Source organism: Zingiber officinale, chromosome 2B (assembly GCF_018446385.1).
Source record: "Zingiber officinale cultivar Zhangliang chromosome 2B, Zo_v1.1, whole genome shotgun sequence".
Taxonomy (NCBI): domain Eukaryota; kingdom Viridiplantae; phylum Streptophyta; class Magnoliopsida; order Zingiberales; family Zingiberaceae; genus Zingiber; species Zingiber officinale.
Window position 1 is genome coordinate 28,402,082 of NC_055989.1, and position 72,089 is coordinate 28,474,170.

The window sequence follows — 72,089 nt, forward strand, 5'->3', positions numbered from 1 at the left end:
GTTAAAAATAGTAGCTAAGAGTGTAGTCGGTGAGTCAAAGAGATATGCATCACTAAATAAGGAATCTTGATGGTGAAATGAGAAAGTACAAGAGAAAGTGAAGGAAAAATAAATAGCTTATAAGGAATTATATATTTGTAAGAACGAGCAAAACTTAAAAAAATATACAATAGCCAAGAAAGAAGCTAAGAGAGTAGTGAATGAATCAAAGAATGAAACTTTTGAACTATTATATCAAAAATTGGATACAAAAGAAGAGGAAAGAGACATTTATAGAATAACTAAAGTGAGAGAAAGGAAAACAAAAGATCTTATCTAAATAAAATGTATTAAAGATGAATGTAATATGATATTAGTAAATGATAGAGAAATAAAAGAGTAGTGGAAGAGGTATTTTCATTAACTTTGTAATGAAGATTTATGTGACCAACTTAACTTAGGTAATTAAAGTAGGTCAAGTGAGCATAGAAATTTAAATTTTTATCGTATAATTCAAACTTAAGAAATAGAATAAGTTTTAAATGTAATGCATAATGGAAAAGTTATTAGACCAAATGATATTCCGATAGAGGTATAGAAGTCACTAGGGAAATAAGGTATTGAATAACTTATAAAAGTATTTAACATAATATTGAAAATGAAAAAAAAAAATATTTGATCAATGGAGGATAAGTACTCTAGTTCTCTTATAGAAGAACAACAGAGACATAAAAATTTTACAAACTATAAAGGTATTAAACTAATGAGCATACCATGAAATTTAAAAAAAAAAGATAATAGAAAAAAGATTGAGGAAGAAGACCACTGTGATCGAAAAATAATTTGGGTTTATACTTGGAAGGTTGATAATAGAAGCTATATATCTTCTTAGACAATTAATTGAAAAATATCGGGAGCAATAACAAGATCTACACATAGTATTCATTAACTTAGAAAAAATTTATGATAGAGTCCTAAGAGAAATTATATGGAGAATTCTAGAAAAGAGAGGTGTTAACTAGGGGTGAGCAGTCAACCCGCCAAACTGACCAACCCGCTTATACCGACCCGAACCGAACCGAAAAAAAATAATCCGCCGGATATAGGGCCGGATGTAGGGTCCTAATATTGCATTATCTGATCTAGTAGGGCCGGATAGTTTTTTATCCCAATAACCGAACCAACCCGATCCGTGATCACCCCTACTTGTAGCAACTAATGTTGATAAGCTATTACACGTTGTAGCAACTACTGCCGATAAGTTGCTACACGTTGTAATAGCTATTTCCGATTAGCTGCTATAACGTGTAATGAGTAATGTCTATTATCATTTTAAATTTTATTTTTTTTGTTATATTTATATTTATATTTTATATTTCATTGGATATAGGGTCGAATATCCAAATAACTGACAACCCGTTGGATATCTGATACATAAGAACCGCCGGATGTAGGTCCCGATTTTGCATTATCTGATCTAGTAGGGCCGGATAGTTTTTTAGTCCAATAACCGAACCAACACGATCTGTGATCACCCCTAGTGTTAACATAACATATATTTAACTAATTAAGAATATGCACGAAGATATAACGACTAAAGTAAAGATTTCATGCGGAATAACTGAAGCATACATCAAAGATCAACTCTAAGTCCCTATCTTTTTACACTAATTATGGACGAACTCACTATACATATTTAAGACAAAGTACCGTGGTATATGTTATTTGCAGATGATATTATTTTGATAGATGAAACACATGAAGAAATAAATGCTAAACTAGAATCTTGGTGGGAAATACTAGAAGGGAAAGGTTTTAGGCTTAGTAGAATAAAGATAAAATATATGAAATTTAAGTTTAGCAATATTATATATAATGAGAAAACTGTTAAAATAGGAAATGACGAGTTGTCTGGAACCAAGAGCTTTAGATATTTATGATCATTTTTATAAAATGGTAGAGGAATTGAGAGAAATATCTTACATAGAATATAAGCGGGATGGTTGAAAATGAGGAAAGCATCAGGTGTTTTATGTGACTATAAAGTACCTCTAAAACTTAAAGGAACATTCTACAAAGCCACAGTTAAACTTGTTATATTATATGGAGTTGAATGTTGGGCTATGACTCGAGCACATGAGCAAAAGATGAGAGTTGTAGAGATGAAAATGTTAAGGTGGAAGTGTAGACATACAAGAATGGATAGAATAATAAATGAGAGCATTAGAGAGAAAGTTGAAGTTGCATCTATTGAGATAAACTCCAAGAGACACATTTAAAATGGTATGAGTATGTATTTAGATGACCAATAAATACTCTAATTAGGTGATATGAAACTATGATAAACACACATATTAAACGAACAAGAGGAATGCCAAAAAAGACTTAGTTAGCAATAATAAAATAAGATAAAATTTATTTAAGTATAAATGATGATATACTAGGAAATAGAGTCAATGGTATAAAAGAATGCATATAGTTGACCCCACTTAGTGGGATAAGGCTTGGTTGTTGTTGTTGTTGTTTATTTTTTTTTGATAATCCAAATATCCACTTATTTGAACCGACTAATCCTGGAGATGACTGACCCGACTTCATAGAAATTTTCCATCAGCTATCAAGTTAAATTGGAAAGTACTAATAGAGGCTCATCCAAAATAGTTAATATTCTTAGGCTTACTTCTTATCAGAGAAAAATTCCTATAATGTGGTGTAGCTAGACTCAATTCTCCCATTATCCATGGGAGAATTTAACTATTGTATCATTGCTCTAAGGTATTAGTTGACTATTGAATAATAGCTATTGTGTATTTAATATTACAATAGGTTAATGTGAAATCAATAACTCCCTTCTATATTTTCCATTTTTTTTATTAGTTACTGGACCTCTTGTCGATTGATTAGGCATTAGACAATTAACTAGTCAGTTGACACCGAACCCAAGTCAACTACCTAGTCCATCCAAGTACCAACCAATTGAAATATAATTTCAATCGATTATACATTTAACTTTGATCACTTCTAATATTAGTCCCTTTATAGGAGTTTACCTTCGTGCCAAAAGGTTCCACCTTCTAGGATTTCAATGTGCTAAGAAGGGGGTCTTCCATGCCTACAAGGCTTGCTTCCAAAACTTCGTTGTCTTACTTAGCATCCAATCTGATACTTCTTGACCTTTGTATTATGTCATCGACGTATTTGCCTTTCCCCTTGTAAGTATCTTATTCTCGTTCTACTTGAATTTCTATGTGCTAAACATTCGATTATCAATGCATTTGGACTTTCTTTTATCAAATATCCAATCTTTGACCTAATTGAACTTCCATTAGTTTTCAATTGTATTTTCATTTTGGGACTAAAACAATAAGATCTTATATTAGTATAAGTGACCTTCACATAAAATAATACAAATTAAAAAAATAAAACAATACAAATTTTAAAAATATTAAACAAAGGTAACATTGAATTAAGGATGGCTAATTCAATCCCACACAAATTTTCTATCGGCCCTCAGATAAATCAAAAAGCACTAATAACGAACGGCCTAAAAGCCCAACATCCCAGGCGCTTGTTAGAGTGTATACTAAAAGCCTAGCTTTTTGTAAACATCTATTTTGAAATAAAAGAATCACATTGGTCATATGTCTACATTTATTTGCTAAGTATAGTTGTTTAATTAATTTATATTGTAGATAACATGGTGAGTGGTGTCACTCACAGAAGATCATGTTATCAGTTCTTTATAAATTATAAACAGTTGCTCACGACTAAGATGGAAAGTAACAAACCGTTGGAATAGTCGTAGTGTAATTAGGTATTAGTTTTCTTGACTAATAAATTACACTAGTACATTCTAAGTGTATTGAGTAGGACCATTTAAGGTAAGTTCTTTTTATACTGACTTAATAAAAGAACAAGACCTTAGTTATTATGGAAGTGTGCTCTTAATCCTAATATAATAACATGCACATATATTTAGTATTTATTTCTTTGACTTGTCAAAGGGTGAGATTTAGCTCGATAAACCAAAAGACCCGATAAGTTGAGAAATGATATTACTTATAGTGTGTGTTGTTGATTATAGAAGGAAACTGTGTCCTAGTAATCTAGGTTGATAATGTCTCCAAGAGGAGCTCATAAGGATTGTCATGTTAAACCCTGCAGGTGGACTTAGTCCGACATGACGATAAGGTTGAGTGGTACTACTCTTGGACTGAGATATTAATTAAAATGAGTTGTCAGTAACTCAATTAATTAGTGGACATCCGACATCTTAAACATAGGGGGGCTAACACACTCATAATAAGAAGGAGCCCAAAATGTAATTTGGGATTGGTGCGGTAGTTCAATAATAATTCTTTAGTGGTATGAATTATTATTGATGAAATTAAGTTGAGTGTTCGGGGCGAACACGGCAAGCTTAATTTCATTGGAAGACCTAAACCAATTCCTCCTCTCGGTCCCTATCGTAACCTCTTATTTATAAATTATTATACCCACCCTTACCCACCTTCTTACCCATCCTAATGGGGTCGACCAAGCAAGCTTGGAACCCAAGCTTGGGCCGACCAAAGAAAAAAGGATGAGCCAAATAGAGGGGTCGGCTAATGCTTGGAGCCCAAGCATGGTGTGGCGGCCCTAAACAAAATAAAAGGATTTTTATTTTAAAATTTTTCTTATGTGGATTCCATCGTTTTAAAAGAATGTTTAAAATTTAAATTTTTCCTTTTATAATTTTCTACAAAAGATTAAGAAGAGATTCGATATCTTTCCTTATTTGTAGATTGATAGGAAGATTTTAATTTTGATAAAACTTTCCTTTTTTGTAACCATGTTCATGATTTAAAAAAAGAGTTTTAAAATTAAATATTTCCTTTTATAAGTTTCTACAAAAGATTAAGAAAAGATTAGATATCTTTCCTTATTTGTAGATTGAAAGGAGATTTTAATTTTAGAGATAACTTTTCTTTTTGGAAATCATCCATATGTTTTAAAAGATACATTTTAATTTAAAGAAATTTCCTTTTATAATCAACCATGAAGGGATAAATTATTAGAAAAATTTTTATTAAAAATTTCCGGAAACAAATTAGGAAGTTGTAATTCTTGTATTAAAACTTTCCTTGTTTGGAGCTTGTAGGTGGTCGGCTATGTAGATAAAGAAAAGGAAATTGATTTTTAATCAATTAAAATTTTCTTTTCATGGCAAAAGGAATTAAGGAAATCTTTATTTAAATTTCCTTATTTGCCAAAACCAAGGATTATAAAAGAGATGGTAGGGGTGCCTTCATGGCAAATAACTCTATTCTATTTCCTCCCTCTTTTCCTTGGTGGTGGTCGGCCCTTGCTTCTTGCTCTTCTCCTTTTCTCTTCCTCATTTGTTGTTAAGTATTAAAAAAAAAAAAAAAAATTCAACAAGCCATACCTGTCCACGTGCCCCCTTCCCCCTTCTTTTCCTCTTTTCTTCCCTTCCCCCACCGAACCTTGCAACCCCTCCTTCTTCTCTTTTCCTTGCTTCTCATCAACAGCAGAAAAGGAGAAATCGCAGCATCTCCTTTCTCTTCTCCGGTGGTGACGAAGGGTAGATCCCTTCCCTTTCTTCTTCTCCAGATTTGCGACCCCCTTCTCTCTTTTTCTCTTCTCCGACGGCAACAAGCTTCCTCTTCCTTGCTGCTGTCCTGCTTCTCGACAACATCGTCGGAGCTCCTCGGAGTGTGCCGGAGCTCGCCGGACCACTAGGAAAGGGGGGAAAAACAAAGCCCTAGTTGCTCTCTCCTTTTCCCCTCCAACAGCAGCCCTAGCTGCTGCCTTTTCTTGGCAGCACCGCCGGAGCTCGCCGGAGCTAGCTGAGGCGGCCAACGACGAAGGGAAAATAACCCTAGTTGCTGTCCTCATTTCCAGCAGCCACACAAAACCCTTAGAAGGTATATTTTAGGTTGCTTTGGGTTAAATTAATGTGTAGATTTTAGGTCATTATTATTATTAGATAGTATTTTGATTATTTAAGTTATGTTTGATATTGTGTTTGTAGATCCGAGCTCGAGTGGAGCACGGTGACCTGCCAATACTCGAAGATTTTGCTGTATATAAGGTGGATACATCTACTCTTGTCTATTTCCTTGTGCATGAATAAATATATAAATTGGAATATGTATATGTTGTATTATTGTTTTCAAAATGGGGATTAAGCTGATATTATAAATAGCGAAATAGGTTAAAATATTAAAATTATTGGAGGGTAAATAATTAATATCATTTCTTGTTCACATGTGGGTTCATATTGGGATTGATATGGGAAGGGTTGTTTTTTTTTAAATTAAAGAAATATTCTGAATTACTCTTCTGTTGATACCTTGTCTCTTTTGACTTGCTTGACCTTTCATACTTCATGCTTTTGATACTCTATCTGTTGATACTTGTAGCTTTTTATCTGTGGACCCTATAATGATAAATTAATAGATTTGATACGAAAATATTACCTTGATTGACCAATCAATATGAAAAGAGAATAATCATGATAAATGGATGAATATAATCATAACGGTGAATTAATAAAGATAGTAAATGAAGAATTAAAAAGTGAAGACCATGAGCCTAGCTTTATACCAGAGCTCTATATTAGAGTACTGGACCGCCCACATGTTATTGTGGTAGCGCGGCGGCCGCGGTCCAGAGTATCTGACCGTACACCCGAGGCGTGTTGGCGTGATGTAGCCCTCGGTCAGTGTTTATTATGTCTTCCACCGGTGAGGGCTGATAGCCCGTACGTCAGATGACGTATGCGACAGTTTATACTCTTAGGAGGCTTTTAGCCTATCCATATGATATTTCACTCTGATGATATTGGCTCCAGTGATTCACTTTTTAGTTGATTTATCAGATTCAGACTATTGATATACATGTTGATCTTACCATGATAACTTATAATTGAGTGATTAAAATTGATTTTATTAATGATGACAAGTGATGATAAGGTGAAGATCCCAAACTCTATCTAAAATTTTTACCTGATTATAGATAATGAGAAGATGATTATACATATATATGTATAAATGTAGAACTTTAAGAATAATCCTAAAGTTGTAACAAAAGATGATGATTTATTCTACTTCCTTGACTTCTTCAATAAGATTAAATTCATGCACATCTTTCTTGAGTATCCACTTAGCCATTTGGCTAATTTGCTACATTCCTTGGTCTCCAGTTTTGCAGACACAGGGATCCTTTTGATATTACTGTTGATTTTGGACTTTCATAGAGTTGCTCAGAGATCTCGACGTGCTGATTTTCTGGTTTGTTTTACTTTTGTTTCGCTGTATTTACATTTTGCACTTTTGTTACAGATGTCGTTTATCTGTATAGTAATTGTAGTCTATGGATAGATATATATAATTGATACATTTTGTGGTTATGTTGTTTCTATTTTATGTATGTTCCAGCCGTGTGGGCTGATGAATATGTTGTTTATGTTTATATATTGTGATGTATGTATGTATGCTTCATATTGTCACCGGTACAGGGGAGATGCTGTCGGATTTTTGTCTGGCAGGGACTCCTCTGGGGGCGTGACAATTTTATTGGTATCAGAGCCCGGTTTTTCGTTTTCTGTTTGTGGGTTTTGGTTTTATTTTGAGATTTTTGTTTTCAGTTTATGTACTTCTCGAGCAAAGGAATTTTTATACAAGTCGAGTTGTATCTCTGAGCTATAGGATTTACGGGTCATTCTTTGTTTTAATTATCTTGATTATAATTGATTATTAAAAATTTTCATTTGATTTTATAGGCAATGCCATGAGCCCGTGGTCGCGGTTGGGGCAGTAGCCGTGCCCGTAGTCGCAGTCGTGGTTACGACAGTGGTAGTGGTCGCGGTCGTGGTCGTGCATGTCAGCGTGCCACTACTACTGATCTTGGTTTGGATGAGGCTCCTATCTCCCCATCTGAGTTGATACCGGGAGCTCAGGTTGGTCCCAGTATTGGAGTCGGTGGTCAGACTGAGGGACAACCTCATCTTGTTGCAGCTCAGGTAGCCGTACCAGCCATTCCTACAGCATCGCTTATTATGGAAAAGGCCCGTATTCCTTTGCTTGCTAGTTCAGCAAAGGATCGTTTTACGCTGTTCCATGGAGGCACCGATCCTTGGGTGGCGCGTACATGGTTGGAGGATATTGAGGGCACTTTTGGGTATATGTCCTGTTCAGACACAGAGAAGGTAGAGCTAGCCGCTTATCATTTTCGAGGGCAAGCATCCACATGGTGGAAGATGCAAAAGACTGGGATCAGATTATCTCTTGGCAGTCTTTTCGAGAGGCGTTCGAGAGACAGTATTTTCCTGCAGCATTTTGTGTTGCTCGACGCCAGGAATTCATGAGTCTCAAGCAAGGTGACCGAAGCGTGCTAGACTATAGTGCGGAATTTAGCAGACTTGCTGAGTTTTGCCCACATATGGTTGCTCAGGACTCAGACCGGCAGCATATGGTTTCACTTTACACAGGGACTGGCAGCATATATTCAGATCAGGATGTCTGGATTTCCTGTTACTACTTATCGAGAGGCACTTGATCAAGCCATATTTATTGAGATGACTCAGCAGCAAATCTCTCAAGAAAGAGAAGCCAGCCGACAGACCTCGCAGAGCTCACACTCTAGACAGCAGAGTCGAGGTCGTCGATCTCGTGGTCAGGATACGACTAGAGATTCTTCACGGTCACGAAAGGTGGCCAAAGTATCACAGGGATCTAGTCGCCCACTCTCATCACAGTGGGGCCAGATATCGATGAAGTGTTTTCAATGTGGTGCACCAAATCACCTGGCATCAGAATGTCCACTGGATAAGAGTATATGCTTTTATTGTAAACCGCCAGGACATATGCAGAAAGATTGCACTCAAGGCACAACATCAAGCAGGAGGATCACAGTCTCAGCAGGCTCGACCTACCTCACGACCTCCACAGTCTCGGCAGCAGAAAGGCCCGCAGAGATCCCAGCAGTCTCAGCTACGAAATCCCCCACCTACACAGTCTGCTCACCAGCCACAACTCTATCATTTGCAGTCCCAGGTGGAGAGTGAGTATCACTCAGTACCTCCACTTCAGCAGTATCTGCCAGCTCCATCTCAGCAGTATTTGGTAGCTCCACCCGAGCAGTACTTGCTACCTTCACCCCAGCAGTACTTGCTACCTCCACCCCAGCAGTATCAGCCACCATTATCTTATCAGCCTTCGACCCAGTCATACCAGCCTGCACAGGAGCAGAGTCAACCCTCTTCTTCTATCCAGAGGGGTCAGCCATCAGGTCTTGAGCCAGGACATGTTTATGCTTTGACTCGTGAGGAGGCACAGCGAGCTGGAGGATCTGTTATCCGAGGTATTATTTCTGTTTATAGTATTCCTGCGGATATATTGATAGATACGGGTAGCTCGCATTCCTTTATTTCTCCTGAGTTTGTATGCAAGATTAGGAGGGTCCCAACTCTTCGACCTTATGGATTATCAGTATTGACACCATCAGGTGGAGTATTGATGTCAGATCAGGAGATCAAGATTTGTCCTTTAAATTTCGATAGCCATATCCTTACAGTGGATCTCCAGGTGCTAGAGATGACTGAATTCGATATTATTTTGGGTATGGATTGGCTGTCAGAGCATCATGCCACTGTCGATTGTCGAGCCAAAGTGGTGACTTTTCAACCCGTAGATCAATCATCATGGGAATTTATTGGGATCAATGATCGAGGGGTATCTATTATCTCAGCTCTCCAGGCTCAACAGTTGTTGGCTCGGGGATGCAAGGGGTATCTCTTGTCTTTAGTGAGTTCCAATGTGGATAGTTCTGTCCAGCTTTCTGATGTCCACATAATACGTGAATATCCCGACGTATTTCCTGAAGAACTTCCTGGCTTGCCACCTCGGCGACAGGTAGAGTTTGCCATTGAGTTGCTTCCTGGCACAGCTTCAATATCGAAAGCTCCATATCGGATGGCACCAAGAGAACTGGAGGAACTAAAGATTCAACTTCAGGAGTTGCTAGACAAGGGTTTTATCCGTCCTAGTGTTTCTCCTTGGGGTGCTCCAGTGCTCTTTGTTAAGAAAAAAGATGGATCCTTGAGACTTTGTATTGATTATAGGCAGTTAAACTCTGTAACTATCAAGAACAAGTATCCTCTACCTAGAATAGATGATTTGTTTGATCAGCTTAAAGGTACCTGTGTGTACTCAAAAATTGATTTAAGATCAGGCTATCACCAGTTACGAGTTAGAGATACAGATATTCAGAAGACTGCCTTCCGTACTCGGTATGGACATTATGAGTTTTTGGTAATGCCGTTTGGGCTTACCAATGCTCCTGCAGCATTTATGGATCTAATGAACCGGATATTCTTAGAATATTTAGACCGGTTTATTATTGTATTTATTGATGACATTCTGGTATATTCGCGATCAGAAGAGGAGCACGAACAACATCTCAGAATAGTTTTAGAAACTTTTCGGAAGGAACGCTTATATGCTAAGTTCAGTAAATGTGCTTTTTGGCTGAGTTCTGTGGGATTTCTAGGGCATGTAATCTCTAGCAAAGGGATTTCAGTAGACCCCCAGAAGATTGAAGCAGTTGACCGATGGGAACAACCAAAGTCAGTGCAGGAAATTCGTAGCTTTCTCGGATTAGCTGGGTACTATCGGAGATTTGTGGAAGGATTTTCTAGTATTGCTGCACCTTTGACTCGATTGACTAGAAAAGGAGTCAAGTTTACTTGGTCTGAGGCTTGTGAAGCAAGCTTCCAAGAGCTCAAGCAGAGATTGGTGAGTGCTCCAGTATTAGTTATTCCCTCTGGAGATGATGGATTCATTCTTTACACGGATGCATCTATTCAAGGATTAGGGGCAGTTTTGATGCAGTATGACAGAGTAGTAGCTTATGCTTCTCGTCAGCTAAAAGATCATGAGAAGAATTATCCCGTGCATGATTTAGAATTGGCAGCCATCATTTTTGCCCTTAAAATTTGGAGACATTATCTCTATGGTATTACCTTTGAGATATTCACCGATCACAAGAGTCTGAAATATCTTTTCACTCAGAAAGAGTTAAACCTTCGACAGAGAAGGTGGATGGAGTTTCTGAAAGACTATGACTGCACTATCAACTACCATCCTGGAAAAGCTAATGTAGTCGCAGATGCATTGAGCAGGAAGTCTAGAGGAGTATTGGCAACTCACAGGGTGGCAGTTACAGATATAGTCAGACAGTTTTCAAAATTAGATTTACAGCGTGGTATACTGGTCTCCTTGATCGCACAGTCCCCATTGGTGGAGCGGATTAAGGAAAGTCAAATGGAAGACCAGTATCTTAGATCTATAGCTAGTGAGTTGGAGTTAGGCCCCAAGCCAGAATTCACACGTGATATGGATGGATCTCTTCGGTTCCGAAGCAGATTATGTGTCCCAGAAGTACATCCTATTAAGGAGGATCTCCTTCAAGAAGCCCACCGATCGAGATTTGCAGTTCATCCTGGTGGTACACGGATGTATCAAGACTTGAAGCGATCATATTGGTGGAAAGGTATGAAAAGAGATATTGCAGACTTTGTAGCTCGGTGTCTAGTTTGCCAGCAAATTAAGGCAGAACACCAGAGACCGGCCGGGTTACTTCAGAAGATTGCAGTGCCAGAATGGAAGTGGGAGCATGTCACTATGGATTTTGTCACGGGGTTACCAAGGACCCAGAGGAGACATGATTCAATCTGGGTGATTGTCGATCGGTTAACTAAATCTGCACATTTCTTACCGATTCGTAAGACAGAATCTCTAGATCGTCTAGCAGAGTTATATTGCAGAGAAATTATTAAACTCCATGGTATTCCCCTCAGTATTATTTCTGATAGAGATCCACGTTTTACTTCGAGATTCTGGCAAAGTTTCCAAAAGGCGTTGGGAACCGAGCTGCGCTTTAGCACCGCTTTTCATCCTCAGACTGATGGACAGTCAGAGCGCACTATCCAGACTCTAGAGGATCTGTTGCGTGCTTGTGTGCTAGATTTTGGGGGTAGTTGGGAGGACCACCTACATTTGGTAGAGTTTGCTTATAATAACAGTTACCACTCTGCTATTCAAATGGCACCGTTTGAAGCACTTTATGGCAGAGCATGTAGATCTCCTATCTTATGGGATGAGGTCGGTGAACGTCAACTCTTGGGCCCTCAGAGTGTTCAGCAGAATGCTGAACTAGTACGCACTATTAGACAGAGACTGTTGACTGCTCAAAGTCGCCAAAAGAGTTATGCAGATAAAAGACGAAGAATGTTAGAATTTGCGGTAGGTGATCACGTATTTCTTCGTGTTTCACCCATAAAAGGAGTTAAGAGATTTGGGTTAAAAGGGAAGTTAGCACCCAGATTTATCGGACCTTTCCAGATTCTTGAGCGGATTGGTGCTGTTGCATATCGACTTGCGTTACCCCCAGCTTTAGCAGGAGTACATAATGTCTTTCATGTTTCTATGCTGCGGAAATATGTTCCGGATCCGACACATGTCTTGAAGGATCTTATAGTTCCCCTACAGTCTGATGCGACATACGAAGAATTCCCTGTTCGTATTCTAGATCGCAAGGAACATCAGTTGAGGAACAAATGCCTCCGTCTCGTAAAGGTTGGGTGGCAACACCACTCTGATCAAGAAGCAACTTGGGAGCGTGAGGAGGATATGCGTATCGGATATCCTCATTTATTTACCTCAGGTATCAATTCTCCTCAATTACTTAAATTTGGGAACCAAATTTCTTTTAGTGGGGGAGAATGTTAAGTATTAAAAAAAAAAAAAAAAAATTCAACAAGCCATACCTATCCACGTGCCCCCTTCCCCCTTCTTTTCCTCTTTTCTTCCCTTCCCCCACCAAACCTTGCAACCCCTCCTTCTTCTCTTTTCCTTGCTTCTCGTCAACAGCAGAAAAGGAGAAATCGCAGCAGCTCCTTTCTCTTCTCCGGTGGTGATGAAGGGTAGATCCGTTCCCTTTCTTCTTCTCCAGATTTGCGACCCCCTTCTCTCTTTTTCTCTTCTCCGACGGCAACAAGCTTCCTCTTCCTTGCTGCTGTCCTGCTTCTCGGCAACATCGTCGGAGCTCCTCGGAGTGTGCCGGAGCTCGCCGGACCACTAGGAAAGGGGGGAAAAACAAAGCCCTAGTTGCTCTCTCCTTTTCCCCTCCAACAGCAGCACCTTGCTGCCTTTTGTTTCCTCCAACAGCAGCCCTAGCTGCTGCCTTTTCTTGGCAGCACCGCCGGAGCTCGCCGGAGCTAGCTGAGGTGGCCAACGACGAAGGGAAAATAACCCTAGTTGCTGTCCTCATTTCCAGCAGCCACACAAAACCCTTAGAAGGTATATTTTAGGTTGCTTTGGGTTAAATTAATGTGTAGATTTTAGGTCATTATTATTATTAGATAGTATTTTGATTATTTAAGTTATGTTTGATATTGTGTTTGTAGATCCGAGCTCGAGTGGAGCACGGTGACCTGCCGATACTCGGAGATTTTGCTGTATATAAGGTGGATACATCTACTCTTGTCTATTTCCTTGTGCATGAATAAATATATAAATTGGAATATGTATATGTTGTATTATTGTTTTCAAAATGGGGATTAAACTGATATTATAAATAGCGAAATGGGTTAAAATATTAAAATTATTGGAGGGTAAATAATTAATATCATTTCTTGTTCACATGTGGGTTCATATTGGGATTGATATGGGAAGAGTTGTTTTTTTTTAAATTAAAGAAATATTCTGAATTACTCTTCTGTTGATACCTTGTCTCTTTTGACTTGCTTGACCTTTCATACTTCATGCTTTTGATACTCTATCTGTTGATACTTGTAGCTTTTTATCTGTGGACCCTATAATGATAAATTAATAGATTTGATACGAAAATATTACCTTGATTGACCAGTCAATATGAAAAGAGAATAATCATGATAAATGGATGAATATAATCATAACGGTGAATTAATAAAGATAGTAAATGAAGAATTAAAAAGTGAAGACCATGAGCCTAGCTTTATACCAGAGCTCTATATTAGAGTACTGGACCGCCCACATGTTATTGTGGTAGCGCGGCGGCCGCGGTCCAGAGTATCTGACCGTACACCCGAGGCGTGTTGGCGTGATGTAGCCCTCGGTCAGTGTTTATTATGTCTTCCACCGGTGAGGGATGATAGCCCGTACGTCAGATGACGTATGCGACAGTTTATACTCTTAGGAGGCTTTTAGTCTATCCATATGATATTTCACTCTGATGATATTAGCTCCAGTGATTCACTTTTTAGTTGATTTATCAGATTCAGACTATTGATATACATGTTGATCTTACCATGATAACTTATAATTGAGTGATTAAAATTGATTTTATTAATTGATCCTGTCCGAACCGGGAGTCAACGGACACTAGGCACGTGGCGCTCCCTGCTGGATCCTCGAGCGCTCCGGCGGACCTGCAGTAAAACCGAACCGGGAGGGGTGTCCCGGCGACGGCCCTCCGACGCTTAAGTCAGGCGAGGAATAACGAATAGGTGGCTTCAAGATGAAGATTTTTTGCATACCTCCGGTGAAGAAATGGAGGCCTTATATAGACCTCTCGAAGCACAAGCGCCGGCCAAAGCAACCACCGCCTTGACCATGCCGGTATGGAGTCTCTCAAGGGACATGCCCAAATATGGATCTGTCAGGCAGACGTCCATGAGACCATACTGCTACTGTATCAACCTTTCCATGATGTGACGGCAAGATCCTCCATCGTGCGATCTTGTGTACGACCTAATCATCCTTCTGCTGATATCCCATATCCCGAGATGAGCTCATAGGCCGCTCGGCTACCTTTTGTCGCGGATTTGGTAGAGCGGACGGGCCGACCCTCTGGCCCCTGCCGAGCGGACTACCGCTCGACCCTTCGATCCTCCTACCTTGGCGTCGGAAACCCAAGCCCCTGGATGGGTTATCTCTAGCTCCGCTCGGACCATTACCCGCTTGGCCAGCCCTCCATCCGTCCTTAGGTTGGGACCCTTCAGAAGGTGGGTCCCCCATTCTTACCGCGATCCCCCATTCTTACCGCCGGATCAGTTGCCTTCCCTTCAAGTCTAGTCGAAGGAGGCAATGAGTCTGACTGACTGGACTATACGTGCCCGAGCGGGCGGTCGCCGCCTTTCCGTGGCTCATAATATTCTTGGGTCCGTTCGGCCCTTCTGCCAAATTCAGCCGCTCGGCTCTTCGTTTTGGTTGTCTTGTCGCTCAACATGGGTGTTTGCTTGTCTAAATCTTCTCGGAAATCGTGCAATCTTTTTCATTAAGCGCATTAATTGTACTTGATGACAGGGCGCCACGTGTCGACCATTGTGTGGCGGCCGTCACTTACGATGGGGCGCCCGTTTGAAATGGACGGCCCGATGGCGTCCTTGTCCTCGTGACTGGATCGGACGGTGGAGGCAGCAGGCCCGGCTGTATAAAGTCTCAGTTCTCCTCCTCTGCCGCACGCTCGCTCGTGCTTCCTCCTTCTGCCTCCTCTGTCGCTGTAGCCTTCGGCGATCCAGTCCCACTTTCCGGCTACTACCTTTTCCCCGGTGATCTTTTCCGCCCGTTTCCTCCTCAGTGAGTCTTCTTCCTTCACTTACTAGGTTTTCCCTGCTCATTTCGCCTCTTTCGCTCCCCTTCTTTCAATTTCTTGCTATTCTTTCGCCTCTCCGAGATGGCAAGCTCCTCCGAACCCGCTGTTGGCGTTCAGGGCCCTTGGTACCTGACCATGGAGAGCCGATTTGATGAGGAGGGTGCTCGGCGCCTGGTTCGGACGTATGAGATTCCTGATGACCACGAAATAATTATATCCGACCCGACCGACCGGCCACATGACCCGCCGATTGGCACAATTTGTTTCTTTTTAGATCAATTCCAGGGCGGCCTCAGATTTCCTACCCATCCCTTTATTTTGGAGGTTTGTAACTATTTCCGCATCCCGCTCGGCCAACTTGTGCCGAATTCCTTTAGGCCGTTGAGCGGAGTGGTCATCCTCTTTAAGTTGCACAGTATTCCTCTTGACCCTAAAATATTCCACTTCTTCTTCTACCCCAAGCAATCCGAGCCGGGCACTTTTATTTTCCAAAGTAGAATAGGCTTTAAATTTTTTGATAATATGCCGACCTCCAACAAACACTGGAAGGAGTTTTTCTTTTACATCCGACTTCCCGAGCAGCCAGCATTGCGAACCAGATGGCAGACCGCTGTGCCGACTCAGCCGGAGCTTGGCAAGTTCAGAAGCAACCTGGCCTATCTTCATGTGGCGAACTGGTTGTCCGGTCAGCGATACAAAATCGACCAGTTGCTGCTCAAGGGGGTGTTGTATATTTTCGGATTGTCTCCCGTTCGGGCAAATCTCCCCTTCCGCATGAGTAAGGACCCTTTACTCCCTTGGTCTTTTTTTGTCTAATTGATTTTAATTTCTTTTATTGCAGCTGAAGTCATGTGGCGTTCCAAGGCTACCGCTAACCTGAAATTGAAGTCCGTGGAGATTGAAGCGGCTACGAAAAAAGAGCTCACCGAGCGGGGACTCATCCCCAGCCGCTCGGCGGATGCAGGAGAGGAGCGGGGTCGCAGCAGCGCCCCATCCGCTAGCGGAGGTTGGGCGGATCTGTTCCTCGGCTCGCTCCCATGCTGGGCGTTCAGTTGGAGATCCACCATTGGAGGTTGGTGAAGCGTCGAGACCCTGCCTTGCGGGCCAAGAGGGACCCGCAGGCGTCGTCGGCGTAACCGCTGACCGCATGCCCCATGAGATCGGGACCCTGTGGCCTCGCCTATCGCATAGCCCTCGGCTCTCCTCCCGAACTCGCCACGTCGGTTGGTAAAACCACCATAGAGTCCCGCATCAGTGGCCCTTGGCGGCCAAGTCCGCCCCTACCATCAAGACCACCCTCCGATTCCCGTCGGAGGAATATTCTTGTCTATGCCATCGGCCTGAGCCCGTTCACGAAATAACCTATGGTCCGCTCATAAGCTCTTGAGGGCCCAGATTCAGGTGGCCCTTATGGCTTAAGACTCGGCGATAACAATATACGACAGAGCCTCGGGTAAACCCATCTTCATTCCGTGTCATGCTATTGTTTGATTCCCATTATTATTTCCCTTACAGTGTGAGAAAATCGCCACGAGCCATCGGCTGGCCGAGTTGGAGGATCTTTTGAAAACTCCAAGTGTCGGGAGGTCCCACGGCCGAGCGGGAGAAACAAGCTCTGGCTGCAGAGGTGGCCCGACTCGAAGACTTGGTGAAGAAGTGGGACGGGGACGTGAAGCGCGCCAATGGTCGGAAGAGGCGAGCAATTGCTGATCTAGATAAAATGAAAGTCGAAGTCCGGGCCCTAGATCAGCAGTCTAAGAAGCTAGGGGCCGAGTTGGATGCCGAGCGGGAGATCCGTTCGGCCGAACGCACAAAAGCTGAGATGGACTTGAAGGCAGTCCAAGATACCTTAACCGCTTCCCGAGCGGCACTCAATGAGCCAAGTCGGCTAGCAGCAGCGCGCCAGGAATACATCCGCTCGGAGCGATTTGGCGAAAAGTTTGGTGGCAACGTCTCCTCAACCTTCCTCGAGGCGGTCAAGGTCACCACGGCGTACTTCAAGAAGGGGGGCATCTTCCTGCTGACCTGAGCATTCCCCCTCCCGAACTGGCGGCCATGATTGACGACATCCCGGACACCTTTTTTAATTTTGAGGATCCGGAGTGATGCGGGTTATTTCAAGCACTTTCTGTACTTCATCCGCTCGGCGGATGTAAAAATTTTGTACGTGCCGTTCGGCATAATTTTTCTTCTAATGAAACGATGTCCCTTTTCTTGTCTTCCTACTCATTGTCCATAATATTCTTCTGTTTGCTTAACATTGATGCTTGTAAAATTTTTGCCAGTCATGCTCTTAAGCTTTCTCCCTCACGCGTCCGATCGGCTCGGCTCATTGCATAAAGTCCGGCGAGAAGACCTACTCGCTCTGCACGTATCCCGCTTGCGTGAAGTCAACAAGCGCCGAGTATCGAAGGACCAACCCCAATCGGGCCTGAATGTTTTAATATTTGTAGTTTCCGCGGTTTCTTACTCGATATTCGTTCTTCCGCTTGGTATATTTATAGCCGATCGGCGCTCTCGATTTTTAACGACGGTGCTCGTCGGTAGCGGATGTTTATAAATGATCGGCTCGGCTCTTGATTTTAACGGTGCTCTCCCGGCGCGGATGTTTATAGCCGATCGGCTCGGGATTTTTAACGGCGTGCTCGTCGCGGATGTTTATAGCCGATCGCGGCTCTCGATTTTAACGGCAGCTGCTCGTCGGCGGATGTTTATAGCCGATCGCCGCGGCTCTCGATTTTAACGGCGGTGCTCGTCGGTAGCGGATGTTTATATACCGATCGGTAGCTCTCCATTTTTAGCGGCTGTGCTCGCTAGCGGATGTTTATAGCCGATCGGCGCGGCTCTAGATTTTTAATCGTCGGCGCGGATGTTTATAGCCGATCGGCGCGGCTCTCGATCGACGGTGCTCGTCGGCGCGGATGTTTATAGCCGATCGGCGCGTTTTAACGACGGTGCTCGTCGGCGCGGATGTTTATAGCCGATCGCGCGGCTCTCGATTTTTAACGGCGGTGCTCGTCGGCGGATGTTTATAGCCGATCGGGCGCGGCTTTCGAGCCGGCGGTGCTCGTCGGCGCGGATGTTTATAGCCGATCGGCGCGGCTCTCGATTTTAACGGCGGTGCTCGTCGGCGCGGATATTTATAGCGGTCGGCGCGGCTCTCGATTTTTGACGGTGCTCGTCGGTAGCGGATGTTTATAGCCTATCGGTAGCGGCTCTCGATTTTAACGGCGGTGCTCGTCGGTAGCGGATGTTATAGCCGATCGGTAGCGACTCGATTTTTGCGGCGGTGCTCGTCGGTTTTCCGCTCGGTTTTATACGGTCGGTGCGGCTCTATGGTTTAACGTCTGGGCTAGACGACTCTGGCTAATTTTGACGCTTCCGTTCGGCGACGCTTTTTGCCCTCCTTTTTATCACTTTTGGTTCCTTTCACCCAGCTCGGATAACGTACTCTTGGCCGAATGGCTCAGGGTCTGCTTCGTTGAGCATCTGGGTTAGGATAATATACCTCCGTCCGAATAGTGCGGGGCCTTCAATTTTAGGCGCTTGGCCCGACCCATGCGGCTCGGGGCCTTCATTCTTTTGTTGGCGATGTCTTGTTGTTCTCTTGATTTTTCGTTTACGCATTTCAAGTATTGAAAAAAAGTACACAAGATGATTTACATGAGCACACCTTTCACCTGCCGTGGGTTGGAGGTGGTTCGCTCCACGGCCTATCTAGTGTCGACCTTCCTCATCCTCCGGATGTCTGGCGCGGCCGAGCTTTTCGATGATTCGAAGGACACCCATGGAGCTTCAAGCTTGCCGGCGTCATGCCGGCGACTTTCTTCGAACAAGGTCGCGATGCGGAATGATACAGGGAATAATGGCGGTTATAGTTTTGCTTCATTCGTTGTCGATGCGCCATCAGCGAGCAGACGCCTTTGCCCTCTCTTCTACCAATCAGCCCCATGTTTTCCGTTGGCGTTGTCCTCATCGTAGCTCCGGATCCGGGCGGACTCCGCCGACTTCAACCGGAATGACGGCCTCGCCACCATATACCAAATGGAGCAGTGTGACTCCTGTCCCTTCTTTTGGCGTTGTTCGGATGGCCCACAAGGCGTTCGGCACTTCATCCAGCCAACTTCCTCCCAAATGGTGAGCGAGCAGCGCGAGAATACGGAGAATTTCGGTTGGCCACTTGACAGCGTTGCTCGAGGATAGGCCACGGATGTGAAATGTTGCTCAATCGTAGCTCTTGCGCAATCCTCTAACATCTTCCACAGCGAGCTGCGCGGTTAGGGACACTGAGTCGGCGAGGATCTGGATCGACAAATGATGTGTTGCCGGATGAATTTTTAACCATTTGTTGATCTAGCGGCTCGGCCTCCACCCACTTGGAGAAATAGTCTACCGCCACTAGTAAAAATTTCCTCTGCCCGGCCGCCATCGGAAATGGACCGACAATATCCATTCCCCATTGGTCGAACGGGCATGAACGCTTCACGCCTTCATTTCTTGTAGGTCGGTGGGAGAAGTTGTGATACTACGGCATGAAAGCGGTGAATCTTGTCGGCGGCATCTGTTTGTAAGTTGGCCAAAGTATCCGCCAGAGGATCTTCTTGGCGATGGCGCTCCGGATGACCCCATGATCCTTGATGTACTTCTTGGAGGATGTAAGCCGCATTACAACAACGGACGCGAGAAAGCTTTCTTGTAAAGTTGATCTCCGATGAGTGTAAACCGATCTAGCCGGGCCTTATTCATCGGAGGTGTGGTGCCCGACGGAGAAATTCTATGATAGGTGTCCTCCAGTCGCTTGGAAGCGTGAGGCCTTGCATCCGTCGGCGTGCGCCACAGCGATCACTTTTCAATTGGTTCTTTGAATGGCGGTGTTATTGAACTTCGCGAGTTTGGCTAACTCGTCTTGCACAGTTCTCCGTTCGGGGATCTTACGTATAAGAACCTCTCGGAAAGTAGCTTTGAGCTTTTCAAAGCCTCAGCGTAGAGTTTAAGCCGAACACTATTGATTTCAAAGGTGCCGGAAAGTTGTTGAGCGACAATGGAGAGTCACCCGACCGGCACCCACATGCCGGGCTGCCTACAATCCGGCTATGAGGGCCTCATATTCCTTCGTTGTTGGTAGCTTTGTAATCCGTAGGACGGATAGGTGCATCTTCTCTTCTTGAGGTGAGGCGGCAATATTCCGATCCACTTCGAGCCAGTGGAGGACCCGTCCACATATATTCTCCACATAGCTCCGGCTCGCCTTTGCGCCGGTCACAAAATCAGCCAAGTTGGGCTTTGATCGCGGCGGGGCTGATATTGGATCAAATTCACTTAATTCATCGTCCACTTGATGGTCGATGGGACGCTTGAGTTCAACAGTACTCTTCCGGTGGTATTGCGATAGGACAATGATGGTGTGAGCCAAGAAATACGGTCGAAGGCGCCGGCGGCTAGAACCAAAGCAAAGGCCAACTTCTCGAGTGTAGCGAGATTCGACATCCTTTAAAATATGGCTTAGAAAATACACCGGTGCTCTTGCGCTTGCCCTCACAAGTCTTTGAGCCTCTGACATGCTCGATCGATGACAAATAAATAGTGACTCACCCCGATCGGCTTGGCTAACATGGCGGAGAATTAAATCGTCTTCAATTCTCCGACGCTGATCATTCTTCGTCCCAGGAACTTAGTAGCCTTGCGAGATCTTGAAGAATGGAAGGCTCCGGTGATTTTGGAGATGAATCTGGACCAGCGATTATCCGGCGTCAACCTCTGCACTTCTCTTGTATTTCTCGGGCGGCATGTCTTGCGAGCTCTCACCTTGCTGGATTTGCTTGATTCCCGTTCGGTCACTATATTGTACCCAAGCGTCCTCCTTTTGCTCCGAACAAGCACTGGGGATTTAGCTTGACTCCATATTTGCGCGACGTTCGGTTTCTTCTATGTCCTTGAAAGATCGGCTTCGGACGGACTTAATGAGAATGTCGTCACATAGACTTCGATTCATCGATCGCTCCCAACACTTTGTTCATCAAGCGTTGGTAGGTGGCCCCAACATTCTTTAGTCCGAGCGGCATCACATTGTAGTGTCGTCGGCGTGACTAAACTAACCTTTTCTTGATCTTCACGGCGGCGGCATGATGATAGCCTTGGTATCGTCGAGCATGCAAATCATTCACAACCCGTAGTAGAGTCCACCATCTGATCTATCGGGGCAAGGGATAAAATCTTTGGGGCATGCTTTGTTTAAGTCCAGTGATCTGCAGACTCTCACTTGCCGCGGCTTGGAGACCAATACCACGTTAGCCGGCCGGCTTGGGAGCGCCTCGTATGTGGTGGCCTCCAGGCTTTACTTCCGCCGGATTATGGCATTACGCTCGACTTCCAAATCTTTTCTCCTTCCTTTGGTCGGCGTCGGTGGACATGCAACTCATCTTCGCCGAGGCTCGGTGAAATGGAAGCAACTCATGTATCGACGGACGAAGACATCATGATTTCGTTGGAGGCATTGGATCAACTTCTCCTACATTTCTTCCTCCGGATCGGAGGCGATAAAGTGTGGCCTCCGATCGGGTCGGATGGATCTGAACTTCCTCCTTTTCATCATAAATCAAAGCGGGAGGTTTCTCGGTTATGGCGTGTACCTCGATTGAGCGCCTTCCGGAACAACTTGCTCGGATCATTCTATATACTTCGCACGTTAGCTGATCTCCACACTTCTCCCACTTTGTCCTCCACGGGAACTTTATCTGGTGGAAGGTTGAGACAATCGCTCGGAATTGCGGCGTAGTGATCCAAAATGACGTTGTAGGATGATGAAGCGACCCACGAAGTTTATTGTCTGGTCCTCCTAGCGGCTCTTCTCCGGTGGTGGCGGTAGGATCTGTCCGGCCGGCTGAACCGTTTAAGTAAACCCGTAGGCGGGGTCGTCATGGCAATGACTCGGCACGATCAATTTGCGGTGATCGAGCGCCTTCTTGAATATGATGTTGGCCGAGCTCCCTGTGTCAACAAATATGCGGTGAACAGTGTAATTTGCTATTACCGCTTTAATGAAGCGGTAGCGTCGTCGTGAGCACTTCTACTCCTTCTAAGTCTCGGGCCGTGATTTCGGTCCACTTGCCCTCTTGGCTCAGTAGGCAGCGTGGATCTGCCGTTTGCCGAGCGCCTTCAGCCCGGTTGGAGTCTCCTCGGTTGGCGCCAGACAATGGCGTTGATCTCGCCCGGAAGTATTGCTCTGTTTTCCTCTTCCGGTGGGCCGGTCGTGACGTTCTCGGGCCCGCGATTCTCTGTCTTGGAGATCGGTGCCCGTCGGGTGTCTGTTGATGTGCCTTCGGTGCGGGTCCGGTCGGCTTCATGGGTCCTTTGTCTCCTGTCGATGGGAGGAGACCGTCGTTCGCTTTCACTGGGAAGGGATTAGCCACGAAGGAAGACTTGACAATCCCTCGTGTTGTGCGTGTCCGTGGTGGAAGGAGCGGAACATAGGGGTCCACCTCTTCTTTGGCTTGGGCGGCGGCCGCCTTCTTGTCGTGCGATCGGCGTGGGGATCGGTGCTTGACCCTCGGTCCTCTGGTGGGCTGGCGGCGTCTCTTTGTTTCAGTGCGAGCAGTCGGCTCGGTTAGAGTTTCCTTTTTCCAGCGGCTTGCGCTTCTTCCACATTTATGTATTCGTTGGCCCGATGCAACATGTGATCATAATCTCGGGCGGCTTTCGGATGGCGACGAGAAAAAGTCCCCATCTACAACCCTTGTGTGAGCGTTCATCATCATCTCCGATGTGGCGTTGGGATGTCCATCGCCACTTGGTTGAATCATTGGATGTAAGCTCGGCGATTCTTTTGGCTCTTGTGATGGCAAACAGTGACACTTGTCTTACGATAGCAACGCTGGCGAAGTGGTGGAGGAAGGCGTTGAAGTCCTTAAAGCTAGCGATGGATCGTCCGGCGTCTCGAAACCAGATTGGCCGTCCAGGAGAGTTGTAAGGAATCTGTGACACTTTACTCCATACGTATATTGATGGAGTGTGGTATGTTATCGAACTTACCAGTTGATCATCGGGTCGTGTTCCGTTGTACCGCCCGATCGTCGGAGGCGCGTGTAGTGTAGGTGAGGGTCTCGTGGAGCCTCAGGGGTGTGATTGATCAGCTCGGAGATGAGTCACTTGGGGCTTTTCCTTCTGTCCCGTTACGCCTTGGCGCCGATACGAAGAGCTTACTGTCTCATTGGTCTGCGGCTTGAGTGCGAAATAAGGCCAGTGGAATCGGCCGGTGGCCGGAGGTGCTTGGCTAAAACCGCCGCCTGAATGTTGCTTGTTGTTAGTAGTTAGGCATTGCTCTATTTTGTTCCTAGGTTTGTGACCTTATCTCATTGGAAGCTTGGGTTCAGTCGGCATACGTGTGTTGTCAAATCGATATAGGTATCAGTTCTTATTCGGATCTGGTCGTTCCCGCAGTGATTTGATCTGTCAGAACTTGGAGTCGCGGACCTTTGGGCGCATCGGCTCCCTGCTGGATCCTGGGCTCGGTGAACTGTGATAAACCAAGCCAAGGGAGGGTGTCCGGCTGACTGACCTCGACGCTCAAATCGGTGAGAATAGCGAATGGTGGCTTCAGATGAGATTTTTGCATATAGGTGAAAATGGAGGCCTTATATGGACCTCACGGAAAGCTGGGCGCTCGATTGAAACAACCACACACTTTGACCATGCCGGTGTGGGTGTCGAAGAATAATGCCCAAATTTGGATCATGTTGACGGTCAGTGAGCCATCTCTTCTTGTGTCAGCCTTTCTGTGATGACAAGATCCTCCAGCCGTGCGATCTTGTATGCAGCCTAATCATCTTCGCTGATATCCCTTATCGGTAAAGGCGCGTGGGCGTGAAGCACACCTTTATACCTAGCGGTATTTTGGCGAACGGACAACCCGCTGACCTCTATTTCTTGAAGCGGACTACCAGCTCATTATGATCCTCTGCCTTGGCGTCGGGCTTAGGCCCTGGTGGGTTATCTCTGGCTCGCTCGGACCATTGCCGCTTGGCCAGCCTCATCCGATCGCCAGGTTGGGACCGCCAGAGGTGGGTCCCCGTTCTCAAATCCCCGTTCTACCGTAGGATCATTAATGATGACAGTATTGATGAGTGAATCTGACTATCTAAAATTTGCCTGATTATAGATAATGAAGATGATTATTGATCAAATTGGTAGATGGGGGATCGCGATGCATCGAGGACCCTCTGAGTCTAACAAGGCGAATGGCTGGCCAACTTGTGTCGGCGGGCGGGCAACCGTCAGGCTATTTCGGCTGTAGGAAGATCGGCGGCGATGGTCGCCGAGGAACGAAGGCCAGCCTTGTCGGTCGGCATGTCTGGCGTAAAGCCAACCGGCGACCCTTCAGATATCAGATATCGGCAATGACCGACTTATCCCTGCGTCGCGCAATCATCTATCATCGGGTAATCGATGCTGATATGGTCTCGCGGGCGCGCGGCAGAATCATGTTGGGCATGTCGCCGGAACCTGGGCGTAAAGCGGTGGTTCTTTCGACTGGCGGCCAGGCTGGCCGGTATAAACCTCGTTCTTCGCGGTGCGTCGTCTGGCCACCGTGGTGTTCACCGGCGACAATCCGGTGCGTCGTGAACATTTCTGCGATTCGGCGGTCTCGGCGGGCGCTGCGTGCTGCGATGTCCGTTGACTTCAGTCATCAGTCGGGTGGCGGCGATGCGGGGCTGCCCCATCAAAGCAAACAGACAGGCTGAACGACAGCACCTGCGATGGCGCTCGGCAGGCGGCGCTGTGAACTCGCGCTGGAACAAACGGCGGCTGGCGGTAACAGCATTTGCTCGCGTCGGCGGCGAGCTTCGTCACGCATTCGAACCTGGCGCAACCGGAAATCAGCGGTGTCTGGGCGGATAACGGCGGCCGGCAGTCTCCGGCCGGTCAGCCGATATCGACCCTGGCACAACGTGCAGGCGATCGGCGGCTGGTTGTGAACGACAATCGCTCTGAGCAAATTGATATTTCTGTTACTCCATCAGCTCTCGATGAACAAAGTCTTGGCGTATTCTACAGCCAGAATATGCTGTGTTTCGGCTCTTGGCTGGTATCGCTAAACGATCTCCTGCTGGCGGGCTCACTGTCGAGATGAGTGTCGCTGTTCTCGTCAGCAAAACGAAATGACGGTCGACGATTGACGACAGATGAATATCAGCGACATCGACGACGATGGGCGTATCACAAAACGCAGATGGGGCTAACCGTTAAATCGTGATGCCGGATATGATCACATCTGCATCGACCAGCTCGTGGGCATGGCCGCCGACGACCGTGGGCGGCGGGCGGCTGCGGCGCGCTGTTCACCGAGGGCGGCAGTGATCTATCGACTCTGCCTTCTGAAAGTGACGCCCGTGACAACGAAGAGGTGAACTGTACGCTCGCTGCGATCAGTGCGCCTGACTGCGGATATCGGTCTTCCCGCCGTGGCTGATCCGTTCCCGGCCCGGCGGCATTCCTGTCGGTGGTGGGAACCCGTGGCGGGACCTGGCGTTGTCAACGGGTACCCGATCGACGCCGATGCTCAAGGCCCGCCGGCGTCGGCGATGCGGGCGGGGCTGTGCGGGCGGTCAGCGTCGTCGCTGGCGAGATAGCCGAGCGAGCGAGCGTGTGTTCGCAGATCACTGTAGTCATTGTAATAATGACAATCTTCCTTCAAGTAAGTATAGTCCCGTTTCACCTGTGTTGACGCGGACTTCGACATCATGGGCGGGCCGATCGCTGAAATGCGTGGCGGGCCCGCCAGGCTGGCGGCAATTGACGTCGGCGGGCTCGGCCGGTTGGAGGGCAGGGACGAGACAATAAACGGCCGGGTGTCGGCAGGTGCCCTTCCGGCGGTCAGCGGTGTGACCTTCCCGGGAAGATAAAGTTCAGGTGGAGGCAAGGTGGGAGGTGAGTGAAGGCCGACCGCATTCGGCTGTTCTGCAAGACGTCCGGCGGAAGCTTCGCGGGCGCCCGACTCGGGCTGCCGCCGCTGGCTCTGCTGTTGAGGAGGATTCAGAATCGTCTGACCCGATGGGAACCGACTTATCGCCTGTCTGGAGGGCGCGAGGCGGTCAATACTCAGCAATCATGATAATCTTCGTGGTCGTTGTTGGGGAGCCTCGCCGACGCGCGGCGCAGACCCATGTCGACTGGCATCTTCGGCGTTCAATCTTGCGGCAGCTCTCCTCGGTAGCCAGGCGGCCCATCATGAGTCGTCTGGCTGACGTCTCCAGCCCGTCGTCGGCTGGGATCGCTGCGTGTGAGCCCCATCACCGCTGATCGTGAACTGCGGCGTTGTGGTGTTGCGCGTGCTGACGCCTGGTATCGTCGGTGCCGTCGCCGTGAATCGAAAAGGTTAACTGTATTCTTGGCGACGCGTGTGACAGATTCGGTCGTGAGACCGCAACGATGTTAAAGCCGAGGCAGATGGGCGAAATCTGGGTCAGTGGACGTTCTAATGTCGTGCGTTTCGGGACATGGCTTTCGCGGCTGTGCTGAAGCAGCTCGTGAAGGTGGTAGGCGTTCTTGAGATGCAATAATGACCGACGAGGCTCAGCTGCTGAGTGAAGCTGGGTATCCAGCCAAGGCGGTGTTTGATCGCTGCGCATTCATCTCAAGGCGGCCGGGCCGCCTGTTCAGATCTGTGAGCTGGGTCGATGGTGGCGATGACCGGTCGGGCGTGGTATGGTCGGTAAACCGGGTATTGTTGTCATCGGTATCTTCGACGTGGTGGCGGCAACTGTTCGCCCGTTAAGGATGTTGGTCACGCGGGCTGAAGTTGTGCTGCTGGTTAACGCTCGCGCCGGCGTGCTGGCTCGCTCGTGCTCCGGGGCGAGCGATCCTTCAGGCGTGGTCTGACTCGGGCGGCTTCGTCAGTGAGAATAAAGTGGGGCGTCAATATCGACCCGGCGATCAGCAATCTGGTTTGAGCGAGATCGCTGACCGGTGGATCGAACTCTCGAAGATGCACTGCTCCGTTGGTCTGAAACTATGACATGACGAATGAACCCTGTCTTGGGATTGTGACCGTGTGGCGGGTCGAGATTCGGATGTGCTGGGCACTGAGTCAATGATGTTCGGCAAACTCTGCGTTGAACCTGGCTAAGCTACTCGGTGCGAAGATCCCGACAGGCGGCGGGCTGGTTAACCCGGCCAGCGACCAGCGCGATTGCCGTTCGTGACGATGGCTGGCTGATGGCCGTCGAGACAGGCCTCCGGACTGGCGACAGGCGTTCTCATAAATTTACTCGTTTGTTTTCCGCCTCCGACGAATATGCGGCGGCTCCTGGGAGAGCGATCGATTCACTCATCGGTCGACGGCTTTCTGTGCCCGCGGCGGTGGCGGGTTCATTCGTCCTCAAGAGTACATCGAGATCATCACCGGTCATCGGTGACTCGTTGAAGATCCTGTGGCGGTTGTTGACACCAACGGGTATCGCAGCTTCCGCCTCATGCCGGTATCTAACTCCTGGCCGACAGCGAAGCGTCTGTATTTCGCCGTTGTGACGGGGAATAGTCGATCATTGAATGGCGCGAAAATAACACTGATGGGCTATTTCTCAGTAGTGAGCCGCGCCCGTAACAAATCACTGACATCAGATGGCTCATCATTATCATTGTCGTTCATTGATTATTGCTCGAGCCTATGGGTTCGCGTGCAAAATTTTGTACAAAGATCACGAACCTTTCTATAGCTACATTGTGTTCTTTAAATTAAATTTTGGTTCTACTTGAACTTAACACGTTTTGATCCAAGCTTAATCTGTTGTTCTTTAGGTTTGACTTGGATCTGTGAACTTAACCGTTCGACCCAAGTCTCGTAGTGTGGTCCATTAAATGTTAATTTCCATAAAGGTTCCCGATCTTGGCGTGGCGGTAGCCTTCTTGGATATGGGAGCGACCTGCAAACTAGACAAAACCTTTATTATTTAATATTTAATTTCTAAAAACAACTTTGGGTTAACCAAAGAACAATCAAAATCCTGGGAAAAGAAGAAACAAAGAACACAACCCGAAAACATAGAAATACTAGAGCGTAAATACCGTGTGTTGATATTTCATAAATAACTAGCATGATCACGAGTAAATTACTAGTTGTACAGCAACAGAAAAATATCTTGATCTTCCTAAAGCATTCCTCTCTTCTATCTCTCCGGACGTTGTGTAGTGACTGATCTACCAAGATGAAAACCGCAACCACCTTCTTCTTCTCCGAGCAGGTTCGACCCTGAAGGAAGAACTTTGAGAAGAAAATCAAAAATACAACAAATAAAGAGATGCTAGCTTTCTCTCCATATTTAGCTTCTTCTTCTCCAAGTAGTGTCCGACCTACAGAACTCAGAGAGATGATGTTAAATACAAAGGGAAGAGGAGAGGTAATGGTAGAGCCACAACACCCGAGGAGGGAGAAAGCGATGAGGTTGTGTCTTGTGAAGGCACCCTCACCCTTCTTTTATTCCTTGGCCCTGGGCAAATTAGGAAATTTAATACAATAAAATTTCATAATTTCCTGGCTTGTGATTTATTTGAGAAAAATAAAATAAAATTTCCCGAATAAACTCTAATGAAGCCGTACGTCAAGAGGCAATTGAATGAGTTTTAATCAATGATTAAAACTTTCGTATTGTTTTCAAAATTTAAAAATAAATTTCTCTTTAAAATCTCTTGTGGTTAATAAAAATATCATAATTTTAATTTTATTAACATGAATAATTTAAAAGAGAAAATAAAAAACTCTCTCGATCTGAAATAAGAAAGAGATCTAATCTCTTTCTTTAATTTAATAAATCTTTTAAGAGAAGATACGTAATTTTACACTTTAAATTATATCTTCCACATAATAATAAAATCTAAAATTAAATTTATTTTTATTTAATTATGGTTGGCCCTACTAGCTTGGTTCAAGTTAGGCCGGCCACCTTAAACTCCAGCTAGGGCCGGCCTCTAGCACGGTTCCCAAGCTAGCTTGGCCGGCCCCTTTAGTGGGTATAGAAGGTGGGTATATGTGGTATAGTACTCTATAAATAGACGATAGGGACTGAGAGGAGGAATTGGTTTTGGTCTCCTGATAAAATTAAGCATCCCCCTGAACACACAACTTAATTTTATCAATGATAATTCATTCCACTAGAGAACTATCATTGAACTACCGCACCAATCCCAAATTATATTTTTGGCTCCTTCTTATTATGAGTGTGTTAGTCTCCCTGTGTTTAAGATATCGAATGTCCACTAATTAAGTGAGTTACTGACAACTCATTTAATTAATATCTAAGTCCAAGAGTAGTACCACTCAACCTTATTATCATGTCGGACTAAGTCCACCTGCAGGGTTTAACATGACAATCTTTATGAGCTCCTCTTGAGGACATTATCAACCTAGTATCACTAGGACAGTTTCCTTCTATAATTAACAACACACACTATGAGAGATACCATTTCCCAATTTATCGGGTTTATTGATTCATCGAACTAAATCTCACCCATTGATAAATTAAAGAAATAAATATCAAACATATGTGCTTGTTATTATATTAGGATTAACACACTTCCATAATAACCGAGGTCTTTGTTCCTTTATAAAGTCAGTATAAAAGGAACGACCTCAAATGGTCCTACTCAATACACTCTGAGTGTACTAGTGTAATTATATAGTCAAGATAAACTAATACCTAATTACACTACGACCTTCTAATGGTTTGTTCCTTTCCATTCCGGTCGAGCTGTTTATAATTTATAAGGTATCGATAACATCATCTTCTGTATGTGACACCACATACTATGTTATCTACAATAAATTAAATGAACAACTACAAACAAATGTAGATAATTAGACCAAATGTGATTCTTTATTCATAATGAATGTTTACAAAGCTTAGGCTTTCAGATACACTCCAACAATCTCCCACTTATACTAATGATTGCCGCCATATCTTCTACCATACATCTGATTCCATTCCTCCACATGCCGATCGAAACGGAAGGGCCTTAGTAAAAGGATCTGCCAGTTATCCACGATGCAATCTTGGCGATGACAACTTCTCCTCACTTCACGATCGGTGGTACTTGCGCTCTATATGTTTACTCGCCTTATGAGCTCGTGGTTCCTTCGAGTTTGCACACTGCTATTATCACAATAAATTGTGATGATCTTGGGCAAACCAGAATCACATCTAAGTCCATTAGAAAGTTCCTGAGTCATACTGCTTCTTTAGGCGCCTCAGAGGTCGCTACATACTCGACTTCCATGGTTGAGTCCGAAACGCATTTCGCTAACACCTCCATGAAATGGCTCCACCTCCTAAAGTAAACACATAGCCTGATGTAGACTTATTGTCCCTATCTGATTGAAAATCTGAATCCGTGTAACTCACAGGGAGTAAATCATCTGCTTGGTATACTAGCATATAATCTCTAGTCCTTCTCAGGTACTTTAATATATGCTTTACCGCAGTCCAATGTCCTTGTCCAGGGTTACTCTGATATCTGCTAACCATGCCCACGGCAAAACAGATATCAGGTCTCGTACATAGCATTGCATACATTAGGCTTCCTACAGCCGAAGCATAAGGAACTGCTTTCATGTCCTCTATCTCTTTTGATGTCTTCGGAGACATCTCTTTAGATAGAGCTACTCCATGCATAAAAGGTAAGAAACCTTTCTTGGAGTCTTGCATGCTAAACGAGCAAGGATTGTATCTATATATGAAGCTTGGGACAGACACAACATTCTTTTCTTGCGATCCCTTATAACTTTGATCCCAAGAATGTGTGCACAATCTCCTAAGTCCTTCATATCAAATTGTTTGGACAACCATACCCTTACGTCTGATAATACCTTGACATTGTTGCCAATTAACAAAATATCATCTACGTATAGTACAAGAAATACCACCACATTTCCGTTACACTTCTTGTATACACAAGACTTATCCGGACACTGAATAAATCCATACGACTGGATTACTTCATTAAACCGGATGTTCCAAGACCTTGAAGCTTGCTTTAGTCCATAAATGGACCGATTGAGCTTGCATACTAGATGCTCTTTGCCTTTTCAATAAATCCTCTGGTTGCTTCATATGGATGTTCTTCAAGACTTCCATTAAGGAAAGTCGTCTTGACATCCATTTGCCAAACTCATAATCCATATGAGCGCAATGGATAAGAGTATCCTGATAGACTTAAGCATGGCTACCGGTGAAAAGGTTTCATTTTTCTTTCTGAGTGTACCCTTTCGCAACAAGCCTAGCTTTGAAGGTTTCTACCTTCCCGTTTGTCCCTCTTTTCCTTTAGATCCACTTGCATCCAACGGCTTTTACACCATCGTGTGGTTCTACAAGCTCCAGACCTTATTAGAGTACATGGACTCTATTTCTGAATTCATTGCCTTTGCCAAGATGTTGCATCTATATCTTGAGTGCTTCGTCATATGTCGGGGATGTTTACCCGGGATCAAGTCCGAAGACTCTCCCAAAAACATGAATCTTTCAGGCTGCCTTACAACCCTCCCACTACAACGAGGCACTGTCTGTGGTTGTGTATCATGTGTGACACGTGTTGCAGTCTTTGTGGTACTTCATCTTGTACTGTTGGTACTGAAGTAGACGTGTCCTCTCTAAGTTCTTATAAAACAACTTTGCTACTGGGTTTGTGATCCATTATATAGTCTTCTTCTAAAAACTGGGCATTGGTGCTAACAATGACCTTCTGGTCTTTAGGACTATAAAATAAACCACCTTTCGTTCCTTTGGGATATCCTACAAATACGCGAACTTCTGTACGAGATTCTAACTTATCAGCATCTGGTTTCAGCACATGTGCTGGACTACCCCAAATCCGAATATGTCTTAGACTGGGTTTTCGCCCATTCCACAATTCTATGGGAGTAGAAGAAACTGATTTTGAAGGTACTAAGTTCGGAGCATATCACTGTTTCCAGAGCATATCCCAAAACGAATTTGGTAATTCTGAATAACTCATCGATCTAACCATCTCCATAAGAGTCCTATTCTTCGTTCTGCTACACCATTCTGCTGGGGTGTTCCAGGTGCAGACAATGGACCTCTGATAAGTAATTCCTAAACTCTCCTAAGAGGTATTCGCCACCACGATCCGATCGTAGTGTCTTGATATTTTACCTAGTCGTTTCTCCACATCACCTTGTATTCTTTGAACTTATCAAAGCACTCGGACTTGGTGCATTGGGTAAATGTATCCATATCTTGAATAATCGTCTATGAAAGAGACAAAATATTCAAAACCTCCTCTTGCCCGGACATAGGACCACACAAATCCGAGTGAACCAACTCTAACACTTCTTTGGCTCTATACCCTTGGCCTTGAACGGCCTCTTGGTCATTTTACCTTCTAAGCAAGATTCACAAGTTGGAAAATTTTCCAACTCTAATGAACTTAAAAGTCCATCACTATAAGCCTCTGAATCCTACTTAAGTTAATATGACCAAGCCTTAGATGCCAAAGATATGCTTGGTTCATTTCGAAGGTTCTTTTCTTATTAGAATTAGAAGATGAATTATAAATTTCCATGTTTTATTTTGTGGAAGAATTTGATTTAAAATATACAAATTGCCAACTAATGCACCGGAAAGATAATCACTTTATTTCTTTTAATAACTACATCTTCGAAACTCTCGTCCAAAGCATCTTTAGAAACTCGCTAAATCTTTCTCTAATCTACATGAATCTTTCCTTTAAATCCAAATTTCTGTGTTGTCTCCTTTGATCAGCACTGACCTTGAGTCGTCGAGCTAACAAACACCTTGCCCGCACCAAGGAATTGGATACATGATTGATCCTGTGTCTACACACCAGGTGCTGGTAGATAACACCGCTAAACATGTTTCAACAACTAGAGTATGAGATATACCTTTGTTTTGGTTCTTACGAGGACGGTCCGCTTCCAATGTCCACTGCTTGCAGACATGCCCTTGACTTCTTCATTCCAGCTTTAAATCCCGTACACTGAGATTTATTCACTTTCTTGCTGAACCAGTTTGTTTCTTCTTCTTCTTACCTTTCGGTTTAGAAACCATTTTCGAGATAGTGAATTTGAGCATTGTGACGAAATAACCCTTCTGCTGCATCTGTCAGTAGTTTCCCTAATGAATAAATCCTTTTATTCATATTATAGTTCAAACGGAATGCTCAAAACTTCTAGGTAGGGTTTGAGGATCATATCGATCCGGGTTTCCCATCAATTTCTCCTCCAAGGATCTCAGATTGTTCGGATAAGCCATCATGTTTAGGATATGATACCTCACAGGAGTACCCTCTTGCATGGTGCTGTCATTATCTTTCTCATAGCTTCTTGTCTAGAAGCCCTATCCCGATGACCAAAGAGTTCCTCGAGATTGTTCATAATATCATAGCTGTTGGTAAATCTTCTGATGTTGCAATACATTCGACATTGAAGCCAAATGTAACACCGCCATCTCATCTGCTTTTACCCATTTCCTATGATATTCAATCTCCTCTTGGGTAGATTCACCAGTAGGTGCATCCCGTCAATACAAATTTATAGCTTTCAGCAAGAAGAACAATATCCGGGTTTCTTCAATCTATGTGTTGGTCCAAGAAGTCTATTTTGTTGAAGTATGATGAAAGGTTGAAAGTCATCCTAAGAATCACAAATAACTTTTGGTCGGAACTCTAAATTTAGAATAATATTGATTCCTCAAACAATACTATTTTAAATTAACCAACACCTTAAAACACCGTGAATTTTGTATGCCACGTTAGTGTGGACGATACAAATTCAACATTTGTAAAGGAGGGTTTAAACCCATTAATTTTATTATCTTGTCAACCTAACTTTTGACAAATAAAATTAATAGTTGGTATTATTTGGTCACACAAATAATAGCAGTGACTCCGTTGGGAGGATACTATTAGATGTGTCTAAGTGTACACCATTACTTGACACTAAGTCCATTAATAAGATTATGCCCTTCCGCTGGGGAAGATCACACGCTCTTAATTAACTTCCCATAGTCATCCAAAAATGGAAGTCTGCTCTAGTGATCCACAAACAAGCTCATCCGCATGGAGGAAGGCACTTGAGCCAACGCCGAAGCTTGTTGCATCACTACAAACCAAGAATGGAGACCAGGATTTACTTAAAATCCTCTCCCACTTAGTTATTTATAAATGAGGAATTTTAACTATGCTAGCCTACTAAACTTGTAACTAACATGCACACACAAGACAATATAAAAGCAATAAATAGAAAATCTAATTTTCAGCTATTATGGCTTTTATCTTTAATTGTCCTCCGTGTGTTGTCATCCGAAGCTGCTGCCATATTTGGCCACCGCCACCGGGTCTAACTGTCGCATCCATCTTGCTCCGAGTTCCGCTGCGGTTCCACGCTTTGCAAGATTCGATCCATGACATAAATAGAATTTTACATTTTGATCCTATATTCCATAAAAGGAATGTACATGTATCTAGATCAAAATAAAATCCTAATAAAACTAAATACAGACTCCTGCAGTATTTTAATACAATCATGCACACATATAAATTGCCCTGACATGTCCAAGGGTCCAATCACACATAATTAACTAAAAGCCATAATAGTTGCATGCATCCATAGAGTTAGTACATCCTACTATTAACCCGCCTAAATTATGTATGACATGCATAATTAAACTAAATACCAAATATACAGAGGCAAACCCTAGCTCGATACCAATTGTTGGTTGCTACTCGAAAGCCTATAGTTCCTGTATAAAAATTTTGTACAAAGATCTGAACCTTTTCCTAGCTACCATGTGTTCTTTAAATTAAATTTTGGATCTTGCGGAACTTAACACGCTTGATCCAAACTTAATCTATTTGTTCTTTTAGGTTTTGACTTGGATCTCTCGCGGAACTTAACACGTCCAAGTCTCCTTAAGTTATTAATTCCATTAAATATTAATTTCCATAAAAGGTTCCAGTATCGACATGGCGAGGCACATGACCTTCTTGGATATGGGAGCAACCACCACCGACTAGACAAAACCTTTTAAAGAAAGCTAATATTTAATTTCCTAAAATAACTTTAGGTTAACCAAAGAGAACAATCAAATCACAAGGAAAAAAGAAACAAAGAACACAACTTCGAAAAACATATTCGAAATACTAGAATGTAAGCCTCTTGTATTTGGTATTATTTCCATAAATAACTAGCATGATGCGGAAATAGAAATTACTAGTTATACCTTGTAGAAAAACCTCTTGATCTTCTACCGTATTCCTCTTCTAACCTCGGACGTTGTGTGGGCAACGATCTACCAAGATGAGAAACCACCAACCACCTTCTTCTTCTCCAAGCAAGGTTCGGCCACAAAGGAAGAACTTTACCAAAGAAGAAAATCAAAATACTAACCAAGCTCCAAGAGATGCTAGCTTTCTCTCCTTCTTCTTCTTCTTCTCCAAGTAGTATCCGGCCACCACAAGAACTCCAAGAGATGAAGTATTCGGCCACCACAAGAGGAAGAGAGGGAGAGGGTAATGGCCGGCCACAACACCAAGGAGAAAGGGAGAGAAAACAATAGAGGTTGTGTCTTGTGAAGGCACCCTCACCCCTTCTTTTATATTCCTTGGCCTAGGCAAATTAGGAAATTTAATTACAATAAAATTTCCTTAATTTCCTTGAGATGATTTATTTGAGAAAAATAAAATAAAATTTCTCAAATAAACTCTAATGGCCGGCCATCAAGAGGAAGCAAATTGGACAAGTTTTAATCAACAATTAAAACTTTCCTTATTTGTTTCGGAAATTTTAAAAATAAAATTTCTCTTTAAAATCTCTTCATGGTTAATAAAAGGAAATATCTATAATTTTAATTTTATTAACATGTGAATAATTTTAAAGAGAAAATAAAACTCTCAATCTACAAATAAGGAAAGAGATCTAATCTCTTTCTTTAATCTTTTGTAAATCTGTTACAAGAGAGATATTTTAATTTTAATTCTCTTTAAAATATATCTTCCACATAATAATAAGATCTAAAATGAAATTGCTTTTCTATTTAATTATGGTCGGCCCTACTAGCTTGGGTTCAAGCTAGGGCCGCCACCTTAAACCCAAGCTTAGGCCCTAGCTTGGTTCCCAAGCTAGCTTGGCCGGCCCCTTTAGGGGTATGAAGGTGGGTATATGTGGGTATAGTACTCTATAAATAAGAGGCTACGATAGGGACCGAGAGGAGGAATTGGTTTGGTCTCCCGATAAAATTAAGCATCCCCGAACACACAACTTAATTTTATCAATGATAATTCATTCCACTAGAGAACTATCATTGAACTACCGCACCAATCCCAAATTACATTTTTGGGCTCCTTCTTATTATGAGTGTGTTAGTCTCCCTGTGTTTAAGATATCGAATGTCCACTAATTAAGTGAGTTACTGACAACTCATTTAATTAATATCTAAGTCCAAGAGTAGTACCACTCAACCTTATTATCATGTCGGACTGAGTCCACTGCGAGGGTTTAACATGACAATCTTTATGAGCTCCTCTTGAGGACATTATCAACCTAGTATCACTAGGACACGCTTCTTCTATAATCAACAACACACACTATGAGTGATACCATTTCCCAATTTATCGGGTTTATTGATTCATCGAACTAAATCTCACCCATTGATAAATTAAAGAAATAAATATCAAACATATGTGCTTGTTATTATATTAGGATTAAGAGCACACACTTCCATAATAACTGAGGTCTTTGTTCCTTTATAAAGTCAGTATAAAAGGAACGACCTCAAATGGTCCTACTCAATACACTCTGAGTGTACTAGTGTAATTATATAGTCAAGATAAACTAATACCTAATTACACTACGACCTTCTAATGGTTTGTTCCTTTCCATTCTGGTCGTGAGCTACTGTTTACAATTTATAAGGTACTGATAACATCATCTTCTGTATGTGACACCACATACTATGTTATCTACAATATAAATTAAATGAACAACTACAAACAAATGTAGATAATTAGACTAAATGTGATTCTTTATTCATAATGAATGTTTACAAAGCTTAGGCTTTCAGTATACACTCCAACAGGTTCGGCATCCCTCGCCGACTAGTGTCCGACAACGGGCGGCAGTTCACAGGGAAGATGTTAGAGGATTGGTGCAAGAGCTACGGCATTGAGCAACATTTCACATCCGTGGCCTATCCTCAGAGCAACGGTCAAGCTGAAGTGGCCAACCGGGAAATTCTCTTGCGCGTTCGGCTCGACCATTTGGGAGGAAGTTGGCCGGATGAAGTGCCGAACGTCTTGTGGGCCATCCGAACAACGCCAAAAGAAGGGACAGGAGTCACACCGTTCCATTTGGTATATGGTGGGGAGGCCGTCATTCCGGTTGAAGTCGGCGTGGAGTCCGCCCGGATCCAGAGCTACGATGAGGACAACGCCGAACGGAGAAACATGGAGCTGGATTTGGTAGAAGAGGAGAGGCAAAGGCGTCGGTCGGTGATGGCGCATCGGAATGAAGCAAAACTATAACGGTAGCGTCATTCCGGGATCATTCCAGGATCGGCGACCTTGTCCGGAAGAAAGTCAAGCCGGTCGGCGACGTCGGCAAGCTTGAAGCTCCATGGGCAGGTCCATCCGGAATCATCGAAAAGCTCCGCTCGGGCGCGTATTATCGGAGGATGAGGAAGGTCGACAGCTAGATAGGCCGTGGAGCGCGAACCACCTTACCGGGCGGGGTGAAAGGTGTGCCTATGTAAATCATCTTGTGTACTTTTTTCGACTGAATACTTGAAATGCAGAAACGAAAAATCAAGAGAACAAATAAGACATCGCCAACAAAAGAACGAAGGCCCCGAGCCGCTCGGCCGGAGATAAATAGGTCGGGCCAAGCGCTCTAAAATTGAAGGCCCCGTACCATTCGGACGGAGGTATATTATCCTAACCCGGATGCTCGACGAAGCGGACCCTGAGCCATTCGGCCAAGAGTACGTTATCCGAGCTGGGTGAAAGGAACCAAAAGTGATAAAGGGAGGGCAAAGCCCGAAGCAGGCGTCAAATTAGCGTAGTCGTCTAGCCCAGACGTTAAACCGAGAGCCGCACCGACCGTATAAAACCGAGCGAAAATCGACGAGCACCGTCGTAAAATCGAGAGTCGCACCGATCGGATATAAACATCCGCCCGAAGCCGAGCATAAAAATCGAGCCGCTACCGATAGGCTATAAACATCCGCGCAAGTGAGCCCGTCGTTAAAATCGAGCGCAAAATCCAGAGCCGATCGGCTATAAACATCCGCTACGACGAGCACCGTCGTTAAAATCGAGCCGCGCCGATGGCATCCGCTACCGACGAGCACCGCAATCGGGTCGTTAAAATCGAAACCCGATGGCTATAAACATCCGCGCCGACGAGCACCGTCGCAAAATGCCGCGCGAATCGGCTATAAACATCGCGCCGACGAGCACGTTAAAATGCCGAAGCCGCGCCGATCGGCTATAAACATCGCGCGAAGCACCGTCGTTAAAATCGAGCCGCGCCGATCGGCTATAAACATCCGCCGAGCGAGCACCGTCGTAAAATCGAGGCGCTGATCGGCTATAAACATCCGCTGCCGAGCACCGTCGTTAAAAATCGAGTCGCGCGATCGGCTATAAACATCGCGCCGACGAGCACGTCGTTAAAATCGAGAGCCGCGTCGATCGCTATAAACATCTGCGCCGACGCACGACGTTAAAATCGAGAGCCGCCGATCGGCTATAAACATCCGCGCGACGAGCACCGTCAAAATCGAGCCGCGCCGATAATCATCGAGAGGCGGATCAACATCCGCGCCGGCGAGCACCGCCGTTAAAATCGAGAGCCGCCGATCGGCTATAAACATCCGCGCCGACGAGCACCGTCGTTAAAATCGAGAGCCGCGCCGATCGGCTATAAACATCCGCGCCGACGAGCACCGCCGTTAAAAATCGAGAGCCGCCGCGATCGGCTATAAACATCCGCGCGACGAGCATTCGCAAAATCGAGAGCCGCCCCGATCGGCTATAAACATCCCGCGCCGATCGGATCGCGCCGCATCAACCGGCCGCTAAAATACTGCGCCCGACGAGCACCGTCGTTAAAAATCGAGAGCCGCGCCGATCGACTATAAATATACCAAGCGGAAGAACGAATATCAGAGTAAGAAACCGCGGAAACTACAAATATTAAAACATTCAGGCCCGATTGGGGGTTGGTCCTTCGATACTCGGCGTTTGTTGACTTCACGCAAGCAGGATACGTGCAGAGCGAGTAGGTCTTCTCGCTCGGACTTTATGCAATGAGCCAAGCTGATCGGACGCGTGAGGGAGAAAGCTTAAGAGCATGACTGGCAAAAATTTTACAAGCATCAATGTTAAGCAAACAGAAGAATATTATGGACAATGAGTAGGAAGACAGGAAAAGGGATATCGTTTCATTAGAAGAAAAATTATGCCGAACGGCACGTACAAAAATTTTACATCCGCCGAGCGGATGAAGTACAGAAAGTGCTTGAAATAACCCGCATCACTCCGGATCCTCAAAATTAAAAAAGGTGTCCGGGATGTCGTCAATCATGGCCGCCAGTTCGGGAGGGGGAATGCTCAGGTCAGCAGGAAGATGCCCCCCCTTCTTGAAGTACGCCGTGGTGACCTTGACCGCCTCGAGGAAGGTTGAGGAGACGTTGCCACCAAACTTTTCGCCAAATCGCTCGGAGCCTGGCGCGCTGCTGCTAGCCGACTTGGCTCGCCCTCCTTATATTTTTTGAGTGCCGCTCGGGAAGCGGTTAAGGTATCTTGGACTGCCTTCAAGTCCATCTCAGCTTTTGTGCGTTCAGCGGAACGGATCTTCCGCTCGGCATCCAACTCGGCCCCTAGCTTCTTAGACTGCTGATCTAGGGCCCGGACATCGACTTTCATTTTATCTAGATCAGCAATTGCTCGCCTCTTCCGACCATTGGCGCGCTTCACATCCCCGTCCCGCTTCTTCACCAAGTCTTCGAGTCGGGCCACCTCTGCAGCCAGATCGTCTGTTCGGCCTCAAGAGCTTGTTTCTCCGCGGCCGTGGGACCTCCCGACACTTGGAGTTTTCTAGGAGATCCTCCAACTCGGCTAGCCGATGGCTCGTGGCGATTTGCTCAGGCGCTGTAAGGGAAATAATAATGTCGGAATCAAACAATAACATGACACGGAATGAAGATGGGTTTACGAGGGCTTTCACGATATTGTTATCGCTGCTTGGGCCATAAGGGCCAGATCAGGCGTCCTCAAGAGCTTGGCGGCGGACCATCAGGTTATTTCGTGAGCAGGGCTCGATGGCCGATCAGCAAATAGTATTTGACGGGAATCGGAGGGTGGTCTTGATGGTAGGGTGGCCGGACGGCGCCGCCTGATGCGGGGACTCCCCTATGGTGGAAGTTTCGCCCAACCGACGTAAGCGGCGGCGAGTTCGGGGAGGAGAGCCGGAGGGCTGTGCGATAGGCGAGGCCACAGGGGTCCCGATCTGCGGGGGCGTGCGGTCAGGCGAAGTTACGCTGATCGGCGCCTGTGGTTCCCCCTCTTGGGTCGGCGGAAGGCTGGGGTCTCTTCGACGTTTCCGCCGAACCTCCAATGGTGGATCTCCAACCTGGGGAACGCCCAGCTCGGCGGGAGCCGAGGAAACAGGATCCGCCTCAACCTCCGTTGAAGCGGATGGGGCAGCAATTGGGGATGAGTCTGTTGGAGTGTATACTGAAAGCCTAAGCTTTGTAAACATTCATTATGAATAAAGAATCACATTTGGTCTAATTATCTACATTTGTTTTGTAGTTGTTCATTTAATTTATATTGTAGATAACATAGTATGTGGTGTCACATACAGAAGATGATGTTATCAGTACCTTATAAATTATAAACAGTGAGCTCACGACCGTAATGGAAAGGAACAAACCATTAGAAGGTCGTGAGTAATTAGGTATTAGTTTATCTTGACTATAATTACACTAGTACACTCAGTGTATTGAGTAGGACCATTTGAGGTCGCTCCTTTTATCGACTTTATAAAGGAACAAAGACCTCGTTATTATGGAAGTGTGTGCTCTTAATCCTAATATAATAACAAGCACATATGTTTGATATTTATTTCTTTAATTTATCAATGGGTGAGATTTAGTTCGATGAATCAATAAACCCGATAAATTGGGAAATGGTATCACTCATAGTGTGTGTTGTTGATTATAGAAGGAAACTGTGTCCTAGTGATACTAGGTTGATAATGTCCTCAAGAGGAGCTCATAAAGATTGTCATGTTAAACCCTGCAGTGGACTTAGTCCGACATGATAATAAGGTTGAGTGGTACTACTCTTGGACTTAGATATTAATTAAATGAGTTGTCGATAACTCACTTAATTAGTGGACATTCGATATCTTAAACACATGGAGACTAACACACTCATAATAAGAAGGAGCCCAAAATATAATTTGGGATTGGTGCGGTAGTTCAATGATAGTTCTCTAGTGGAATGAATTATCATTGATAAAATTAAGTTGTGTGTTCGGGGGAACATGGGATGCTTAATTTTATCGGAGACCAAACCAATTCCTCCTCTCGGTCCCTATCGTAGCCTCTTATTTATAGAGTACTATACCACATATACCCACCTTCTATACCCACCTAAAGGGGGCCGGCCATAGTTGGGAACCAAGCTGGCCAAGCCTTGGTTTATAGGTGGCGGCCCTAGCTGAACCCAAGCTAGTAGGGCCGGCCATAAAATAGAAAAGAAATTTAATTTTAGATTTTATTATTATGTGGAAGATATTTTAAAGAGAATTAAAATTAAAATATCTCTTGTAAAGATTTACAAAGATTAAAGAAAGAGATTAGATCTCTTTCCTTATTTGTAGATTGGAGAGTTTTATTTTCTCTTTAAAATTATTCACATGTTAATAAAATTAAAATTATAGATATTTCCTTTTATTAACCATGAAGAGATTTTAAGGAGAAATTTTATTTTTTAAAATTTCTAGATACGAATAAGGAAAGTTTTAATTGTTGATTAAAACTTGTCCAATTTGCTTCCTCTTGATGTGGCCGACCATTAGAGATTTATTTGAGAAATTTTATTTTATTTTTCTCAAATAAATCATCTCAAGAAAATTAAGGAAATTTTATTGTAATTAAATTTCCTAATTTGCCTAGGCCAAGGAATATAAAAGAAGGGTGAGGTGCCTTCAAGAACACAACCTCTATTGTTTCTCTCCCTTTCTCCTTGGTGTGGTGGCCATCCTCTCCCTCTCTTCCTCTTGTGGTGGCCGAATACTTCATCTCTCTTGGAGTTCTTGTGGTGGCCGGATACTACTTGGAGAAGAAGAAGAAGAAGGAGGATCTCTTGGAGCTTGGTTAGTATTTTGATTTTCTTCTTTGGTAAAGTTCTTCCTTTGTGGCCGAACCTTGCTTGGAGAAGAAGAAGGTGGTTGGTGGTTTCTCATCTTGGAGCTTGATCGTTGCCCACACAACGTCCGAGGTTAGAAGAGGAATACGGTAGAAGATCAAGAGGTTTTTCTACAAGGTATAACTAGTAATTTCTATTTCCGCATCATGCTAGTTATTTATGGAAATAATACCAAATACAAGAGGCTTACGTTCTAGAATTTCGAATATGGTTTTTCGAAGTTGTGTTCTTTTGTTTCTTTCTTTTCCTTGTGATTTGATTGTTCTCTTTGGTTAACCTAAAGTTATTTTAGGAAATTAAATATTAGCTTTCTATTAAAGGTTTTGTCTAGTCGGTGGTGGTTGCTCCCATATCCAAGAAGGCCATGTGCCTCACCACGTCAGTACTGGGAACCTTTTATGGAAATTAATATTTAATGGAATTAATAACTTAAGGAGACTTGGGTCGAACGTGTTAAGTTCCGCAGGAGATCCAAGTCAAAACCTAAAAGAACAAATAGATTAAGTTTTGGATCAAACGTGTTAAGTTCCGCAGGCGATCCAAAATTTAATTTAAAAGAACACATGGTAGCTAGGAAAAGGTTCAGACCTTTGTACAAAATTTTTGTACAGTTGAACCTATAGGCTTTCCGAGTAGCAACCAACAGAGTCCCCTCTCGGCGAGCTTTTTTTTCGTAGCCGCTTCAATCTCCACGGACTTCAATTTCAGGTTAGCGGTAGCCTTGGAACGCCACATGACTTCAGCTGCAATAAAAGAAATTAAAATCAATTAGACAAAAAAAGACCAAGGGAGTAAAGGGTCCTTACTCATGCGGAAGGGGAGATTTGCCCGAACAGGAGACAATCCGAAAATATACAACACCCCCTTGAGCAGCAACTGGTCGATCTTGTATCGCTGACCGGACAACCAGTTCGCCGCATGAAGATAGGCTGGGTTGCTTCTGAACTTGCCAAGCTCCGGCTGAGTCGGCACAGCGGTCTGCCATCTGGTTCGGAAAGCTGGCCGCTCGGGAAGTCGGATGTAAAAGAAAAACTCCTTCCAATGTTTGTTGGAGGTCGGCATATTATCAAAAAATTTAAAGCCTATTCTACTTTGGAAAATAAAAGTGCCCGGCTCGGATTGCTTGGGGTAGAAGAAGAAGTGGAATATTTTAGGGTCAAGAGGAATACTGTGTAACTTAAAGAGGACGACCACTCCGCTCAGCAGCCTAAAGGAATTCGGCACAAGTTGGCCGAGCGGGATGCGGAAATAGTTACAAACCTCCAAAATAAAGGGATGGGTAGGAAATCTGAGGCCGCCCTGGAATTGATCTAAAAAGAAACAAATTGTGCCGATCGGCGGGTCATGTGGCCGGTCGGTCGGGTCGGCTATAATTATTTCGTGGTCATCAGGAATCCCATACGTCCGAACCAGGCGCCGAGCACCCTCCTCATCAAATCGGCTCTCGATGGTCAGGTACCAAGGGCCCTGAACGCCAACAGCGGGTTCGGAGGAGCTTGCCATCTCGGAGAGGCGAAAGAATAGCAAGAAATCGAAAGAAGGGGAGCGAAAGAGGCGAAATGAGCAGGGAAAACCTAGTAAGTGAAGGAAGAAGACTCACTGAGGAGGAAACGGGCGGAAAAGATCACCGGGGAAAAGGTAGTAGACGGAAAGTGGGACTGGATCGCCGAAGGCTACAGCGACAGAGGAGGCAGAAGGAGGAAGCACGAGCGAGCGTGCGGCAGAGGAGGAGAACTGAGACTTTATACAGCCGGGGCCCGTCGGCCTCCGCCGTCCGATCCAGGTCACGAAGGACAAGGACGCCATCGGGCCGTCCATTTCAAACGGGGGCGTCCCATCATAAGTGACGCCGCCGCCACACAATGGTCGACATGTGGCGCCCTGTCATCAAGCACAATTAATGCGCCCATACCGCGCACGCTTCGCCTTAATGAAAAAGATTGCACGATTTCCGAGAAGATTTAGACAAGCAAACACCCATGTTGAGCGACAAGACAACCAAAACGAAGAGCCGAGCGGCTGAATTTGGCAGAAGGGTCGAACGGCCCCAAGAATATTTTGAGCCACGGAAAGGCGACGACCGCCCGCTCGGGCACGTATAGTCCAGTCAGTCGGACTCATTGCCTCCTTCGACTAGACTTGAAGGGAAGGCAAGTGATCCGGCGGTAAGAATGGGGGATCGCGGTAAGAATGGGGGACCCACCTTCTGAAGGGTCCCAACCTAAGGACGGATGGAGGGCTGGCCAAGCGGGTAATGGTCCGAGCGGAGCTAGAGATAACCCATCCAGGGGCTTGGGTTTCCGACGCCAAGGTAGGAGGATCGAAGGGTCGAGCGGTAGTCCGCTCGGCAGGGGCCAGAGGGCCGAGCGGGTTGTCCGTTCGGCCAAAATACGGGCGAGGGTACAAAGGTGGCCGAGCGGCCTATGCGCTCAGCTCGGGATATGGGATATCAGCAGAAGGATGATTAGCCCGTACACAAGATCGCGCATCATGGAAAGGTTGATACAGTAGCAGTATGGTCTCATGGACGTCTGCCTGACAGATCCATATTTGGGCATGGCCCTTCTGACAGACTCATACCTGGGCATGGTCAAAGGCATGTGGTTGCTTCGACTGGCGCGCCCAGGCTTCTTCGAGAGGTCTATATAAGGCCTCCATTTCTTCACCGGAGGTATGCAAAAAATCTTCATCTTGAAGCCACCTATTCGTTATTCCTCGCCTGACTTGAGCGTCGGAGGGCCGTCGCCGGGACACCCCTCCCGGTTCGGTTTTACTGCAGGTTCGCCGGAGCGCTCGAGGATCCAGCAGGGAGCGCCACGTGCCCAGTGTCCGTTGACTCCCAGTTCGGACAGGATCAATTATACATATATATGTATAAATGTAGAACTTTAAGAATAATCCTAAATTTGTAACAAAAGATGATGATTTATTCTACTTACTTGACTTCTTCAATAAGATTAAATTCATGCACATCTTTCTTGAGTATCCACTTAGCCATTTGGCTAATTTGCTACATTCCTTGGTCTCCAGTTTTGCAGACACAGGGATCCTTTTTGATATTACTGTTGATTTTGGACTTTCATAGAGTTGCTCAGAGATCTCGACGTGCTGATTTTCTGGTTTGTTTTACTTTTGTTTCGCTGTATTTACATTTTGCACTTTTGTTACAGATGTCGTTTATCTGTATAGTAATTGTAGTCTATGGATAGATATATATAATTGATACATTTTGTGGTTATGTTGTTTCTATTTTATGTATGTTCCAGCCGTGTGGGCTGATGAATATGTTGTTTATGTTTATATATTGTGATGTATGTATGTATGCTTCATATTGTTACCGGTACAGGGGAGATGCTGTCGGATTTTTGTCTGGCAGGGACTCCTCTGGGGGCGTGACATTTATGGTCGGCAGCATCAACACAAGAGGAGTCCTTGGTGGCCGGTTCTAGCTAGGAGAAGAAGGAGAGAAAGGAGGCTTTATTTCTAGCATCCCTTGGAGCTTGGTGGTGGTGGCGTGGCCTAACCTCACATCTCTTGGAGTTTTTTTGTGGTGGCTGAAACTAGATTGGAGAAGAAGGAGCTTACGTGGCTCTCATCTCGGTAGATTGTCGCTCACATGACGTCCGAGATAAGAAGAGGAATACGGTAGAAGATCAAGAGGTCGTGCATACAAAGAAAGGTATATCTAGTAATTATTTTCTGCTTCATGCTAGTTTTTCTTTGTATGAATTCCAATCACAAGAGGCATATGATTCTAGATTTTCAGATTAGATATTCGAGTTTGTGTTTTTTTGTTGTTTTTCGAATTTGTGATTCGATTGTTCTTTTTGGTTAAACTTAATGTTATTTTAGGAAATTAAATATTGAATTTCTTTAAAAGGCTTTGTCGAGGTAGTGGTGGATGATCCCATACTCAAGAATGCCTAGTGTCTTGCCATGTTTGACCTAGGAGACGATTTTAGAAATAAATATTTAATCAACTTTGTAACATAGGTCAGACTTGGATCAATAGTGTTAAGTTCCGCTTGTGATCTAAGTCTAAACTATTAAGAACAGATAAGTTAAATTTGGAATCAATAATGTTAAGTTTCGTTTGTGATTCCTAATTTAATTTCTAAAGAACACAATAGGTTGTTTAGGAAAGGTTTGACACTTGTACAAAAATTTTATACAGTGAAACCGGTACGATATTCCTACGGCCAACCAACAATTGGTATCAGAGCTAGAGTTTGCCTCTGTGTGTTTAGTTTTCAATTTAGTTATGCACATGTCATACATAATTTAGGCAAGATAATAGTAGGATGTGCTAACTTTGTGGTTGTAGGCTCCAACTATTATGGCTTATAGATGTTGTGTGTGATTGGATCCTTGGACATGTCAAGGGCATTATTTTGTGTGTGCATGATTGTATATATCAAATACAGCAGGAGCTGTATTAGTTTTAGAATTTTACTTTTTTGTTTGATCTAGAATACATGTACATTCCTTTATGGAATATGGGATCGATATATGTAAAATTCTATTTTTGTCGCGGATCGTATCCTTGCGAAGCGTGGTGCTATTGGAGGACCAGAGGCGCAGCAGAAAATGAAGCTCGATGGACCCGACGACATGGACCCGATGGCGGTGGCTAAAGATGGTAGCAGCCAGGTTTGGAGCACACGAAGAACAGTGATGGAAGAAGCCATAATAGTTCAAAAATTAATTTTCATATTTATTGCTCTTATTTATTGTGATGTGTGTGTGCATGCGTTGTATGCTTGATAGGTTAAAATTCCTCACCTTAAATAACTAAGTGGGAGAGGGATTAGTAGATAGATTCCACGATCTCCATTACTGGTTTGTAAGTGATGCAAACAAACTTGCGCGTTGGCTCTGAGCGCCTTCCTCCATATCGGATGAGTTTGTTTACGGATCACTAGATCAAACTTCCTTTATGGATGGTTATAGGAAATTATTTAGGAGCGTGTGATCTTCCCCATCGGAAGGGGCACAATCCTACTTAATGGAATTAGTATCAAGTAATGGTATACACTTAGGCACATTTAATAGTATCCTCCCCATCGGAGTCACTACTATTATTTGTGTGACCAAAGGAAAACTAACTATTAATTTGTCATAAAAATAGGTTGACAAGATAATAAAATTAAAACCCCCTCTTACAAATATTTGAATTTGTATATGTCTACACTATCGTGACATACAAAATTCACGGTGTTTGAGGTAATTTTATTTGTCATAAAGATTTATTGACAAGATAATTAATGGGTAAAACCCTCCTCTTACAAATGTTTGAATTTGTATACGTCGACACTATCGTGGCATGCATAATTCCCGGTGTTTGAGGTGTTAGTGAATTTAAATAATATTGTTTGAGGAATCAATGTTATTTTAAATTCAAAGTTTTGACCAAATATTTGATCAAAGAAAGATCAACTATTAATTTTATTTGTCATAAAGATAGGTTGACAAGATAATAAAATTAATGGATAAAACTCCTATTAAAGTTTGAATTTGTATACGTTCACGCTAACGTGGCATACAAAATTCATGAGATTTTAAGGTGTTGGTCTTGACCAAATATTTTTGTGATTTTTGGGATTTCAAATGTTTGTCAATCCCTTAGCTGTTATACTATAGAATAGACTTAGTAGTCTCAATTATGATTGGAAACAAAACTTGGACTTTAAGGTGGACTGTCCTCTAAGAAATGAGAACAATAAAAGTGTATTTAATTCATTAGTTGTTGAAACATGTTTAGTGGTGTTATCTACCGGTACCTGGTGTGTAGATATGAGAGCCACTGATCATGTCTGCAATTCATTGCAGGGGTTCCAGGAAACCTGACAACTATATGAAAGGGAAAATACCATCTACATGAGCACTGCTGCAAATATAGCAGTTGTTGCAGTGGGAGATGTTTATCCTCTAATAGGAATAAAACATGGATTTTGAGAAATTGTCTTTACGTACTAAGTTTAGAAAGATTTTGATTTTGATTTTGATTTCTAAACTATTAAAGAATAGATATTCTCTCTATTTTGGTAACAAAGTTATTATCAAGAAAATAGGAAAGTTATCTGTTCTGGTACGTTGGTTGGCAATTTAAAATATAATAACTCCCACGATGCAACAAATGAAAATTAATAACACATCTTCTAACTCTAAGAGAAAGCAACCTTTGGAAATGAACCAATCATATCTTTGGCATCTAAGGCTAGGTCATATTAACTTGAGTAGGATTCAAAGGATAATAGTTAATGAACTTTTGGGTTCATTGGTGGTGGAAAACTTTCCAACCTGCGAGCCTTACTTGGAAAGGAAAATGACCAAGAAGCTTTTTTCTAAGGGGTAAGGAGCTAAAGATCTGTTTGAATTGGTTCATTCTGATTTGTGTGGATCTATGACTATCCAATTAAGAGGTGGTTTCGAATATTTCATCTCTTTTATAGACGACTATTCGAGATGCGGGTACATTTACTTGATGTACCACAAGTCTAAGTACTTTGATAAGTTCAAAGAGTACAAGATTGATGTGGAGAAACGTCAAGGTAAAAGTATCAAGATACTACGGTGAGATCGTAGTGGCGAGTACCTCTTAGGAGAGTTTAGGAGTCACTTATCAGAAGTCGAGATTTAATCCCAACTAACTACACCTGGTACACCCCCAACAGAATGGTGTAGTAGAAGGTATAAGACTCTTATGAAAATAGTTAGATTAATGATGAGTTTTTCAAAATTACCAAATTCATTTTAAGGATATACACTGGAAACGGAAGTGAACATAGTACCTTCTAAGTCAAAACCCTCTACTCCCATAGATTTGTAGAATGGGAGTAAGCCTAGTTTAAAGCATATTCAGATCTGGGGTAGTCCAGTACATGTGCTGAAGGGAGATACTGATAAGTTGGACAGGAGTTCACTTGTTATCCTAGAAAAATGAAAGGAGGTTTATAGTCCTAAAAATCATAAGGACATTGTTGGCACCAATGTCCGATTTTTAGAAGAGGACTATGTAATGAACCACAAGCTCATAAGTAAATTTGTTCTTAAATAATAAAGGACACGTCTAATTTAGTACCAATAGTACAAGATGAAGTATCACAAGAAACTGCAACACGTATCACAAATGATATATAATTGCACAAAGTGCCTCGTCGTAGTGGGAGGGTTGTTAGGCAACCTGAAAGATTCATGTTTTGGGAGAGTCTTTGGACTTGATCCCTGGTGAACATGAACCTGGTCCCTGGACATATCATGAAGCACTCCAAGATAAAGATGCAGCATCTTGGCAAAGAGCAATGAATATAGAATTAGAATATATGTATTCTAATAAAGTCTGGGAGCTTATAGAATACCCAAATGGTGTAACAGACATTAGGTCCACAATAGAAAAAGAATGACAGACGGGAAGGTTGAAACTTTCAAAGTAATGCTTGTTGAAAAAGGGAAACTTTTTATCGATAGTCATGCTTAAGTCTATCCGGATTCTTTTATCTATTGTTGCTCATATGGATTATGAGATTTGACAAGTAGATGTCAAGATAGCTTTCCTTAAAGGAAGTCTTGAAGAAAGCATCTATATGAAGCAACCAGAGGGGTTCATTGCAAATGGCAAAGAGCATCATGTATGTAAGCTCAATCGGTCTATGGACTGAAGTAAGCTTCAAGGTCTTGGAAACATCCGGTTTAATAAAATAATCCAGACCTTTGGATTTATTCAGTGACCAGAGGAATTTTGTGTATACAAGAAGTGTGATGGAAATGTGGTGGTATTTCTTATACTATACGTAGATGACATTTTTGGTAGTTAGAAACAATATCAAAGTGTTGTCGGAAGTAAGGGTATGATTGTCCAAACAATTCAAAATGAGGGACTTGGGAGAGTGCACACATATTCTCGGGAACAAAGGGATCACAAGAAAAGAATGTCGTGCTTATCCCGAGCTTCATACTATCCTAGCTCATTTAAGCATGCAAGACTCCATGAAAGGTTTTCTACCTTTTGGGCATGGAGAATCTTTATCTAAAGAGATGTCTCCGAAGACATCAAAATAGAAAGAGGACATGAAGGCCGTTTCTTATGCTTCGGCTATAGGAAGCCTAATGTATGTAATGCTGTGTACGAGACTGGATATCTGTTTTGCCCAGGGCATAGTTAGTAGATATCGAAGTAACCCATAACTGGGACACTAGACTGCTGTAAAGTATATATTAAAGTACCTTAGAGGGACTAGAGATTATATGCTAGCTTATAAAGCAAATGATTTGCTCCTTGTGGGTTACACAGATTTTAACTTCAAATCAGAAGGGACAATAGTAAGTCGACCTCGGGGTTTTGTGTTTACTTTAGGAGGTGAAGTCATAACTATGGAGGAGTGTTAAGCATAGGTGTTTTTCGGACTCCACCATAGAAGTTGAGTATGTGACAGAATCAGAAGCAGCCATAGAAGCTGAATGACTCAGTAACCTCATGATGGACTTAGATGTGATTCTTGGTTTGCCCAAAAGTATTTGGTGCAGTAGCAAACTCGAAGGAACCACGAGCCCATAAGGCAAGTAAACATGATAGAGCGCAAGTACCACCCAATACGAGACATCGTATAACGAGGAGAAGTTGTTGCCGCCTAGATTACATCAGGTGATAATCTAAGAAATCTTTTCACTAAGACCCTTAAGGCAAAAGCTTTTGATGGGCATGTTGAAGGAATGAGAATCAGATGCATGGCAGGATATATGGCAGTATAGTCTTTTAGTATAAGTGGGAGATTGTTAGAGTGTATACTAAAAGCCTAGTTTTTTGTAAACATCTATTTTGAAATAAAAGAATCACATTGGTCATATGTCTACATTTATTTGCTAAGTATAGTTGTTCAATTAATTTATATTGTAGATAACATGGTGAGTGGTGTCACTCACAGAAGATCATGTTATCAGTTCTTTATAAATTATAAACAGTTGCTCATGACTAAGATGGAAAGGAACAAACCATTGGAATAGTCGTAGTGTAATTAGGTATTAGTTTATCTTGACTAATAAATTACACTAGTACACTCTAAGTGTATTGAGTAGGACCATTTAAGGTAAGTTCTTTTTATACTCACTTAATAAAAGAACAAGACCTTAGTTATTATGGAAGTGTGCTCTTAATCCTAATATAATAACATGCACATATATTTAGTATTTATTTCTTTGACTTGTCAAAGGGTGAGATTTAGCTCGATAAATCAAAAGGCCCGATAAGTTGAGAAATGATATTACTTATAGTGTGTGTTGTTGATTATAGAAGGAAACTGTGTCCTAGTAATCTAGGTTGATAATGTCTCCAAGAGGAACTCATAAGGATTGTCATGTTAAACCCTGCAGGTGGACTTAGTCCGACATGACGATAAGGTTGAGTGGTACTACTCTTGGACTGAGATATTAATTAAAATGAGTTGTCAGTAACTCAATTAATTAGTGGGCATCCAACATCTTAAACATAGGGGGGCTAACACACTCATAATAAGAAGGAGCCCAAAATATAATTTGGGATTGGTGCAGTAGTTCAATAATAATTCTTTAGTGGTATGAATTATTATTGATGAAATTAAGTTGAGTATTCGGGGTGAACACGGCAAGCTTAATTTAATCGGGAGACCAAAACCAATTCCTCCTCTCGGTTCCTATCGTAACATCTTATTTATAAAGTATTATACCCACCTTCTTACCCATCCTAATGGGGCCGGCCAAGCAAGCTTGGAACCCAAGCTTGGGCCGGCCAAAGAAAAACGGATGAGCCAAATAGAGGGGTCGGCCAATGCTTGGAGCCCAAGCATGGTGTGGCCGACCCTAAACAAAATAAAAGGATTTTTATTTTAAAATTTTTCTTATATGGATTCCATGGTTTTAAAAGAAAGTTTAAAATTTAAATTTTTCCTTTTATAGCTTTCTACAAAAGATTAAGAAGGGATTCAATATCTTTCCTTATTTGTAGATTGGTAGGAAGATTTTAATTTTGATAAAACTTTTCTTTTTTGTAACCATGTTCATGATTTAAAAAGAGAGTTTTAAAATTAAATATTTCCTTTTATAAGTTTCTACAAAAGATTAAAAAAAGATTAGATATCTTTCCTTATTTGTAGATTGAAAGGAGATTTTAATTTTAGAGATAACTTTCCTTTTTGGAAATCATCTACATGTTTTAGAAGAGAGATTTTAATTTAAAGAAATTCCCTTTTATAACCAACCATGAAGCGATAAATTATTAAAGAAATTTTTATTAAAAATTTTCGGAAACAAATTAGGAAGTTTTAATTCTTGTATTAAAACTTTCCTTGTTTGGAGCTTGTAGGTGGCCGGCCATGTAGATAAAGAAAGGAAATTGATTTTTAATCAATTAAAATTTTCTTTTCATGGCAAAAGGAATTAAGGAAGTTTTTATTTAAATTTCCTTATTTGCCAAGACCAAGGATTATAAAAGAGAGGGTAGGGTGCCTTCATGGCTAATAACTCTATTCTATTTTCCTCTCTCTTTTCCTTAGTGGTAGTCGGTTGTAACGACCCGGCCCTCTTGGCCCATTTGGCGGCCCATTTGGCGACCCTCGGATCGTCGACCGTCGACCCTTATGTCGTCGGCCCATTTGGCGACCTCTCATGTCGTCGACCGACAACCCTTGGTCGTGCCGTTACTCACTAGGACTTTCCACCCCTGGTCAGTGGATTTTTGCCTCCCCCAGGATTCGAACTCTAGACCTCCAGGCTTAAGTACTAGAGTTTATGAATCCTGGTAACCAAGTACTTTAGCCTCTTGGGCAGCCCTTGCGGCGACCCACTGTCGGCCCTTATGTCGTCGGCCCATTTGGCGACCTCTTATGTCGTCGATCGACGATCCTTTGGCCGTGTCGTTACTCACTAGGACTGGATTTTTGCCTCCCCAAGATTCGAACCTAAACCTCCGGGCTTAAGTACTAGAGTTCATCTCACTTGGTTACCGTGATTCATAAACCTAATACTTAAGCCCGGAGGTTTAGAGTTCGAACTCGGGGAGGCAAAAATCCACTGACCAGGTGGAAAGTCCTAGTGAGTAAATCAGGCAGATCGCCGGTCGACGACATTAGAGGTCGCCAAATGGCGACGACATGGTCGTCGGCCGACGACATGAGAGGTCGCCAAATGGGCCAAGAGGGTCGGGTCGTTATAATAAAGGTGTTTTTTATTGTAACGACCGATTCTTTCGACCTTTCATCGTCAAGTTTGGCGACCTCTTATGTCGTCGCCGATCGACGATCCTTTCGTCATTACTCATTGATTAGGACTTTCACCCTCGGCGGTGGATTTTGCCTCAGATTCGAACTCTCCTCAGCTTAAGTACTAGAGTTTATGAATCCTGGTAACCAAGTGAGATCATCTCACTTGGTTACCAGGATTCATAAACTCTAGTACTTAAGCCTGGAGGTTTAGAGTTCGAATCCTGGGGGAGGTAAAAATCCACTGGCCAGGGGTGGAAAGTCCTAGTGAGTAACGACACAGCCAAAGGATCGTCGGTCGACGATATAAGAGGTCGCCAAATGGGCCGACGACATAAGGGCCGACAGTGGGCCGCCGCAAGGGCCGCCCAAGAGGCTAAAGGGCCGGGTCGTTACATCGGTCCTTGCTTCTTGCTCTTCTCCTTTTCTCTTCCTCCTTTCTAGCCGGCAGCATCAACACAAGATGAGTCCTTGGTGGTCGGTTCTAGCTAGGAGAAGAAGGAGAGAAAGGAGGCTTTGTTTCTAGCATCCCTTGGAGCTTGGTGGTGGTGGCCGAACCTCACATCTCTTGGAGTATTTTTGTGGTGGCTGAAACTATCTTGGAGAAGAAGGAGCTTGGGTGGTTCTAGTCTCGGTAGATCGTCACCCACACGACGTCTGAGATAAGAAAAGGAATACGGTAGAAGATCAAGAGGTCGTTGCATACAAAGAAAGGTATATCTAGTAATTAGTTTCCGCATCATGCTAGTTTTTCTTTATATGTGTAACAACCCAAATTTCCTCATTTCAAGTCCTAATAGTATTTAAAAATATTTAGAAATGATTTAGAAATATTCTAAAGATTTTTAGAAATTTTTAGAGTATTTTTATGCAATTTTCGGAGTTCGTTTGGTATTTTTACCAAAAGAATCAAGTTGCAAAAAAAAATAAAGAGGTTGAGCCGAGGTTCGAACCGGAGACCTCTGGTTAAGCAAAGCCTTAAGTTGTTTCGGATGACCAGGAACCCAGCAGGGCCGTGCTGATCAAAGAGAGGGCGAAATTATTTTAAGCAGTATTAGATAACAAAAATATCTAGGTATTATAAAGGGAGATAAGAGAGGAGCTTAGGTTTTTTAATTGCCCGTGACCTAAACCCTTTCTCTTCTCTATCTCGCGTGCGACGACGTCTCTGTTTGGGTGGAACCGAAGAGGAAGCTAGGGTTCGTCTCCGGTGGCCGGCGAAGGGCAAATCCCGTGAGCTCTTCACGGAATAGAGACCTTCTCGTCGAGGGAATCCGTAGGCACGAAGGAAAGGTTGGGTTTTCAAGTTCTCCGAAACCCTAGAAGCCTTCTTCTTCAGTGGTGAGTCCAAGAACGCAAAGGTAAGTGCTCTCACCTGCAGTAAGAGTAGTTCCGAGATTGTTTTTTTTTCCTTGTTGTTACAAAGGTTGTAGTAGCCGTGGAACCCTAGCATGTGTGTGTGATTGATTTCTTCAAGTGCTATAATCTGAACCTTAGTTTTCAGTTTGTGCTTATAGTTTTAGTATTTTAGTTTAAATCTTGTTGTTGATTTGCTTAGTATGAATGATCTTCTTTTGGCTTTCGGATTATGTTGTAAAGAATTGTGGTTGCTAGGGAGTTTAGAGTAGACCCGAGATTTGTTTTTTCCTAGCATTCCTACTGTAGCATGTTGAAGGATTTCTGTTGCTCTGTAAAGATACAAGTTTTGAACAAGTTTACATAGGTTTGTTTTATAAAAAAAAAAATTCAGCAAGCTTAACTTGAATGTGCTGCAAAAGTGGCACGAACAGCCTTGGGGTTTTACTGTGTTGGTTTTGTTTGTGCTGCGAAATGGGCATGAACAGCCTAGTCTTAGGAGAATTCGGCAGATGTTTGTTAAGCTTGTATGCAGATTTTGTTAAGCTTGTATACAGATTTTTGTTAAGCTTGTATGTAGATTTTTGTTAAGCTTGTATGCAGAATTTGTTAAGCTTGTATGTAGATTTTTGTTAAAGTTATATACAGATTTTTGTTAAGCTTGTATGCAGATTTTGTTAAGCTTGTATGCAGATTTTTGTTAAGCTTGTATGCAAATTTTTGTTAAGCTTTGTATGCAGATTTTTGTTAAGCTTTACATGCAGTTTTAGAATCTGTTAAAGCATTACAGTTTTGTATGAGGTAGTCTTTTATTATAAGTATTAACAAGTAACAAGTATTTTATTTGAGAAAGGCTAGTACCCGACTTCCTAGGTTGTCGTTAAACAAATCCAGGTGACCGGTTCAGAGGTCTCGGCCCTGGTAAGACCAAGGTCTTTACCCTCGTAGGACTGGTGGCTCGCTACCTCAGTTTCTATTAGGGAGCGCGCAATGGTACTTTGTTTGGGCCCAAGATATTATTATTTTAAAGTATAAAAGTATAAGTTTTTGAACAAGTGAAATAAGTTTCACATAAGTTTAAAAATCAGCAAGTTTAGTTTTCTTTTATGCTTGCATGTTGTTTAGTTTTGCTTACTGTTATTTACAATTAGATGAGCAGCTATACATGTTTAGCATTTCAGTATGTTTGATTCCTTTATTATTAGATGAGCATGTGTATTATTTCTTTTAAAGCATTCAGTTTTTAGATTTCTTCCTATTTACATGCATATTCGAGTTTTGTGAGTTAGATAGCACTTACTAAGCATTCTGCTTATAGTTGTATTTTCCTCTTACTGCAGATAAAGGAAAGGAAAAGTTATAGCAAAGGAAGGCGACAAGGGGGTGTGGATGGATATGTGATGTCTGGACTATGGAAGCCTTGGGACTTAGTTTAATAATTCATTAAGATTTTGTATTCAGAATGTTGGAACTATTCTTTCATGTTGTTGGATTCACTTATTGAATATTTTATGTTTTAGAACTTTTCCTTTTAATTGCTGTGCACATTAGTTCCATAAATTGAGTTGTATCACTGTGGCATGCATATACAGACTGATATGTTTTAGTTGTGAATATATGCTTGAGTAGTATGTTGAGATGAGTCATGTATGGTTGTAGCTGCTACTAATTGCATGTTTTGAGTTTTTGAGAGTTTTAAGTATTGATATTTACATATGAGCAACTCTAGTTAAGTATAGTTAGTAATCCAATAGCGTCCCACCCTCACAGACTAGTAGGGAGGAGGGTGGGGTTGTTACAAGTTGGTATCAGATCAGTTCTCATTCTCCAGCATCACACACACATCAGCATCAACCTTGCCGTCTTCAAGTAAGAATGTATTTATACTTTCTATAAATGTTTTTCTTTATTATTTATGTGCAGTATAGAGAAATGTTTAGAAGTGCTGTTCACCTGTAGTAAGAGGTGTTTTCCGTTGATTTCTTGTCGTAGAAATATTGTATGTGCAGATTTTTTTTGTGTTCTATGCATGATTGTGTGTTACCTAGTTAGTTTCACTTATAGATGCATATGGAAAAATACCCTATCAGTATTTTGAGTTTAAGAAAAGTATAAAAAAGATAAAGAAAAGAAAGAAAAAGGCCAAGGCCTTAAGTAGATCCCAAAGTCAAGACTTTAGGGATTTTGGCACACAAGGTGTTTGTTAAAATGCCAAGACATTTAAAGAAGAAGTAATTAAGATATTTTACTTTGAAAGGCCAGAAATAGCACTTAACGTGAGTAGTGGAACTCACCGACCATAGACTGGTGAAGAGCTGGTCAGCAGAGCATTAGTCGCTGAGCACTATCTGAATAGCATCAAGGCATAACAAACGCAACTTAAGGCAGTCAAGATAGAGGACATGATAGCAGGGAGTCAGAAACCCCAGGCAAGCAAGCAGAACTAGAAGGGCAAAGATAACAAAAGGAAACGATGGAATGCAGGAGGCAACCAGAAGGGAGGTTCAATAAACAAGCAGGCCAAGTTCCCTCCCTGTCCTAAATGTGGGAGAGTACATCCAGGAGCCTGTCTTTTGGGTATGACTGGATGTTATTCGTGTGGCCAAGAAGGGCATCTGGCTAAGGCATGTCCTAACAAGCTCAAAGCACATCAACAACAGACAGCGCAATACGGGAACAAGCCTCAGTTACACTACATGCCTGCAACTCTGGACGGACCTCAGCTCAGTCAAGGAAGGTTGGAGGCCCCACCAGTTTCAGCCAGTGCCAGAGTATTCTCCCTCACTAAAGAGGAAGCTGCTAGTGCCTCCACGGTCGTAACAGGTCAAGTAGTTATTTTTCAGCATGTAGCTACTGTACTATTTGATACTGGGGTGACCCAATCTTTTGTATCAGTACCCCTTGCCAAGGAATTTCAGGTGCCTACAGAGAGCATGAACTCCAAGTTCTTGACAACTCTACCTTCCGGGGAAGTCATGGAGTCCAACTATTGGCTTCGGGTTGTACCAGTCAAAAGTTCAGACCGAGAGCTATATGTTAATTTAGTAGTCCTTGCGATGCAGGATTTCGACGTTATTCTGGGTATGGATTTCCTCAGCAAGTACAGTGCTTCGGTGGACTGCCACAGAAGGGAAGTGATTTTCAGCCTAGAAGGTGAACCATCCTTTGAGTTTATGGGAGTGTCAAAGAGGAAGACCCGGAAATTCCTCTCTTCCCTAACAGCTCAGCAAATGTTAGATAAAGGGTGTGCTGGTTTTCTTGCACACATTGTGGATACAGAAGAACAAAAAGGACCCAAGCAGGAAGATGTTCGGGTAGTCTATGAGTATCCGGAGGTATTTCCAGAAGAGCTACCTGGACTACCTCCCAACCGAGAAGTGGAGTTTGAAATTGAGTTGGTTCCTAGCACCAGTCTAATTTCAAAAGCTCCGTACCAGATGTCTCCAGCAGAGCTGAAAGAGCTACAAGAACAACTCCAGGAGCTGCTTGGCAAAGGTTTCATTCACCCTAGTCATTCACCATCGGGAGCTCCGGTGTTGTTCGTTAAGAAGAAAGACGGATCTATACGGATGTGCATCGATTATAGAGCGTTGAACAAAGTGACAATTAAGAACAAGTACCCTCTTCCCAAAATAGATGATCTATTTGATTAGTTAAAGGGGGCAACAATGTTCTCTAAGATAGACCTGCGCTCTGGATACCATCAGTTGAAAGTGAAAGAAAGTGATATATCCAAAACAGCTTTCAGGACCAGATATGAACACTACGAGTTTGTAGTCATGCCTTTTGGAGTGACTAATGCACCTGCGATCTTCATGGACTTAATGAACAGAGTGTTCAGAGGATACGTTGACAAGTTTGTCATCATGTTCATCGACGACATTCTGATCTATTCAAGAACCCCAGAGGAGCATGACACGCACTTGAGAATAGTACTGCAGACCCTTCAGCAAAAGCAGCTTTATGTCAAATTCTCAAAGTGCGAGTTCTAGTTAGAGCAGGTGGTGTTTCTAGGTCACATCATTTCTAAAGAAGGTATCCAGGTGAATCCTACCAAAATAGAAGCGGTTAACAACTGGTGTAGACCCAAGAACGCCAGGGAAATCAGAAGCTTCCTTGGTTTAGCTGGATATTACAGAAAGTTTGTGGAGGACTTTTCCAAGATAACCTCTCCACTAACAGCCCTAACTCGGAAGAACAAGAAGTTTGAATGGTCAGACAAATGTGAGCAAAGTTTCCAAGCATTGAAGAAAAGACTGACCAGTGCTTCCATTCTGACTGTTCCAGAGAGTGACAAGAGTTTTGACATATACAGTGATGCTTCCAAGATGGGCCTTGGAGCTGTTCTCATGCAAGAGGGGAAGGTTATAGCTTATGCCTCCAGACAACTCAAGGACTATGAGAATAAATACCCCACTCATGATCTTGAGCTGGCAGTTGTGGTCTTTGCACTAAAACTCTAGCGACATTATTTGTATGGAGTTCAGTGCAGAATCTTCACTGACCATCAAAGCTTGAAGTATTTCTTTACCCAGAAAGATTTAAATATGAGATAGCGCAGGTGGCTAGAGTTGGTTAAAGATTATGATTGTGAAATCCTCTACCACCCAGGTAAAGCTAACAAAGTGGCGGATGCACTAAGTCGAAAGTCCAGTGCAGCTCTGATGCACTTATCATCATTAGCACTGCCACTACAGAAGGAACTGTTAGATTTTGGAGTCGAAATTGTTTATGGGCAACTCTCTGCATTGACCTTAGAGTCAACCTTACTTGAGGATATATAGAGAAAGCAAAGTGAGGATCCAGATATCCAGAAGATCAAGCAGGGGATACAAAAAGAAGAAAATTCAGAGTTTCAGGTGTCAGACGGTGGAATTCTCTATCAGGGGAGCCGCCTTTGTGTCTCCAATGATGAAGAATTGAGAAAGAAGATTCTGGAAGAAGCTCATAGTACACCATACTCCATGCATCCTAGTTCCACCAAGATGTATCAAGGTTTGAAGCAGAGATTCTGGTGGTCTGGACTCAAGAGAGATGTTGCAAAATATGCTAGCACCTGCCTGACATGCCAGAGAGTCAAAGTAGAACACCAGAGACCAGGAGGAGTCCTACAGTCTCTCCCGATACCAGAGTGGAAGTGGGAAGAAATATCCATGGACTTCATAACAGGTCTTCCAAGAACCACTAATGGGTATGATGCGATATGGGTAATAGTGGACAGATTGACCAAGTCTGCCCATTTTCTAGCCATCAAGGTGTCCCACTCTATAGAGCAGTTGACACAGCTATATGTTAAGGAAGTGATCAGACTCCATGGAGTCCCGAAGTCGATTGTTTCCAATAGGGATGGGCGCTTCACCTCTCATTTTTGGGAGTATGCTCAGAATGCATTAGGCACCAAACTCAAGTTCAGTACAGCCTTCCATCCCCAGACTGATGGACAGACAGAACGAGTAAATCATATTTTAGAAGACATGCTCAGGGCTTGTGCATTGGATTTTAAGGGCAGTTGGTGCAAGTATCTGTATTTAGCGAAATTCGCCTACAACAATAGCTATCAGGCCACTATTAAGATGGCACCTTACAAGGCATTGTAAGGCCGGAAGTGCATATCACCCATATGCTGGCTGAAGACTGGAGAAAGAAAAGAAATGGAAGTGGAGCTGGGCATTCGGACAGAGATGATAGATGAGACCACTTAAGCTATCCAGAAGATCAGACAGAGAATTGAGACTGCCCAAAGCAGACAAAAAAGTTGTGCTGACACACGCCGTAGGCCACTTGAAATCCAAGTAGGGGATTCAGTCTTTCTCAAAGTTGCTCCTATGAAGGGAGTGATGAGATTTGGTAAAAAGGGCAAGTTGAGTCCCCGCTACGTAGGGCCTTACCTGATCACAGAGAGGATTGGGAAAGTACCTTACAAGCTGGAATTACCACAAGATATGTCAGCAATACACAATGTATTTCATGTCTCCATGCTAAAGAAGTGCCTTCACGACCCTAGTCAAGTGATTCAGCCTTAGTTAGTGCAGATCAAGGAGGATCTTAGCTATGAGAGCAGACCTACACAGATAGTGGACAGAGAAGTTAAGAGACTAAAGAATAAAGAAGTACCACTAGTGAAGGTCATCTGGCAGAATCAGAAGCACGAGGAGGTTACTTGGGAGCGTGAGGACAGTATGAGACAGAAATATCCAGAATTATTCTAAGTTCGAGGACGAACTTTTTATAAGGTATGGGGAATTGTAATAATCCAAATTTCCTCATTTCGAGTCCTAATAGTATTTAAAAATATTTAGAAATGCTTTAGAAATATTCTAGAGATTTTTAGAAATTTTTAGAGTATTTTTATGTAATTTTCGGAGTTCATTTGGTATTTTTACCAAAAGAAACAAGTTGTAAAAAAATAAAAAGGTTGAGCCGAGGTTCGAACCCGAGACCTCTGGTTAAGCAAAGCCTTAAGTTGTTTCGGATGACCAGGAATCCAGCAGGGCCGTGCTGATTAAAGAGAGGGCGAAATTAATTTAAGCAGTAATAGATAACAGAAATATCAAGGTATTATAAAGGGAGATAAGAGAGGAGCTTAGGTTTTTTAATTGCCAGTGACCTAAACCCTTTCTCTTCTTTATCTCGCGTGCGACGACGTCTCTGTTTCGGCGGAACCGAAGAGGAAGCTAGGGTTCGTCTCCGGCGGTCGGCGAAGGGCAAATCCCGTGAGCTCTTCACGGAATAGAGACCTTCTCGTCGAGGGAATCCGTAGGCACGAAGGAAAGGTTGGGTTTTCAAGTTCTCCGAAACCCTAGAAGCCTTCTTCTTCGGTGGTGAGTCCAAGAACGCAAAGGTAAGTGCTCTCACCTGCAATAAGAGTAGTTCCGAGATTGTTTTTTTTCCTTGCTGTTGCAAAGGTTGTAGTAGCCGTGGAACCCTAGCATGCGTGTGTGATTGATTTCTTCAAGTGTTATAATCCAAACCTTAGTTTTAAGTTTGTGCTTATAGTTTTAGTATTTCAGTTTAAATCTTGTTGTTGATTTGCTTAGTATGAATGGTCTTCTTTTGGCTTTCGGATTATGTTGTAAAGAATTGTGGTTGCTAGGGATTTTAGAGTAGACCCGAGATTTATTTTCTCCTAGCATTCCTATTATAGCATGTTGAAGGATTTCTGTTGCTCTGTAAAGATATAAGTTTTGAACAAGTTTACATAGGTTTGTTTTGTAAAAAAAAAATTCAGCAAGCTTAACTTGAATGTGTTGCAAAAGTGGCACGAACAGCCTTGGGGTTTTACTGTGTTGGTTTTGTTTGTGCTGCGAAATGGGCATGAACAGCCTAGTCTTAGGAGAATTCGGCAGATGTTTGTTAAGATTGTATGCAGATTTTTGTTAAGCTTGTATGCAGATTTTGTTAAGCTTGTATGCAGATTTTTGTTAAGCTTGTATGCAGATTTTTGTTAAGCTTGTATGCAGATTTTGTTATGCTTGTATGCAGATTTTGTTAAGCTTGTATGCAGATTTTGTTAAGCTTGTATGCAGATTTTTGTTAAGCTTGTATGCAGATTTTTGTTAAGCTTTGTATGCAGATTTTTGTTAAGCTTTGCATGCAGTTTTAGAATCTGTTAAAGCATTACAGTTTTGTATGAGGTAGTCTTTTATTATAAGTATTAACAAGTAACAAGTATTTTATTTGAGAAAGGCTAGTACCCGACTTTCGAGGTTGTCGTTAAACAAATCCAGGTGACCGGTTCCGAGGTCTCGGCCCTGGTAAGACCAAGGTCTTTACCCTCGTAGGACTGGTGGCTCGCTACCTCAGTTTCTATTAGGGAGCGCGCAATGGTACTAAGTTTGGGCCCAAGAGATTATTATTTTAAAGTATAAAAGTATAAGTTTTTGAACAAGTGAAATAAGTTTCACATAAGTTTAAAAATTAGCAAGTTTAGTTTTCTTTTATGCTAGTATGTTGTTTAGTTTTGCTTACTGTTATTTACTATTAGATGAGCAGCTATACATGTTTAGCATTTCAGTATGTTTGATTCCTTTATTATTAGATGAGCATGTGTAGTATTTCTTTTAAAGCATTCATTTTTTAGATTTCTTCCTATTCACATGCATATTCGAGTTTTGTGAGTTAGATAGCACTTACTAAGCATTCTGCTTATAGTTGCATTTTCCTCTTACTGCAGATAAAGGAAAGGAAAAGTTATAGCAAAGGGAGGTGACAAGGAGGTGTGGATGGATGTGTGATGTCTGGACTATGGAAGCCTTGAGACTTAGTTTAATAATTCATTAAGATTTTGTATTCAGAATGTTGGAACTATTCTTTCATGTTGCTGGATTCACTTATTGAATATTTTATGTTTTAGAACTCTTCCTTTTAATTGTTATGCATATTAGTTCCATAAATTGAGTTGTATCACTGTGGCATGCATATACAGACTGATATGTTTTAGTTGTGAATATATGCTTGAGTAGTATGTTGAGATGAGTCATGTATGGTTGTAGCTGCTACTAATTGCATGTTTTGAGTTTTTGAGAGTTTTAAGTATTGATATTTACATGTGAGCAACTCTAGTTAAGTATAGTTAGTAGTCCAGTAGCGTCCCACCCTCACAGACTAGTAGGGAGGAGGGTGGGGTCGTTACAGTATGAATTCCAAACACAAGAGGCATATGATTCTAGATTTTCGGATTAGATATTCGAGTTTGTGTTTTTTTTTTCTGTTTTTCGAATTTGTGATTCGATTGTTTTTTTTGTTAAACCTAATGTTATTTGAGGAAATTAAATATTGAATTTCTTTAAAGGCTTTGTCGAGGCAGTGGTGGATGATCCCATACCTAAGAAGGCCTAGTGCCTCGCCATGTTTGAGCTGGGAGTTGATTTTAGAAATAAATATTTAATCAACCTTGTAACATAGGTCAGACTTGGATCAATAGTGTTAAGTTCCGCTTGCGATCTAAGTCTAAACTATTAAGAACAGATAAGTTAAATTTTGAATCAATAATGTTAAGTTCTGTTTGCGATTCCTAATTTAATTTCTAAATATCACAATAGGTTGTTTAGGAAAAGTTCAACACTTGTATAAAATTTTTGTACACTGAAACTGGTACGATCTTCCTAGTACCAACCAACGCACCAACACATAAAATAATACAATGTTCCTTTTACTATATGATCCGGCGATAAGAATCCGGAACCCCATAAGGAGGGGTCAACGCCACGGGGAGGTCAAAGGGTCCAGTGGCTCGCCGGAAAGGGACGAGCCGACCGGACTCGTAAGAAAGGGAAATCTGATAGTAAAAGGCACCCTGGTAGGGACCAGGGTTCCGACGCTCAAATGAAGCAGTACATAATGACCGAGCGGAAGGACGTGCCTCCCGGTCGGCTCAAGGAATTAAGGCCGTCCGGACGACGTTCTTCGCCCGCCCGGCCGGTCGGACGTTCCGGTCAGGCAGTGGGTAAAAGACGGGAACATCTTCTGACAGCCGTCAAGTCGTATGGCTACGCCATACTCCTAGTCTGACAATGGGGGGTCCTGTTGTCCCATCGAAGAACATGCTCGGAATGTAGCAGTATGGTGTCAGGTAAGCTCTCTGACAGGTGCATACCGGGGTATGGGTTGCTGACACGTATGCACCTCGGTGGACGTGCATTAGTTCCTTCTTCGTCCTATATAAAGAGCATATTACTCCGCCAAAGGTACGCGGGAGACAAACTTGGCAGCCACTTTTTCCACCACTTACCTGACTTGAGCGTCGGAGGGTCGCCGCCGGGAATCCCTTCCCGGCTCGATTTTGTTGCAGGTTCACCGGAGCACTCGAGGATCTAGCAAGAAGCGCCACACCCCCAGCTTCCGTTGACTCCTGGTTCGGACAGGATCAATTTGGCGTCGTCTGTGGGAACGCTCCTGCATCCGACTGGAAACAATGGATGAGGCTGGACGACAACACACGGTGGCGCTTTCGACGGAAGAACTCGAAGCTCTGGTCGAGATAAGGGCCGCCAAACTTGTGGAGCAAAAACAGAAAGCAGCCGTCGAGCGACCGGAGCAACAAGCAACATCTGCGTCGGGTGGCCGAGCAGAAGCACCTCAAGCCACCGTTGCATTCCATCGAGCCTTATTTCGCACCCCTGAAGCCGTACCAGCTCGGAGAGATAGAGGATATTCTTCAGACGAAATGCCTAGGCGAGACGACAGAAAGGGGAAAGCTCCCCGAGTAGACTCATCTCCCGAGCGGATCAATCGCCAATTTTCGGAGGCTATTCTACGAGACCCTCTACCCAAGCACTATGTGCCCCCGACGATCGGCGAGTACAACAGAACAACGGACCCGGATGACCATCTGGGTAAATTTGATAACACAGCTACGCTCCATCAATATACAGATGGTGTAAAGTGCCGAGTCTTTCTTACCACTCTTTCTGGATCGGCTCAATGGTGGTTTCGGAGGCTGCCGGACGGATACATCACAAGCTTCAAGGACTTCCGAACGGCATTCCTCCACCACTTCGCCAGCAGTCGGCGTTATCAGAAGACAAGTGTCAGCTTGTTCACCATCAAGCAAGAGCCGAGAGAATCGCTTCGAGCTTACATCCAGCGATTCAATCAAGTGGCGATGGATATTCCAACGGCCACATCGGAGACGATGATGAATGCCTTCACACAAGGCCTTGTGGATGGGGACTTCTTCCGGGCGCTCATCCGAAAGCCGCCCCGAGATTATGATCACATGCTACATCGAGCCAACGAATACATAAACGTGGAAGAAGCGCAAGCCGCCCGGAAAAAGGAAACTCCAACCGAGCGGGCACCTATTCATGCCGAACGGAAACAGCACGTCGCTCATCAACCGCTGAGAGGACCAAGGGCCGAAGCAATCCGCTCCCCTCGGGTGAGGTCCCAAGTACAAGAAGTAGCTGCCGCTCGGCCCAAGCCAAAGAAGAGGTGGACCCCTATGTTCTGCTCCTTCCACCGGACGGATACGCACAACACGAGGGATTGTCGAAGTCTTCCTTTCATGGCTAATCCCGTTCCCAGGAACGCCGAACGACGGTCTCCTCCCAGCGACAGGAGACAAAGGACCCATGAAGCCGACCGGACCCGCACCGAGGGGCGACATCAACAGACGCCCGATCGGCACCGATCTCCGAGACAGGAGAATCGCCGGGCGTCCAGAGAACGGTCCCGACCGTCCACTCGGGAAGAGGAAAACAGGAGCAATACTTCCCGGGGTGAGATCAACGTTATTGCCGGCGGGTCGACCGGAGGAGACTCCAATCGAGCCAGAAAGGCGGGTGTCCGGCAGCTCCAGATCCACGCAGTCGGTTGCAGCCAAGAGCGGGCAAGTGGACCGAAAATCACTTTCGGGCCTGGGGACTTAGAAGGCGTTGAAGTGCCCACGACGACGCTCTGCTCGTTAAAGCGGTAATAGCAAATTACACTATTCACCACATATTTGTTGACACAGGGAGCTCGGTCAACATTATATTCAAGAAGGCGTTCGATCAGCTGCAAATTGATCGAGCCGACCCATGACAACGCCGCTCTCACGGGTTTACTAAGTGCGGTATGGCCGGACAGATCCGAGCTACCTCGCTGGGAGAAGAGCCAGAGGACTAGGACGATAAACTTCGTGGTGGTCGACTCTCCTTCGTCCCTACAACGTCATTTTGGGACGACCGGCGCCGGCGAATTCCGAGCGATCGTCTCAACGTTCCATCGAAGATCAAGTTCCCGTGGAGGACAAAGTGGGAGAAGTACGGGAGATCAGCAGCTCGGCGGTGCTATATAGAGATGATCCGAGCTGAAGCCTGTTCCGCTCGGAAGGCGCCTCGGATCGAGGTACACGCCATAACCGAGAAACCTCCTGCTTTAATTTATGATGAAAAGGAGGAGGTTCAGATCCATCCGACCCGATCGGAGGCCACGACTTTTATCGCCTCTGATATGGAGGAGCAGAAGGAGGAGCTGATCCAATGCCTCCAACGAAATCATGATGTCTTCGTCTGGTCGACACATGAATTGCCCGGAATCTCGCCGAGCATAGCGCAGCATGAGTTGCATGTCCGATCGGACGCTCGGCCGATAAAGCAGAGAAAAAGAGATTTCAGTGCCGAGCAGAATGCCATCATCCGGGCGGAGGTAGAGAACGTTCTGGAGGCCGGCCACATACGAGAAGTCCGGGCGGCAAGTGGAGAGTCTGCATCGACTTTAGGGACTTAAACAAAGCATGCCCCAAAGATTTTTATCCCCTGCCCCGGATAGATCAGCTGGTGGACTCTACGGTCGGCTGCGAGTTAATATGTATGCTCGACGCCTACCAAGGCTATCATCAAGTGCCGCTCGCCCGTGAAGATCAAGAAAAAGTCAGCTTCGTGACTGCCGACGGCACATATTGCTACAATGTGATGCCGTTCGGATTGAAGAACGCCGGGGCCACCTATCAGCGCTTGATGAACAAAGTGTTCAGGGAGCAGATCGGGCGGAATCTGGAAGTCTATGTGGACGACATTCTTATCAAATCCGTCCGAGCGGCCGATCTCTTCAAGGACATGGAAGAAACCTTCCGAACGCTACGCAAATATGGAGTCAAGCTAAATCCCCAGAAGTGCCTGTTCGGAGCAAAAGGAGGGCGTTTCTTGGGGTACATAGTGACCGAGCGGGGAATCGAAGCAAATCCCAGCAAGGTGACCGCCTCCCAGAAATACAAGGGAAGTGCAGCGATTGACCGGTCAGATAACCGCATTGTCCAGATTCATCTCCAAAACGGCCGACCGGAGCCTCCCTTTCTTCAAAATTTTGCGCAAGGCCACTAAATTTCACTGGGACGAGGAATGCGACCGAGCATTCGAAGAATTGAAGACATATCTTAATTCCCTGCCTGTACTAGCCAAGCCGATCGGGGGTGAGTCACTTTATATTTATCTGTCTTCAACTGAGCATGCTGTAGGCTCAGCACTTGTGAGGGCGAGCGGCGAAGAGCAGCCGGTGTATTTTCTGAGCCACATTTTAAAAGATGCTGAATCTCGTTACACCGGGCTCGAGAAGTTGGCCTTTGCTTTGGTTCTAGCCGCTCGGCGCCTTCGACCGTATTTCTTGGCTCACACCATCATTGTCCGGACGAACAGTCCACTAGGAAGAGTACTGTTGAATCCAGAAGCGTCCGGACGGCTCATCAAGTGGACAACAGAATTAAGTGAATTTGACATCCAATACCAGCCCCGCTCGGCGATCAAAGCGCAATCCTTGGCTGATTTTGTGACCGAAGTGCAAAGGCCAGAGCCGGAAGCTACGTGGAGAATATATGTGGATGGGTCTTCCACTCGGCTCGGAAGTGGGGTTGGAATATTGCTGCTCTCACCTCAAGAAGAAAAGATGCACCTATCCGTCCGGCTAGATTATAAAGCTACCAACAATGAAGCAGAGTATGAGGCCCTCATAGCCGGGTTGCAGGCAGCACGGCATGTGGGAGCCGGTCGGGTGACACTTTATTCGGATTCACAGTTGGCCGCTCAGCAACTTTCTGGCACCTTTGAAATCAACAGCGTTCGGCTTAAACTCTACGCTGAGGCCTTTGAAAAACTCAAAGCTACTTTCCGAGAGGTGCTTATTCAGAAGATTCCCCGAACGGAGAACCAGGCAGCCGATGAGTTAGCCAAACTCGCAAGCTCAATAACGCCTGTCGCCATTCAACAACCAATTGAAAAAGTACTGCTGGTGGCGCACGTCGACCGGATGCAAGGCCTCACGTTTCCAAGCGACTGGAGGACACCCATCATAGAGTTCCTCCGCTCGGGAGCCACACCGGCCGATCGGGATGAAGCCCAGCTGCTCAGAAGGAGGGCCGGTCGGTTCACACTCATTGGCGATCAGCTCTACAAGAAGGCTTTCTCTCGCCCGCTGTTGAAATGCGTGAGCTCGGAGGACTCAGCTTACATCCTCCAAGAGGTACATCAAGGATCTTGCGGAGGACATCCGGGCGGACGGTCACTAGCTAAGAAGATCCTGCTAGCGGGATACTTTTGGCCGACCTTACAAATAGACGCCGCTCGGACAGTATCTACATGCCTTTCATGCCAGAAGTATCACAACTTCTCCCACCGACCGGCAGAGGAGATGAAAGTATCAACCGTTTCATGTCCGTTCGATCAATGGGGAATGGATATTGTGGGTCCATTTCCGATGGCGACCGGGCAGATTTTGCCGGTGGCGGTCGATTATTTTTCCAAGTGGGTGGAGGCCAACCACTGCCGGAATCACCGAGCGGATGGTCAAAAATTCATCCGAACAAATCATCTGAGGTTCGGTATCCCTCGCCGATTGGTTTCCGACAATGGGGCAATTCACAGGGAAGGTGCTAGAAGATTGGTGCAAAAGCTACGACATCGAGCAACACTTCACGTCCGTGGCTTACCCCAAAGCAACGGTCAAGTAGCCAATCGAAATTCTCCAGATACGCTCGGCTACCGACCACGGGAGGAAGTTGGCGGATGAAGTGCGGGCGTTTTGTGGGCCATACGAACGACTCTAAGGAAGGAATGGGCGTCACACCTTTTCATCTAGTGTACGGCGGTGAAGCGGTCATTCCGTTGAAGTCGGTGTCGAGTCCGTCCGGGTCCAATGTTACGATGAAGGCAACGCGAGCGAAGGAACATGGAGTCGGATTTAGTTGACGAGAGCGAGCTACAGATCCGCTCTACTGATGGCATACCATCACGGATGAAGCAAAACTACAACCGCGGCGTCATTCCCGGATCATTCCAGGTCGGCGACTTGGTATGGAAGTCAGTCGGCGACGTCGGCAAGCTTGAAGCTCCGTGGGCAGGCCCCTTCAAAATCATCGAAAAGCTCCGCTCGGACGCGTATTATTTGGAGGATGAGGACGGTCGGCAGTTAGATAGACCGTGGAGCGCGAACCACCACCAGCCTTACCGGGCGGGGTGAAAGGTGTATCAATGTAAATCATCCTGTGTACTTTTTTCGACTGAATACTTAAAATGCAGAAATGAAGAATCAAGAGAACAAATATAAGGCATCATCAACAAGAATTGAAGGCCATGTGCCGTTCGGACGGAGGTAAATTATCCGAGCCGAAATGCTTGACGAAGCAGACCCTGAGCCGTTCAGCCAGGAGTACTTTCTCCAAGCTAGGAGAAAGGTGCGTTAAATATAAATTTATATACTTTTTGGTCGCCTATATACTTGTGATGCAGGGAGCAAAAAGATGAAAACACATTGAGCATTCTCCGCTGAACGGCGTACCGTTCGGCAGGGGCATATGGAGTATTCGAGCCAAGCGTTCGAATAGCGAAGGCCCCCGAGCCGATCGGCCAGGAGGAGTATGCATTTAGATTCGTAAGCAAATGACCCGTGCCGTTCGGATGGGCATAAAAACTGTTCAAGCACGGGATAAGGTATGAAGGCCAAGGTCGCTTGACCTGGTAAAGAGTTAGCCTTGAAGGTCGTCTAGCCCAGACGTTAAACCGTAGAGCCGCGCCGATCGGCTATAAAGATACGCGCCGTCGAACTCCGACGTTAAAGATCGAGAGACGAGCCGGCGTCTATAAACGTCCGAGCGGAAGGTCGACGAGCCCCGTCGTTAAAAATCGAGAGCCGCGCCGATCGGCTATAAATATCCGCGCCGTCGAGCTCCGACGTTAAAGATCGAGAGACGAGCCGGCGTCTATAAACGTCCGAGCGGAAGGCCGACGAGCCCCGTCGTTAAAGATCGAGAGCCGCGCCGATCGGCTATAAATATCCGCGCCGTCGAGCTCCGACGTTAAAGATCGAGAGACGAGTCCGCGCCAATAAACGTCCGAAGGAAGGCCGACGAGCCCTGCGTTAAAATCGAGCCGCGCCGATCGGCTATAATATCCGCGCCGCCGAGCTCCGACGTTAAAGATCGAGACGGCCGGGTCATAAACGTCCGAGCGGAAGGCCGACGAGCCCCGTCGTTAAAAATCGAGAGTTGCGCCGATCGGCTATAAATATCCGCGCCGTCGAGCTCCGACGTTAAAGATCGAGAGACGAGCCGACATCTATAAACGTCCGAGCGGAAGGCCGACAAGCCCTGTCGTTAAAGATCGAGAGCCGCGCCGATCGGCTATAAATATCACGTCCAGATCGAAGCAAGACGAGATCGATGAAGGCCGCTCGGCCGTCGGAAGCCAAGCCTCGCTTAAAATGAAACGAAAGCCGAGCGCTAAACGCCGCCGAGCTCCGGCGTTAAAGATCGAGAGCCGGCGTCTATAAACGTCCGAGCGGAAGGCCGACGAGCCCCGTCGTTAAAGATCGAGAGCCGCGCCGATCGGCTATAAATATCCGCGCCGTCGAGCTCCGACGTTAAAGATCGAGAGACGAGCCGGCGTCTATAAACGTCCGAGCGGAAGGCCGACGAGCCCGATCGGCTATAAATACCCGCGCCGACGAGCTCCGTCGATAAAGATC

General features: G+C 44.2%; 1 long non-coding RNA gene across 1 annotated transcript; it reads left to right on the forward strand.

The window, feature by feature from the left end:
• Positions 1-13,277: 13,277 nt before the first annotated feature.
• LOC122045537 lies at positions 13,278-46,275 on the forward strand. Its single transcript, XR_006130010.1, has 3 exons — positions 13,278-13,340; positions 13,448-13,507; positions 46,102-46,275. It is a non-coding gene; the product is annotated as an uncharacterized LOC122045537 (long non-coding RNA).
• The last annotated feature ends 25,814 nt before the right edge of the window (positions 46,276-72,089 follow it).